We start from the raw sequence: 72,089 nt of genomic DNA on the forward strand, positions 1-72,089 counted from the left end.
ACAGGATGAGGTCGCAAGAAATCCTTGTTTCTTTGACCTCCATCCAATTATGGAATTGGCAAACATCATAACCATTCCACTTGTAGATTTTCTGGTAGCTACACAGCTTCCCCAGTCCGCATCAACAAATACTTCTAGTTTTTCGTCTTGTGTACTAGATATCTTTAAACATACATTTAATGTCCCCTTTAGATATAGCCACTCCCGACCCAAAGAGGGGGTGGAGTTGCGGGCTCACGCCCCCATCAGCAATCTCCCGGGGCTGGCGTCAGCCCCGCGAGAAGCAGGGATTCCCCAGCTCATTAATATTCACCGCCCACAGCAACAGCCAATCGGCTGGCGCTGGGGGCGGGCCTCCCGGGGTTCACTTAAGGTCAGGGCAGCCCTGGCTCGCCCCTTTTCGTTCCCACAGCAGTAGCGGTTTGGTTCTTCCCTTCCCACGATCCTGTGTTCCTTCAGACCAACAGGGGCCTTATCATCTTTTTGTTTGTTTGTTTGTTTGTTTCTTTTCTTTCTCTGGCGCTTCTTTCTGGTTTCGGGAACGCAAAAAGGCACAATTGCTGGCTGCGTTTCCAGTCACCCATTTTTCGAAGTTGCCGCCCGCAACCCACGTGGACTACTAGAAGCAGTCTCCGCAGCGCTGTAATCTTTCCAGAGGCGCCTTAGCCTTTGTGGTGCCCTATCACCGGGGACATCGACGCAGCCAGCGAGGAGCCGCGCCGCCGCTTATTGCTTCGTTCGCCGCAGCGCTTCCGCCAGCGTGAGCTGCCTTCAGCGCTCACAGGAGGTTTGATTCAGTCCCGGCTTTCAGGCTTTTCTGTAGGGGTTAATAGCGCGGCTAGCGGGTGGTACTGCCCTTATTTGCTGCGGTAGCCTTTTCTGTGGGGTTTCGGCTTATGCCCGCTTTCCCCCCCCCTCGTGCATCGCTGTCTGGTGTTGGGGCGGGTGCACATATACTTGCTGCAGCGTTGAGGGTCGTTTCCGGATCCCGAGTTGCTTGCTATTCGGCTTTATTGTACTGGGTGAAAGTTTCTTGTGTTGCTTGCTATCGGGTTGCCTTGGCAACGGAGGCAGCCGGGCGCCATTTTACTTAACCCACGTGGTTCTCCACAGGCGCCATCTTACATGGGGCAAGATTAGGTCCGCGGGCCGCCTCATTGTTGCAAAAAACTGGCCAGCTTTCTACATTGCAGGGATAAATACTGCTCTTTTACTGCTCGTTGCCGGGGGCTTCTGCTGCCAATTCCACATTCCCGGAGCCGCTTTTCACAGATGCGGAGGCACTAAGTGAAGTGGCCGCCATTTTTGCTGCTGGCAACGTGGTCCCGGGTGGCCATTTTGAGTGGGGCACCGCTTGCACGGCACCCTGCATTGTAGCGTCTGCAGCGGCTGGGGCTATTTAATTTCGTTCTTTGCTGGACCGTTCTATGATTAAGGTTTACATTACATTTTCGGCTTTCTTTGTTTCTTTGTTTCTTTGTTTCTTTATTTCTTTATTTCTTTATTTCTTTATTTCTTTATTTCTTTATTTCCTCATTTCTTTATTTTCTTATTTCTTTATTTCTGACTTAGTTGCTGGTCCAACCTTACTTCTGGTGCCGATAGGCCTTAAGTAGAGCCGGCCATTACATCTCCTTCTTTTTCATTCAGCTGCCTGATCCCCCCTTCCTTAGCCTATCAGTCTCCTGCATGCTGGTACACTCTTTCTGTGTTACTCAGCACAGGCGGTCTTTCTGCTATGGTTCCCGCGCTGCTTAGTTATTTGTTCTCTTAGTGTTCCTTTTAGCAACAGAGCTTTCTTATATAGGAACTCTGAACCTTGGTGGCCCACTAGGTGGCGATTAATCTGCATTTCAAGCTTTAAGTACTGGGAGTTGACGAGGCTTGCTATCATCCGCTTCACGGTGCCTGCGTTACCATTATACGGCCCTTTCACTTAGTAAGTTGGGAAATACTGATTAATATATTTAGTAAATAGTTAACACGTTTAACCCATTCATTGAAAAGTTCTATATAAGTAACTAGTACTTGTGGTAGTAATTATAACTTATTTAACTGATCTGGTATAGTTTCATTTAAAAGAGCAGTACGATTAAATATCCTTTTGAAGCCACAATACTAATCACAGGGCAGTCGAATTTAGGGAACACACGCTTATACCAATTCTGAGCAGGCACTATCAGTTGCGTGGCAATTCCCGCCCCATCCCAAAGATGAAGTAAATAAAGACACCGGACACCGAATTTAAGGTTAATGGGCGAAAATGGCCACAACTTTATTGATTACACTACTGAAGGTCTCAAAGGCAGCACAAGCAATTGAGCACCCCATGGGCATAGTTTTGTCGATAAAATAAGAGCCCTGGAATTTAAACCCTAGCCAACGATAGTCCTCTGGGTGAACTGGGAGGAGGCGAAAGGCAGATTCAATGTCGCATTTTGCCATTGTTGTTGCAATCCATCTTTGGGCCGAGCAGTTTAAGGACCGTAGGATCTGCTTCTGGACAGACAATCAGGCGGTGGTGTCTGTTTTAAATAAACAATCCGCTCGTTCCCCTAGAGTAGCGTCGCTATTACGGTACTTTGTCCTCTCCTGTCTTCGCCTTAACTTATATGCTTCTGCTAAATTTGTACCGGGTATTGATAACAACATTGCGGATGCGTTGTCTCGTTTCCAGATGGAGCGGTTTCGCTCATTGGCGCCGGATGCGCAGCAGCTGCCGCAGCCGTTTCCGAAACACCTCTGGAGTATTGGCAACGAGAAGCAATAAAGGGAGTATTGTCATCAGTCGCACCCTCTACACTAAGATCCTATAACAAGGCGTGGTTAGATTTTACAGCATTTAGACAGAATAAAGGGCGGCTTAAACCTGGCAGGCCCCCGTCTAAGTCAGAGGTTATTGAGTACCTGGTGCGTCTCCATGACTTAGGTCGGGCCCCCAAAACCCTTAACATTCACTCCGCAGCGATATCGTTCTTCTCCAAAGCCTTGTTCTCAGTTGACCCCTGCGCACACTTCGTGGTGCGGAAGATGCTAGAGGGTTGGCGCAGGTCCCATCCTCCTAGCGTAGATAGCAGAAGACCCATAACTTTTGACATACTCACGCAATTACGCGCTGCGCTCAGGGCCATCTGCTGGTCCACGTACGAGGCCAGGTTATTTTCCTCAGCGTTTTCCTTCGCATTCTTTGGTGCCTTGCGCATAGGCGAAGTGGTCTGCGACGACCATCCGGTCAGTAACAGTAGGAGGCTCCTCTTAGATGATGTATCCTTGTCCAGTTCAGAGGTTATGATAAAAATCCGTAGTTCAAAGACCGACCAGCTTGGCAGAGGGGCCCTGATCCGCCTACAGGCTACTCAGAGGCCCGGTCCATGCCCAGTTAAGGACGCTAGGAAGTTCCTCTGCCTAAGGCAAAAAAACAGGTGGCCCCTTCTTCATACACGCTGACGGCTCTCGCCTTACAAAACACCAGTTCACGAGGGTAATGCGCAAGGCGATCGCTGCCATCGGGCTCCCATCGGAGGCATACGCTGCTCACTCTTTCCGCATTGGGGCGGCCACCACGGCCGTTCATATGGGTTTACCGGCCGAAAGGATAATGGACATGGGGAGATGGAAGTTGAATGCCTACAGGGGCTACATCCGAAAATCGCGCTAAATCCCCTCCTCATCCTTCCCCCTTCCACCTCCTCCCTGACCCGGTTCTCCCTTTTATTTTCCAGGTTGCGGGACGGTGCATATATGGATCTTCGGCCACAGCATCGTCCACTGGGCAAGGCTGCGGGCGTTTAGCAGAGGCTGCTGCCATGATCTACAGCTCCCCAACAATGTCAAAGTGTCCTGGTTCGCTCGTCGGGGAATGCGTTGGGAGGAATTCCTCCCAGCAATTTCAAATAAATTGGCAGTGCTAGGCCCACCTGAGGCGCTGGTCATCCAACTGGGCGAGAACGACCTGGCCTATAGAAAGGGGGTGGACGTTATGTGGCATATCGTTAATGATCTGGAGGCGTTGCAGACCGCCTGTCCAAAGCTTACAATTATATGGTCATCTTTGCTGGAGAGGCGCTGTTGGCTGTTAATCCCGTGGCTGTTAATAGAGCCAGGAGGATCCTGGAGCGCTCGGTGGCGCGTAGAGTGACTGCAATGGGTGGGCAAGTCATCGAACACCCTGGCATCCATTTTAGCAAGGAGGCACTCTACCGCAGTGATGGCGTGCATCTGTCTGATGACGGTAACGATGTTTGGCTGGCCGACATTTTTAACGGTATCAGGGATTGGTTACAGGTTTGAGGGTATTGGCGGCGAGCCTGGCTCGTGTGGCGGTTAGGCATTGGCAGGGGTATTGTTATGGAAATGAGGTCGGGGGGGAGGAACGCCATCACCTCCCCCAAAGCTTGAAGGGTAGTTTGTTAAAGGACTCCGGGGGGGCGTCGCCTCGTCCGAAACCTACGGAGGCTAGGGCCTAAAGCGCCCCCCCGAGCGGTAACCCCCTGGGGAGCGCCCCAGGGATGTGCATCTCGGGGGCTCCTCCGGTTGGTGCTTAACCCTTCCCAGTTAGACCGGATAGTCTGGTAGGGCCAATGCCTAAAGCCAATACCGCTCTTTCCTGTAATCAATAAAGTTGTGGCCATTTTCGCCCATTAACCTTAAATTCGGTGTCCGGTGTCTTTATTTACTTCATCTTTGGGATGGGGCGGGAATTGCCACGCAACTGATAAGCCTTTTCAAAGCACACCAATCGGCAGTACTGGGTTTAGATACACGTTGGCTCAGAACATTTGTAGCACATGCGGATTTAGAAATATGGTCAAATCTGAAGTTATCATTGCTAGGCCGAATTGCAGCAATAAAGATGAATGTATTGCCAAGGATGTTGTTTTTGTTTCAAACACTGCAAATTTTGGACAAAATGGATTGTTTCAAGAAGTGGCAGAGAGATATTTCTAGATTTGTCTGGCAGGGCAAGAAGCCTCAAATAAAATTTAAGATATTAACTGATGCTAAAGAAAGAGGTGGATTTGCCCTGCCAGACCTTAAGCTTTATTATGAATCAGCTGCATTTTGTTGGCTGAAAGAATGGCTGCTTCTTGAAAACACGGACATTTTGGACTTAGAACGTTTTAATAATGTTTTTGGATGGCATGCATACTTCTGGTATGATAAGGTCAAAGCACATAAAGCGTTTAAAAACCATATTGTCAGGAAAGCACTGTTTAATGTCTGGATGAGATATAAGGATTTGCTTGAAAACAAAACTCCAAGGTGGTTGTCACCAATGGAAGCAAAGGCTCAGAAAAATCTCAATATGGAGGCCAAATGGCCGAAATATTGGGAAATTTTGGAACAAGAAGGAGACAGATTAAAACTGCAGTTTTGAAAAACTAAAAAACAAAGTGCGAGATTGGCTTCATTATTACCAAATAATGGAGGCTTACAATTTGGATAAGAAAATTGGCTTTCAGGTGGAAAAATCAAAATTGGAAATAGAACTGTTAGACCCTAAAACTAAGAATTTGTCAAGAATGTGTAACTTGCTGTTGAAATGGAACACTCAGGATGAAATGGTAAAATCAGCTATGATTAAATGGGCACAAGATGTTGGACATAATATTATGATGGGTGACTGGGAACAGTTATGGACCACAGGTATGAAGTTTACGGCATGTAATGCCTTAAGAGAAAACTTAATGAAAATGATTTACAGGTGGTACATGACCCCAGTCAAGCTTGCAAAAATTTATCATTTGCCCGATAACAAATGTTGGAAATGTAAAGAGACTGAAGGTACATTCTTTCACCTTTGGTGGACATGCCCAAGGATTAAGACTTTCTGGGAGATGATTTATAATGAAATGAAAAAGGTATTTAAATATACCTTTCAGAAGAAACCAGAGGCCTTTCTCCTGGGCATGGTCGGCCAATTGGTGTCAAAGAAGGATAGAACTTTCTTTATGTACGCTATAACAGCAGCAAGAATACTTATTGCAAAGTACTGGAAGACACAAGATTTACCCACCCGGGAAGAATGGCAGATGAAGGTGATGGACTATATGGAATTGGCGGAAATGACTGGCAGAATCCGAGACCAAGGAGAAGAGTTGGTGGAAGAAGATTGGAAGAAATTTAAAGCTTATTTACAGAAACATTGTAAAATTAAGGAATGTTAGAAGGATGTTGGAATGAAGTTATGTGGTTTTAGCAGAAATGATATAAAGGATTAAGTAAAAATGGATAGTTAATTGGTGAAAGAAGAGAGTGTAAAATTACAGTATGTTAAGATAAATTATTGGGATAAAAACAAAGATGGAAAGGATTTGCTGAAATATCTAATTGAACTAGAATACAAAAAAGGGAGGTGTGAGGAGGTCAAGGAAATAAGCAAATGGAAAATAAGTTATGGGAAGGTTTGATTTGTTTTTTTTTTCCTTTTCTTTTTTCTCCCCCCCCCCTTAATTGTTTGTATTTTTCTGGGTTTTTTTTGCTTGTCTGTATACATGGTCTTGTTTTCTTCTTGCTTAATCTAGTGGGTTTTTTTTTGTAATTTTTAAAACTGGAATAAATATTTTTAATTTTTTTTAAAAAAAGAACATTTGTAGCACATGCAATGTCTGGCCTTGACCACTGGCTTAAATACAACAGTGATCCTATTTTTGAGTGATACAACTCAGGCTGATCAAATTCATCCTCACACACTGTCTTTGGGAAATCTGATGTCATGGGAGTCTGAACTGGCTTGCAGTTTTCCATGCCAAACTGCTCTATCAAACGAAGAATTTTCTCTTTCTGGCTCAATAGGAAGCTTCCACCAGCTTCCTGCCTTACTTCTACTCCCAAGTAATTGCTTACAGGCCCTAAGGCTTTAAGCTTAAACCTCTTTTCCAGTTGACTTGTGAGCTTCTGGATCTCATCTGTGGAACTCCCTGCTACAAGTAAATCATCTACAAAGACTAAGAGCATTAGATATTTGTTGCCTGTCCCCTTGGTGTACAGGCATGGATCAGCCACACTCCTTTTAAAACCAAGTTTTACAAGGGCTTCACTTAAACACTGGTTCCAACACCTTCCACTTTGTTTGAGACCATAAACAGCCTTTTTCAAACGCCAGACTGCACCATTCCGCTCTTCAAACCCAGGGGGTTGTCTCATTAACACTTCATGGTCTAAATTTGCATGCAGATATGCAGCATCAACATCAAAATGGTGCACTGCTAGTTGTCTTACAGCAGCAATGGAAAGCATTAAATGAAAAGTTTCACTCTTTACAGTGGGAGAAAACACTTCATCATAACTCTCCCCTTTAATCTGAGTGAACCCTCTGGCTACTAATCTGGCTCGAAAACGTGGTTCCCCAGATGCAAGGGTTTTCCTTTTGTAAACCCACTTGCATGACACCACTCTGTCACCAGGTGGCGGCATTATGACCTCAAACACTTTGTTACGTTTAAGAGTCCATTTCTTCTTTCATAGCTTGTTCCCACAAAGCACGTTCCCCAGGAGGTAAGTCTACGACTTCATTATAACTTTGTGGTTCCACACAACTCACATTTCATACTCTCACTCCTCCTAGGGTCAAACGCTGAGGAGGTACACCCTTGTTTGAACGCTGGGAGGGCCTAGGCACAACTACTTCTTCTTCCCCCCTTATCTCTGGCTCTTCTTCCTCTTCCTCCAGAGAAGTATTATCTATTGCCACGTCTTTTGGGGAAATCTGTGCCTCCTCCTCATCCTGCTCCTGTGCTGCCAATGGCTGAGAAGAAGCCTCTTCTCTTACTTGCAGTCTGGGTTGGCATGGATCGCAGTCCATCTGTCCTGGTCAGCAAAGTCTGCGCTTCGTGACAGAACCATGCGTCCTGGGCGTAAATTGAAACACCACCCTTTGCCATAGGGCTGGTATCCCACAAACCGCAGTCTCTGCACTCTAGTGCCCCCTGTTTGGCGCTGAGCTTTGGGAATATTTACATGTGTCCAAGAACCCCAGTTATGGAGCATTGTCCACTCTGGTTCTTTCCCAAACAATACACGATAAGGAATATCTTTTATAGAGCTAGACCAGGTCCTGTTAATCAAAAAGTTTGCTGTGAGAAAAGCCTCACCCCACAGCCTATGGTTGTGACCCAGTCCTGCATCCACTAGCAGGCAGTCCTTTACTGATTGTATTACAGCCCCACGTCTTTCACACAGACCATTTTCAGCAGGGCTATAAGGGTTAGCCAAACGGTGAGTGATCCCCTTACGTTGCAACCATGCCCCAAATTGTTTGTTCAGAAATTCCCCGCCCTATCTGTCTGCAACTGCACAACAGGGCGAGCAAAGAGCTTTTCAGCTTGGGCAACCCATTCTCTGAATGTGGGGAAACACTCTGATTTCTGCTTTAACAAAAACAACCAACTAAAACGTGATTTATCATCTATTACCAGAAAAGCATATCTGGTGCCCCCTTCAGTTTTTTGTGGGAAAGGGCCTATCACGTCACAATGGACAAGTTCTAAAACCTCTTTAGATACTCTGTCACTTTTAGAAGCCACAGGCTTCCTCTTAGATTTGGCCATTTTACATACATTGCAATCTAGGAAACAGTTACAGCTATTTACTTTTAGGTTCTTGCACACCTTTTGCATCTCTGAAAGCACACGGAAATTTGTGTGACCCAGTTTCCTGTGTGTGATGGCTTGTGAACGCTCTCTGCAAGAAATGCCTCTGCTCACTCAGAGATACATATTTACAGTCTTTATTTCACATATGTACAAGCAGCACTTTACAATCATGCATCCGAATCCTCCGGCTCAGATTCTTGGAGTGCCTTACGCCCGCCCCTTCTCCAACAGAAAAGGTGTGGAATTTTCATGTGATGTCTCTGTCCCCTCCTCTTTAACACCCTCCTTTCCTGGGCAGACGGAACAGGCATTGCTTCACTGTCTGTGCTAGAACTTCCTGTGCAGTGTTGAGGCTGTTCCAAAATCTGTGAGCTGTCCCTCCTCCTGGCTTTCCTCCACCGCCACTTCCTGCCCCCCTTCCTCTGCCTGTCTCTCCTCTTCCCCTTCATTCTCCGTCAATACCATGACACTGTGCAGTTCATGTACACACCCCTTGTGAACTGGCAAATTATCCTGAACCACCTGGGCTGCTTTAACAGGCTTGTCCTGCATTACATATAACCCATTTTCCATCTTTGCATGGCCACATACCTGAGTTCCATTCTTTATGAGACAACCATCCCGTGTGAACTTAACACTATACTCTGCATTAATCAAACAGCTTACAGACAGTAAACAATAGTCCAAACTGCTGACAAACAGAGTCTCTGGTAGAGTAGTGTTCAAGCACTGCAGGAAACATGTTCAGCAAGATAGATTGAGTCTTTTCCATCGGCTGGCTTCCCCAGGGTCTTAAAGTCCTCCCGACTGTTGCAAATAATCCTGCTGCTCCCAGAGTCCAGCAACCATGTTCCTCGAGGTATCTTCCTTTCCTCTCGAGAAAATGCAGACACAAACTGAGCAGAACGCGTGTTCTTCCCTGAAAAGAACCCCTTCTGCTTACGTTTCTGCGTCGATTGCTGTCTCTGCTCCACGTCGTCTCCTGGAAGTCTTGCCCTGCATTGACGTTGGAGATGCCCGGGTTGCTTGCATCTATAGTACCTCCTCACTGCCATGGCCAAGTCCAAACCTTGGCGTTGCTCCATTGGCAGATTCTGCTGCTGGCCCCCTCAGCTGCAACTCCTCCGCTCTTGGAGTTCAGCCTGTCTATCTGACCTTCTTTCTGCTTCTTCGGTCAATCTTCCAACCACATACTCAAGTGTCAGATCTCGGGGACGCATACTCTCCATGCTGTTAATCATGGGCAACCAGCTTTCAGGCAAACTTGAAAGGCTAATGTATGTTTGGTCAGTCTCATCATAACGCTTACCTCTCTGCTGTAGTTGAAGAAACAGAGATTTCAGCCTTTGAAGATGAGTTGCCAAACTCTCACCTTCTTTCATAACAATCCTGAACAGCCTTCTGGTGAGAGAAATTATAGTTCCAGCAGTTTCTCTGACATGCATTGCCCTTAATAAATTCCAGCACTCAAACGCTGTGCTGGCATTTGCTACACGCAATAACTGAGAGTTGCTCAAACACAGCATAATTTGGGCACAAGCCCTTTCATCCAGCCGTTTTTCCTCAGCAGAGTCCCGTCTCAAAACCTCAGTTTCTTTTTTTTTAAAAAAAATATTTATTACTTTTAAACCTTACAAACAAGAAGAAAAAGAAAAGGAGAAAAAAAAGAAGAAAAAACAAAAGAAAGAAAAAACAATACAATACAATATATAAACAATACACCACACAACATTAACACATTAAACTAAACAAAACAGAACAAAAAATAATTTAAAAACATACATCACACCATTTCAATGCCTTATCTTTCATTCCCTTGTTTCACCGACTTCCTCTTACCTCCCTTTTTGTATTCCACTTCTATTAATTGTTTCAGCAAATCCTTTCCAACTTTCACTATTTTCTGTCATATAAATATCTTAACTTATTTTAACCTTATTTTCCATTAATACTATAATACTTATTTATGCTTAACTCCTTATAACACTTCTACTACAAAATATCAGAACAGGAAGTAGAAGGTGCCATTCAAAATATGCAATTGGGCAAGTCTCCAGGACCAGATGGGCTGACTTCCAGGTACTACAAATCTTTGAAGGAGTGCTTACTACAACCTTTGAAGGAAGTCTGCAATGAAATTTTAGAAGGGAAAAGGGCGCCAGAGTCGTGGAAAGAGGCATATATCACACTTATACCGAAAACAGAGACTGAAAAAACTCAACTTAAGAACTACCGCCCCATATCGTTATTAAATGTGGATTACAAAATTTTTTGCTGACATTTTGGCCAAAAGATTGAAAAAAGTATTGATGGAAGAGATTCATAAAGACCAAGCGGGCTTTCTCCCGGGAAGACATTTGTCTGATAATTTGAGGAATATAATTGACATTTTGGAAAAATTAGAAGTGAATATAAACACTAAAGCAGTTTTGATATTTGTGGATGCGGAGAAAGCTTTTGACAACATTTCTTGGAGTTTTATGAAAAAGAACCTACAGGGGATGGGGGTAGGGCAAGGTTTTGAAAATGATATAGGTGCAATATATTCTGAACAGAAAGCTAAATTAATTGTAAATAATGTGGTTACGGAAGAATTTAAGATACCACTGATCAGCCAAATGCTCAACTCACAGTAGCCTGTGATACTGCCATGATTCAGAATGAAGCAGATCGCCAGGGTGATAGCTGCATGGGCAAGGGGGAGACTTCACAGACGTCATCCCATAGTGCAGTGGAACCACCAGATGGCGCCAAAGCTTTGAAGGCAGTGAAATGCTACTCGTGTGGACGTCTAGGCCATATGAAGAGGGACTGCAAATATCCCAGGGCCAAGACAGAGCAGCGCAGCGAAAGCTCATCGCGTGGAAGAGGCCAGAGCAAAGGCAAAGGTCCAGTGTCCAGGACAACGCAGCACAAGGCAATGGTCTCACGCTTCACTCCAAAAGTTGCAGAGGTCCAGAAGACGTCTAGATCTTTCTTCGTTGTTGATTCGGCTGCAACGCATCACATGTGCAACGATAAGCGACTGTTCGTGTCTTTTACACCGCAGGAAGGTGCGATTCACCAGGCGGATGACCACACAATCCCCAGTAAAGGCTACGGAACTGTTGTTCTTCACAGTTTGGACTTATCGATACAGAATGTGCTTTATGTGCCGGATGCCAAACATAATCTGCTCAGCGTTGGACAGCTGAATGAGCGGAAAATTGACGTTTCCTTTAAGAACAAAAGGTGCATCATCACAAAGAAAAATGATTATGTATTGTATGCTGAATATGTTGATCGTTTGTATGCTTTGTATTATGATGATGTTGTGCGGGATGACACTTGTTGCATTGCAGGTACTAACAAAAGTTTGCATGCAGAATGTATTCATGATTTTCATCGAAAATTTGGTCATTTGCATTTTGAGGCAGTATCTAAAATGCCTGCCTTGGTTAAAGGTATGACTATTAAACCCTGCAGGTACCACATGAAGTGCAAGGCATGCGCAGCAAACAAGGTGAAAATGGCTGCGAAAGGTAAGGTGTCTAGTAGGCAAGCTACAGAACCATACCAAATTGTTCATGCTGATTTGGTTGGACCACTAGCGCCCTCTTTGGGTGGAAACAGGTACTTCATGGTTCTCATTGATGCATTTTCCAGGTATATTTATGTGTACAATCTCAAGCAGAAATCAGAGGCTTTTCCTAGGTTCAAGGAATTCTGTGCTTGGTTGGAAAATGTGCATGGTAAGAAGGTAAAGACTCTTTTCAGTGATCGCGGGGGAGAATTCACTTCTCAGCAGTTTGAAGCTTTTCTGACTGAGAAAGGAATTCAACACGATTTGTCTAGTCCTCGCTCGCCATGGCAGAATGGACTTGCGGAACGAGCAAACCAGACTTTGCTTCAAGGGTTAAAAACCTTGCTGCATGATGCTAATCTTCCAGAGAGTTATTGGGCCAAAGCTCTCTCATGTTTCACTTACAGTTATAATCGCAGGTTATCTTCAGCGATTGGTTGTACCCCCTATGAGAAGATGTTTGGCAAGAAGCCATACATCAAACACATGAAAATTTTTGGTTCTGACATGTGGGTTCACTCACCACAAAACTCGAAGTTAGACAAGCGTGGATTGCATGGTATCTTTCTAGGTTATCAGAAAGGTTCTTACAGAATAATGATGACTGACTCAAAGGCAATTAAGCTCACAAGAAGTGTTGAGTACAATGCCAAGTGGGGGGAGAATGTGGGAATTTTCCAATGTTATCCTGATGACAGTGATGAGACTGAGGATAGTCAAAAGCAGCCACAGCAACCCACACCCACTGATGAAGGTTCTGATTCTGAGTCTGAAACTGAATCGGGTGATTCAGAGGATTTCAAGAGTGCGAAGGCCTCTATGCGACCCTCTGAAAGCTCTGATCAAGAATTGGAGGAACCATTGTTCACAATAGGTCACTTTTCTCCCAAGAAGGAAGAGGAGAGTGTTGAAGACCTACGGCTAATTCGCAGGTCACAAAGAGCCACAAAAGGCAGACCTCCAAAGAGATTTGCTGATGAATTTGCTAAGATAGCAGTAACAGCTGTTAAAAGCTCCAAGAAGGTATTTGAACCTTCAAGTTTCCAAGAAATCCAGGATTTGGATTCAAAGGAAGCTGAGCCATGGTTAAATGCAATGAAGGCTGAGCTTGATTCCTTGGAAAGGAACAAAACATGGGACCTAGTTCCAGTAGTTCCAGGAATGAAACTGCTTGGAAGCAAATGGGTCTTCAAAGCGAAGACTGATCAAAATGGCAAGATAGTCAGACACAAAGCCAGATTGGTAGCCAGAGGTTTTGCACAAGTACCAGGTGAAGACTATCACGAGACCTACTCAGCCACAGTGAGGTATGAGAGCGTTAGGCTTATGCTCAAGCTAGCTGCAGAGGAGAACCTACACATTAGTCACCACGATGTGAATACAGCTTTTCTGTACGGATCTCTAGGTGAATCACTTTATATGCTTCCACCTGATGGCGTACAGGTAAAACAGGGATTTGTTTGTGCTCTGAAGAAGTCCCTTTATGGTCTCAAACAAAGTGCACGGTGTTGGCACACAAAACTCACTGAAGTATTGTTTTCTCTAGGTTTTAAGCAAGGGAAAGCTGATCCATGTGTATTTGTCAAAGAGGAGGGGCAAAAGAAACTGTATTGTTTGTTTTATGTTGATGATCTTTTATTCTTTTAGAAAGATGTCAGAATGTACAATAATGCCCTAGCTCAACTGAAAGAGCACTTTGACATGAAAGATCTTGGTGAGGTAAACAACTACCTATCTCTAGAAATAGAGAGAGATCAAGATGGTAACATTCTAGTACACCAGTCACGGAAAATTGCTGATGTGTTAAGCAAACTAAACCTGATGGATGCTAACCCTGTAGACACACCGATGACAACAGGTTATCAGGTAGATGACACTGAAGAAGCATTTTCTGACACTACACTGTACAGAAGTGTGCTAGGCAAGCTAAACTTCATTGCCAGATGTTCAAGACCAGACATTGCTGTTAGCTGTAATTTGCTAAGCAGACAAGTCAACAATCCTACTGTTAAGGATTGGAAAGCTCTGAAACGCATAGCGCGGTATTTAAAAGGCACTATGCATTACAGACTGAGATTTAACAATCAGAAGTCTGGTGGTCTTGAGATATTTGCAGATGCAAGTTTTGGAAGTGACACTACAGACAGGAAAAGTACGTCTGGAGTTTGCTATATGTACAATCAGGGTGTATTTGATTGGTCATGCAAGAAGCAAACAACAGTTAGCTTAAGTACTTGTGAAGCTGAACTGAACGCACTGTCTTATTCACTTAAAGATTGTGAATGGTTGTTACAATTGTGCAAAGATATGAAAATTCCTGTCAAATGTCCAATCCAGGTTTACCAGGACAACAAAGCATGTTTGGCTTTGCTGAATTCTGAAGGTTGTAATCAAAGCACGAAGCACTTGCAATTGAAGTTGCAACATGCTAGGGAACGTATTCAGAAGGGACTCGTAACGGTGTCCTATATGCCAGGTAATGAAATTCCTGCTGATGTATTGTCCAAGATTGTATCAAGGGATCAACACTGTACCTATGTGCAGAAGTTGGGTTTGTACTGATATTGTACGAACACGCTGCCCAGTGATGTTCACAGAAAGGGGGAGGATGTTGGTTTCTGCTCTCTTCACTGTGCAGCGAAATGCTTGTCACAAGACAATGTTTACATTCCACAGTCTGTGCTGTTGGGTTTTCCCACGGGAAAGGAGACTGGATGTGACGTACACTGGTTTCCTGTTTTTTCACTGTTCTTTGCAGTTCAGTGTGTGTCGTTCTCTCCGTGCTTTAGAGGAGAGAGGATGCTTTTCTCTGCTCCGGCAGAGGCAAGATGTTTTTCTGTAATCTACCAGCTTTGAAGTGTAAATAAAGCAATATAGAGTATGTGCACGTACTCCTCATCCTTCCGCTGTGAACGGGACGCTGCTCATCACCAACAGGGGGTAGGGCAAGGTTTTGAAAATGATATAGGTGCAATATATTCTGAACAGAAAGCTAAATTAATTGTAAATAATGTGGTTACGGAAGAATTTAAGATAGAAAAAGGGACACGACGGGGTGCCCAATCTCCCCATTGCTTTTTATATCGGTTCTGGAGGTCCTGCTGAACATGATTAGAAGGGACCAGTTGGTTAAAGGTATACAGGTCGGAGCTAAACAGTACAAATTGAGAGCATTTGCAGATGATTTAGTCTTGACATTACAGGAGCCAGAATCTAGTACTAAAAGGGTTTTAGACTTAATTCAAGAATTTGGTCAAGTGGCAGGATTTAGGTTGAACAAGTTAAAAACTAAGGTCTTAGTGAAAAATTTAACATCAATTGAAAAAGAGAGGTTTCAGAATGAGACAGGTTTGATTGTGGTTAAGAAGGTGAAATATTTGGGGATTAATATGACAGCAAAAAATGTGAACCTATTTAAAGATAATTATGAAAAATGTTGGACGGAAGTGAAAAAAGATTTAGAAATTTGGTCAAACTTGAAGCTTTCCTTGTTGGGTCGAATTGCAGTTATAAAAATGAATGTATTGCCTAGAATGTTGTTTTTGTTTCAAACATTGCAAGTTGTGGACAAGATGGACTGTTTCAAGAAGTGGCAGAAAGATATTTCTAGATTTGTCTGGCAGGGCAAGAAGCCCAGAATAAAATTTAAGATATTAACTGAGGCAAAGGAAAGGGGGGGGGGATTTGCCCTGCCGGACTTTAAACTTTACTATGAATCAGCAGCATTTTGCTGGTTGAAAGACTGGCTGCTTCTTGAGAACACAGACATTTTGGACTTAGAAGGATTTAATAATGCTTTTGGATGGCATGCATATTTGTGGTACGACAAGGTTAAAGTACACAAAGGGTTTAAAAACCATATTGCCAGGAAAGCACTGTTTAATGTTTGGATAAGATACAAAGACTTATTGGAAAATAAAACCCCAAGGTGGTTGTCTCCAATGGAAGTGAAAGCTTTTAAAAGACTCAATATGGAGTCCAAATGGCCAAAATATGGGGAAATTTTGGAACAAGAGGGAGACAAACTGAAATTGCAGAGTTTTGAGAAACTAAAAAATAAGGTGCGAGACTGGCTTCATTACTATCAGATAATGGAGGCATACAAATTGGACAAGAAAATTGGATTCCAGGTGGAAAAATCGAAATTAGAAACAGAATTGTTAGAACCTAAAACTAAGATTTTGTCAAAGATGTATAACTTGCTGCTGAAATGGAACACTCAGGATGAAACGGTGAAGTCTGTTATGATTAAATGAGCACAGGATGTTGGACATAATATTATGTTTGCTGACTGGGAACAGTTATGGACCACCGGTATGAAATTTACGGCATGTGATGCCTTAAGAGAAAACTTAATGAAAATGATTTACAGGTGGTACATGACCCCAGTCAAGCTTGCAAAAATTTATCATTTGCCCGATAACAAATGTTGGAAATGTAAAGAGACTGAAGGTACATTCTTTCACCTTTGGTGGATGTGCCCAAGGATTAAGGCTTTCTGGGAAATGATCTATAATGAAATGAAAAAGGTATTTAAATATACCTTCCTGAAGAAACCAGAGGCCTTTCTCCTGGGCATGGTTGGCCAATTGGTGCCAAAGAAGGACAGAACTTTTTTTATGTACGCGACAACAGCAGCAAGAATACTTATCGCAAAATATTGGAAGACACAAGATCTACCCACTCTGGAAGAATGGCAGATGAAGATGATGGACTAGATGGGACTGGCAGAAATGACCGGCAGAATCCGAGACCAGGGAAAAGAGTCGGCGGAAGAAGATTGGAAGAAATTTAAAGACTATTTACAGAAATATTGCAAAATTAATGAATGTTAGAATGATGTTGGACAGAAATTAAGTGGTTTCCAGCTGTAATGCTTAAGAGATATGAAAAATAAGGTTTAGAAATAAGTAAAAACTAATGGGGAGAATTTGCGGAATTAACAATTTGAAATGGAATACAAGAAAGGGAGGTATGAGGAGGTCTGGAAAATAAGTTAAGAGAAAATAAGTAATGGAAATTTTATGTGTTTTTCTTTTAATTGTTTTTGTATTTTTGTATTTTTGTTATTTTTTCTTTTTTTATTTTATATTGTACTATTTCTTGAAAACTTTAATAAATATTCTACAAAAAAAGAGAGAGTTGCTCAAACACAGCATAATTTGGGCACAAGCCCTTTCATCCAGCCATTTCTCCTCAGCAGAGTCCCGTCTCAAAACCTCAGTTTCTTTTCTTTTTTTTAATATTTATTACTTTTAAACCTTACAAACAAGAAGAAAAAGAAAAGGAGAAGAAAAAGAAGAAAAAGAAAAGAAAGAAAAAACAATACAATACAATATATAAACAATACACCACACAACATTAACGCATTAAACTAAACAAAACAGAACAAAAACAATTTAAAAACATACATCATACCATTTCAATGCCTTATCTTTCATTCCCTTGTTTCACCGACTTCCTCTCACCTTCCCTTTTCGTATTCCACTTCTATTAATTGTTTCAGCAAATCCTTTCTATCTTTCACTATTTTCTGTCATATAAATATCTTAACTTATTTTAACCTTATTTTCCATTAATACTATAATACTTATTTATGCTTAACTCCTTATAACACTTCTACTAAGGCCATATAATTTCATTCCAACATTTTTCTAACACTCATTAATTTTACCATATTTCTATAAATAAACTTTAAACTTTTTCCAATCTTCTTCCACCGTCTCTTCTCCCTGGTCTCGGATTCTGCCAGTCATTTCCGTCAATTCCATATAGTCCATCAACCTGGTGCTCTTCTGTCCGAGGCTCTTAACACTTTTCCAGGTCCCTTCTGCAAGTCTTCTTCGCATTTATACATACACTTTACTTTGTCTTCTGCTGATCTTGTTCTTAATTTCCTTTCTTTGATGCTGAAGAGTAGGTCTCGAGGGAGCTCCAACCTAACAATGTTTTTATTCCTTCTTGACATGTCATCCACATCTCCGTAGTTAAAACTAGAATCCAAAAGATATTTCAGGACGTGTTTCAAAGTCCCTCCAAATCTGCAGGTCCCCACAACTCCAATTTCCTCGTGACCCAGGTCCAGATCCCAAAGGTCAGTAAATCTCTCCCTCTCCACTTGTATTACTTTAGGTTCAACAACCACAACTTTCTCCCTCGCTTTCTCCACCATTTGACATGTCAAAGTAGATTCCTGTATCGGTTCCTGAATAGTTTCTGTGTAGATGTTCACTTTTTGTCCCAAATTAGTCGCTTTTTGTCCCAAAATATCAATTTTAATATTCATCACGTCCATCTTTTTATGGAGCTGTTCCAATGACTCACTTATCTTGCATAGTGCAATCACTAAGGCTTCTTCTGTCGACATTCTCAAGCAATCCAAGGTCAATCTCACGGTTTTCTCTTGCAGCTGGAGATTCCACCAGCCCAACTCTTATAACAATTTCAAAGGCTCCCTCTAGAGGGAAACAATTTTTGTTTGTATCAATCCTTTTAAGCACAGTTCAAGCAGTAAAATTAGTTTCAATTTTCAGCTACTTTTACTCCTTTTTAAACGCAGAAGGAGACAATGAAAACAATGTATTTCTCTTATTTAACTAACTGTCACAGTCAATGAACTTTCCCAAAAAACGTCTGTCTTACTAGCAGTCCATTTTGTTGGTGATCCAACTTTCTTCACTCTCTCCTGCAGGCTTACGCGATCCAAAATTTCCCCCCTCTTCTCCTGCCTCCAAGGGGGGTTTAATGATTTTAGCCGTTGGAAGTTTAATCCTTTACATAGGACTTTCCAAGACTTTAGCTTGCAAATTCTTTGCTTCAATCTATTTACAAAAGGGGAAGGCGGACTTCCTGTTTGAAACCTCCCCGTTTCGGTGCCAAATTAAGATGTTTAAAAATCCAATTTTCCGTTCTACTCACGGGTAGTTGTTTAGAATCAAATTGTCCACAGGAAAAAGTCAGCGCTCTCCGGCAACAGCAATGCGGCTTCACTCCGTGAAAGAAGCAGTCAATTCGAAGCACCGCGCTGCTCACCCCACATCGCTCCGGATACCCGAAACCGGGTCTCCCCGCGAGTAGGGGAGGCGCAAAAGGTGCCAGCCGAATCCCACGTTCACAGGCTTCTCCCGCCTGCGATTTTTAGTGGGTCTCCGCCTTCGCCATGGCGGCCAGACCCTAAATTCCACGGAGCAAGTTCCTCTCAATCAGAGGAACTCCGCCATTGCCGGAGGCGCTAACCCGGAAGTCCTCCTCAAAACCTCAGTTTCAACACAGTCCCATAGTCCATCTCTCCTTAACAACTGCTGCATTTTAATTGACCAACTCAGCCAGTTGCTCTCTGATAGAAGTTCAAAAGGGATGCCTCCCCCAATATTTACAACTTGGGAAGACTGGAAATCTGCCATCTCTGCTGGTGTTTGCTGAGCCCCTTCTGTGGGGCCTCCAGCAATCTCTCCTGACTCTCTCTTTAGAGTCTGACTGGACAGTCCTGGCTGGCACTCACCGGCTTCTAGCTGCTGCCTCTGTTGACCCTCAGGTCCCGCCTGGCTATGCAACTGGTGTAGCCGCTCTGTGAGTCACCTACTGTGGTCCTTCAGCAGTTCAAACTGTTCCAGTAGTCGACGCTGAGTGCTTTCCTGATCCTCAGATCCTAGCTGCTCCAGCGTCGCTGCAGACATTTACAGCTTGCCACCAACTGCTCCAACGCACAGCCACTGGCTCCATACACCACCAGGACTCACCAGCTCCCTGCTGAGATGCTGTCAGTCGTTTTGCACTCTGCACATGCTCAGAAACACTGGGCCCATAACCTGTCAGTGTTTGTAAAAAAGGGGGGGTTCTGACCTCCCTTTGTCGCCTCAGGCTGGTCCTCGGACCCTTGTCGGCATAAAAGAGTCCACAAGAAAAGTGTCCTTGCAGAGTACTTTCTGCTTTTATTCTTAAAAGTCTTTCTGCAAAAGCGACTGACCAACTATACACACAACACTACCAGCTTTCACTAACCAACCAACCCAACCACAAACTAATATTTCTCACTCTATATATACAACCCGGTGCAGGCCGCTGACTCATGCTGACTCAGCTTTTTAAGCATTATAGAAACAGCAGCCAGTTTTTAGCCGTGACAGATACATCATTTTCATTAAATTCTCTTTAAGTGCCACACAAGCAGTAAATTTGATTGTTTTATTCCACATTTCTTCCCACCTCTCAAAATCAATATTATGCCCCAAGTCCTGTGCCCATCTTATCACACTCTTTACCTCATCGTCCTTTGTATTCCACTCTAGTAAAATCTTATACATTTTTGACATTATTTTCTTCTTACTGCTCAGCAATTCTGTCTCGATTTTTGATTGAGTATTATTAAAGCCATTACTTTTGTTATTGTGATGGCCTGGGAATCTGATTCATAGACTGAACCTGAGGAATCCCAGCCTGCACAGGAGTCCCCGCCTCCAGAGACGGCTGAGCTGGGGCAGGGGCTTGAATCTGAAGGGCCCTCACCTGTGCCGGATCCTCAGGAGCAGACACCAGCTGAATCCGCTCTGGCTCCGGAGGTGATCGAGGTCCCATTGCCTGCAGGTGCTCCTCTCCCAGCCCTGTCAGGGGAAGATGAGGTTGCCTCTGGGTCCAGTATGTGGGATGTGAAACACAAGGGCAGTCAAGTACAACATTCCAAGAGTGAACATGTTTACACATGGGGAGGGATGTTTGTCCAGCCAGCAGGTAAACTTCCTGTTTCCTTCTGGGCTGGGACAGACTTCCTCTGCATGTGACTAGAGGTGGGTGTGGCCTCACCTGTGCAGGTAATGACAAAAGCATAGGGCAGGGCAGCCATCTCTCTCTCTCTTTCACCACATGCATCGAAGAAACAACATCTACTGAGCCAAAGATGCCCTCTTGGCTCCCAGCCAAGAGAGGACAAAGGGACTGTCTTCTTAAGAGAGAGATTCCAAGTGTATGTTACTTCATTAAGCTAAGTCTGCCTTCTGGGATCTGATTGTGAACAGAATGTGAGTAAACTCTTTTTAATACTTTTGTAAAAGACTGTCGTCTCTTCTATTTTTATGAGGGAATAAGGGGAAAATACCAGAACAGTTATTATAGAGGCTTTAGCGAGCCTGAGCAAACGCAGACGCTGCAAACTTAAAATAAAGGGAAATTTGTTACTCTGCTGAAATTGGGGAACTTGTTAACACAAGTTGGATAAGGATATAATCAGACAATATATCCTCTCCTGCATCCCTAAACATTCCCGCAAAGGGTTAGTGCAGTGTTTCCCAACCTTGGGCCTCCAGCTGTTTTTGAACTACAATTCCCATCATCCCTGACCACTGGTCTTGCTAGCTAGGGATGATGGGAGTTGTAGTCCAAAAACAGCTGGAGGCCCAAGGTTGGGAAACACTGGGTTAGTGGCCCCAGCATTGCATATTTTTGTGTATTTTTGAAGGATTGCGTTGGATTGTGATTTTGAGTTAAGTAGTATTTTTCTGATAGAACTTTCTGGTAAGCACATGGTCTTTTGTTCCATTGTGCAGTGGGGATTAAGCAACCCCCCCCCCCCAGAGTTCACAGTGACCCAAGGCAGTGAAGATTTGTTTTGTATTTTGAGATTTTTATTTTAAAATTTTGACAAATTTTTGAATTCTAAGATGGCTTGTTGTTGTTGTTGTTTAGTCATTTAGTCGTGTCCGACTCTTCGTGACCCCATGGACCAGAGCACGCCAGGCACTCCTGTCTTCCACTGCCTCCCGCAGTTTGGTCAAACTCATGCTGGTAGCTTCGAGAACACTATCCAACCATCTCGTCCTCTGTCATCCCCTTCTCCTTGTGCCCTCCATCTTTCCCAGCATCAGGGTCTTTTCCAGGGAGTCTTCTCTTCTCATGAGGTGGCCAAAGTATTGGAGCCTCAGCTTCATGATCTGTCCTTCCAGTGAGCACTCAGGGCTGATTTCCTTAAGAATGGATACGTTTGATCTTCTTGCAGTCCATGGGACTCTCAAGAGTCTCCTCCAGCACCATAATTCAAAAGCATCAATTCTTCGGCGATCAGCCTTCTTTATGGTTCAACTCTCACTTCCATACATCACTACTGGGAAAACCATGGCTTTAAGTATACGGACCTTTGTTGGCAAGGTGATGTCTCTGCTTTTTAAGACGCTGTCTAGGTTTGCCATCGCCTTTCTCCCAAGGAGCAGGCGTCTTTTAATTTTGTGACTGCTAAGATGGCTAGAGCAGCTTTTGATAGTAATGCAAAACTAGGAATGCCTGTGCTAAATGAATACAATTTTGTGCACTGGAAGCAGCGCTTAATAGCATGTCTAGATTCAAAACACATTTTGGAAGCTATAGAAGACCCTCAGGCTACAGGAACAACTGAGGAAGCTTTAGCCAAGAGAAGAGCTTGGAAACACAAGAACAGCGAAGCCAGACACATAATTTTGAGTGGACTTCGTGATGAGCATCTATCATTAATAAATAGTAGAGATGATGCATCTCAAATCTTAAAAGATATTGAGCGCATGTATGGAGAATCTACCAAGAACTCCTACAGAACCTTGATGTGTAAATTAACCAGACTGAGGATGAATTCAAAAGAGGAATTCACAGAGCACATCAACAAGTTTACTGAGATTATTCAAAGGATTGATCTTACTCCTAAAGCTTTTGATGAAGATACAAAGACATCATTTTTGCTATCATCCCTAGGACCAAGGTTCAATGCATTTGTTAGCATCATGGACCACAGAGAAGGTCTAACTTTTAAAGACCTGATCAGTCATTTAAGAGAGGAATGCAGAGAGAGAGCTGAGTCTCCAGTAAGAAATGCTAGAAGCAAGGACAGTAATTACGCATCTAGGCAATTTACAAAGTCCAGAGAGATGCCCAAGAAAGTGGTTTGCTTCAATTGCAACAAGGAAGGGCACATTGCAAAGAACTGCAGAGCTCCTAGGACAAGGAAACCCCACCCCTTTAAGCCAAAAGGGGAAAAGAAGGGGAAATCTGAATGCACTTTGCTACTACAAGAAAGGAATTTAGCTGTCCAGAATCGTGAAACTAAACGTAATAAGTGGATTATTGATTCTGGGGCAAGCTCACATTTTTCATTTGAAAAGGACTATTTTAATGAGATAAATGATGAAGAAGGATCTGAAATTGAGATTGCAGATGGCAGCATTGTTAAAGCAAAAGGTGCAGGTTCCATGGACCTGAAATTCAATATAAACAATGAATCTATTGAATCCACAGTTTCTAGAGTTTTGTATGTACCACAACTGAGCTGCAATTTACTCAGCGTGTCCACTTTGGACAGAAAAGGTTTCCAGATCACAATTGAAAATGGAGAATGTAATGTGACTAAAAATGGTAAAGTGTTTGTTCAAGCCAAGCTAGTAAATGGTGTATATGAGACTGATCTTTCAGAGAACCAGTCTGCAAAAGTAGCACATTCCAGCCAGAAGGATGAGGCAGACCTGGACCTATGGCACAGAAGGCTTGGACACAGAGACACCAGCGTTATTCTGGATCTACAGAGAAGAGATCTTGTAAGAGGTTTGCAGGTAACAGAGAGCAACAAAGCTCCAGTAAAGTGTATAAGCTGTGTGACTGAAAAGGCTGTAAAACCTTCATTTCCACATTGTACAGAACACAGAAGCACCGAAGTGCTTGACATTGTGCACACTGACTTATGTGGACCCATGAATGTTCCTTCACTGGGAAAGAATAGATACATACTAATATTTGTTGATGATTTTTCAAAGTACTGTGTTGCATATTTCCTCAAAGAAGTGTGTGAGACAGTGGACATGTTCCAGGACTACATTGCCAAGGTCAAGAACAAGTTCCAAAGAGCTCCAGCTGTGTTAATGAGTGACAATGGAGGTGAGTACTGCTCAAGTGAAATTCAGGCTCTCCTGGCCAAGGAAGGAATTGCACACGTAACCACAATTCCCTACACACCACAGCAGAACGCCATAGCAGAGAGAAAGTTTAGATCCATTATGGATATGACAAGATGCATGCTAAGAGATGCATCCCTGCCACAGAAGCTGTGGGCAGATGCGGCAAACACAGCAATTTATTTGCAGAACAGACTGCCAACCAAAGGAGCAGAGCACACACCATTTGAACTTTGGCATGGGAAAGTTCCCAATTTGTCACACATACGTGTGTTCGGAAGTCTGTGTTACTACCACGTCCCCAAAGAACACAGACACAAGCTTGACTCCAGGGCAAAAGCAGGTATCCTTGTGGGGTACGCTTCTGGAGGCAAAGGATACAGAATCATGGACTTACAAACTGGTAAGACAAATGCACACCATGCAGTTTATTTTGATGAACATGGCAAAGCTGACACTAAGAACAGTGTTGTGGATTTTTTCGACAAGTCAGAAAGGACTCAAGAATTTGTATACTTCCCTTCTGAAACCCCACAAAGTACTAATCTGCCTTCCAATGTTATAGCCCCCCCCCACAGGCGAAACACCAGCAGACGCAGAGGACCAGACCCCTGGCGGCACCAGAGACGAAGAGGAGGACTCAGATGAGGACATGCCAGCGTTAGAGGAGGAGGAAGAAGCTGATGCGGTCGCAGAACCAGAGGTCAGACGCTCATCCAGAACCAACAAAGGTGTCCCACCATTATGGCTGTCCTACTTCGCAGGGTCGGCGTTTCCACAGGAACCTTCCTCTTGGGAAGAGATACAGGCGATGCCAGCTGCTGAAGCCAGTCTCTGGAAGAAGGCCGCGCAGGAGGAGATGGATGCACTGCATCAAAACAAGACGTGGACACTCACTGAGCTGCCTCCCGGTAAGAAGGCCATAGGCAGTAAATGGGTTTTTAAGGTTAAGAAGGGGTCAGAAGGAGAAGTGCAGCGCTACAAAGCTAGACTTGTAGCACAGGGATTTTCACAACGTTTTGGTGAAGACTACGATGAGGTTTTTGCACCAACCATGAGGTACAGCAGAGTAAGAATGCTTTTGAGCATTGCAGCCTCCAAGCAAATGAGGGTGAAACACATTGACATTGCTACTGCTTTTCTTCACGGGCAGATTTCAGAGGAAATTTATATGAAACAGTCCAAGGGTTTTGTAAAACCACATGAGGCCCATTTAGTATGCAAACTGCAAAGGGGACTTTACGGACTTAAGCAGGTTGCTAGAACCTGGAACCAAAAGTTGCATAAAATGCTGACACAACTTGGGTACAAGCAAAGCAATGCTGACAAGTGCTTGTACAGTAAGTCAAATAATGGACAATTCTCATATATTCTAGCATTTGTTGATGACCTGATTATTGCCACAGCAAGTGAAAAAGACTATGCACAGATAGTAAAACACCGTAGCAAAGAGGTGGAGGTCAAGGTGCTAGGAGATGTTCAATACTACCTTGGGATCCAAGTGGAGAGAGAAGAGGACGGCTCATTTCTTCTCAGCCAGAGGCAAAAGATCCACGAACTGATTGAATGCATGCAGATGCAAGATGCGCACCCAGTTGCTACACTGATGGCTACTGACTTCTTGAAGAATCAGCAGGATTCGAAGCAGTTGCCAGACAACAGTGAATACAGGTCGGTGATTGGTAAAATTTTGTATTTAGTTACCACATGTAGACCTGACTTAGCAAATGCTGTGGGGAGTCTTAGCAGAAAGGTGAATTCTCCCACTGAGCATGATTGGGCAGGTGTAAAGAGGGTGGTGCGGTATTTGAAGGGTACCATGAATTGTAAATTAAGGTTACCAGCTGTCAGAGATCCTAAGTTGGTTGGGTATACTGATGCGGATTGGGCTGGGGACAATGCTGACTATAAATCTACAAGTGGTCATGTTTTTATGTTTGGGGATGGACCTGTTGCATGGGGTAGTTATAAACAGAGCTGTATAGCATTATCTTCCACAGAATCAGAATACGTTGCAGCAAGAGAAGCGTGCAGAGAGGTTGCCTGGCTTGATCAACTCATCAAGGACTTTGGGTTGGTGAGAAAGGGACCTGTCAGCTTGCTAGAGGCCAATCAGAGTTGCCTGAAGCTGACGCAGAGTGAGAAGTTCCAAGCAAAAACAAAACATATTGGGGTGAAGTACCATTATATACGCGAGATGATCCAGGATGGACTTGTGGAACTGTCGTACTGCAGCACCGAAGAGATGACTGCTGACATCCTGACAAAGCCCCTGCCAAGAGAGAGTTTCCAGAACCTACGTGTCAAGCTGGGACTCTGGGTGGTTGAATAAAGTTATTTATGTTTTATGCATGTTGTATTGACTGAGAAGGGGTATGTGGGATATGAAACACAAGAGCAGTCAAGTACAACATTCCTAGAGTGAACATGTTTACACATGGGGAGGGATGTTTGTCCAGCCAGCAGGTAAACTTCCTGTTTCCTTCTGGGCTGGGACAGACTTCCTCTGCATGTGACTAGAGGTGGGTGTGGCCTCACCTGTGCAGGTAATGACAAAAGCACAGGGCAGGGCAGTCATCTCTCTCTCTTTCACCACATTCATCGAAGAAACATCTACTGAGCCAACGATGCCCTCTTGGCTTCCAGCCAAGAGAGGACAAAGGGACTGTCTTCTTAAGAGATAGATTCCAAGTGTATGTTACTTCATTAAGCTAAGTCTGCCTTCTGGGATCTGATTGTGAACAGAATGTGAGTAAACTCTTTTTTATACTTTTGTAAAAGACTGTGTCGTCTCTTCTATTTTATGAGGTAATAAGGGGAAATTACCAGAATAGTTATTATAGAGGCTTTAGCGAGCCTGAGGAAACGCAGCCGCTGCAAACTTAAAACAAAGGGGAATGTGTTACTCTGCTGAAATTGAGGAACTTGTTAAGACAAGTGGGATAAGGATATAATCAGACAATATATCCTCTCCTGCATCCCTAAACATTCCTACACAGTAACCCTCCAGCCTCTCCGGAGCTGCAGAGGCTCAGGACAGAGAGGCGGAGGGAACTAAGTTCTCACAGGAGGAGTGCTCGCCTTAAGGCCAGGAGAGGCGAGTCACCTGTGGGCCGGGACCGCCCTATGTCTCAGAGGAGATAAAGGCCAGTCAGCCCAGTCCCAGGTTGCGGGAGCAACATCGTTGGTAACCTGTTCCTGCCAGCACCCTGTTCTGCTCTTCCAGAGTTCCTGACCACGCCCGGCTCCTTGCTTTGGACCCCGCTTCGCCCTTGGCGGACAGCCTCCATACCCTCAACCTAGGACCGGAGTCAGACCACGCCGCACGGTAAACCCCCCCCCCCGGGACCAGCACAGTTTGCTCCCGCCACACCCACAGTCCCCCTTCGTTGGGGTGCGTTCGGGAAGAACCAGAAGGCATGACTGACCAGGCGGCTGCGCTGGGGGCATTGGCCCAGGAAAACCAGGCCTTGACCCACACAGTGCAGCAGCTTAGCAACGCAGTTATGGCGCTTCAGCAGCGTTTGGACGCCAAGGCCCCAGTTTCTGGCAAATACCCAGTGGCCCTGCCAGAGAAATTTGATGGGTTCCCGGCCAGCTTTCCCATGTTCCTTGCCCAGGCCAAGCTGTACATTCAGGGGCGAGCCCAGAATTTTCCTGACGATCGCACCAAGGTGCACTTCTTGATCAGCTTGCTGAAGGACCAGGCGGCCAAGTGGGCTTTGCCGCTGCTCCGGCAAGACTCTCCTTTGCTGACAGACTATGTGGGGTTTTGTAACCACTTGGAGACTGCGTTTGGCAACCCTCTGAAGGGGAGCCAAGCCAATTGGGCGATTCATCGGTTGAAACAGGACAAGTCCACAGCTGCCGCCTACGAGACAGAATTTCGGCTGGTGGCGTAGGACTTGTCCTGGAATGACTCTGCACTTCGGGACCAGTATCTCGAGGGGCTTTCGGACAAGACCAGCTGGCCACGATGGATCGCCCCACCACTCTGGACGCCCTCATTCAGCGGAGCCTGCAGATAGACGATCGGTTGGAGGACCGTCGCCAGGCCCGGGACTGCCAGCACTCCTGGCTTCTGGCTCCAGTCCTTCCCAGCAGGTCCACGGCCACAGCCGAGTTGCCGGACAAGCCAACGCAGCTCGGGGCAGCACGTTCTCGCCTCTCCCCCTCGGAGAAGACGCGGCATCGGGAGGGGAACCTGTGTCTCTACTGCGGTGGGAGTGGACATTACGCCCGATCCTGTCCTGAGAAGATGCCGGCTGCAGAGAAACAGCCAACCCTGGTAGCCGAAGGCCCTGGCTACCTGGGGTCCCAAACCGGGCAAGAGGGGCCCTCACCGGTGGAATTGCGACACCTCATGGTTCCGGTGCGCCTATACCCCCCTGGCAGGCCCTGGATTCTCACCCATGCTCTCGTGGATTCAGGGGCAACCCGCTCGTATATGGACTCTGCCTTTGCTGCCCATCATCAGGTGCCACTCCAGGATAAGTCGGAACTGGTACAGGTGGAGGCAATTGACGGACGGCTCCTGCGCTCGGGCGCTGTTACTCAGGAGACCCAGCCCTTGGTTCTGTGTCACCAGCAGCACCGGGAGGTGCGAACTCTGGACATTGCTACCATGCCCCGGTTTCCCCTGGTGCTCGGGATGGACTGGCTGGAGTCTCACAATGTTCAGATCGACTGGGTCAATTGGACTGTGCACTTCCCAGACCCATGTCCCCATGCTCGGTCCGAAATGCTAGTGGCCGCCCCCACTGGGGAGGCTGTGTCAACGCTCCCTGCTGTCTACCAGGACTACGAAGACGTGTTCGAGGAACGGGGGGCAGACCAGCTGCAGCCCCATCGGTCTTTCGACTGCGGCATAGACCTTCAGCCCGGGGCGCCCCTGCCTGTGAGTCGCCTATACTCTCTTACGGAGCCGGTGTGCAAAGCTTTGCAGGACTTCCTTCGCAAGAACCTGGAGCGTGGGTTCATTCGGCCTTCCACCTCGCCCACTGGCGCTCCAGTGCTCTTCATTAAGAAGAAGTGTGGAGAGCTTCGTCTTTGCCATGATTACCGGGCCCTGAACAAGATTATTATCCCAGACCGGTACCCCTTGCCCCTTATCTCGGAGTTGCTGGAGCGGGTGCAAGGGGCGCAGGTGTTCACCAAGCTGGACCTCCGGGGGGCCTACAACTTGATTCGGATCCGAGCCGGGGATGAGTGGAAGACAGCGTTTGGGACCCGGTACGGGCAGTTCGAATACTTGGTTATGCCTTTCGGTTTGTGCAACGCGCCTGCTGTGTTCCAACGCTACATCAACCACGTGTTCCAGGACTTGCTGAACAAGTACGTGGTGGTGTACTTGGATGACATACTGGTTTACTCCCGTGACCCGGCTCGCCATGAGGGACATGTCCGGACCGTGCTGCAGCGCTTGCGTGAGCACCGTTTGTACGTTTGTACGCAAAGCTCAGCAAGTGCGAGTTCCATCAGTGGTCGGTAGACTTCCTTGGTCACCGACTCTCTCCAGATGGGGTGCAGATGGATCCTGGGAAGGTGGCTGCGGTTCGGGAGCAGGCAGCACCCCGGAACCGTAAGGACCTACAGCGGTTCCTGGGGTTCGCCAACTATTACCGGACCTTCATTGCAGGCTATGCTCATCGCACCACCCCGTTGACCCGACTGCTGCGCCCCAAGACGCCATTTTCCTGGGACAAGAAGGCAGAGGAGGCGTTTCAGGGGTTGAAAGCCTGTTTCCAGAGGGCGCCGATTCTGCAGCATCCTCATCCCTCTCGACCCTTCGTGGTGGAGACCGACGCCTCCAGCACGGCTCTCGGTGCCGTCTTGTCTTGTCCCAGCAGCACGGACTGAATGCGCCACTGTTACCCTGCCGTCTTGTCCCAGCAGCACGGACTGAATGCGCCACTGTTACCCTGCGTCTACTATTCCTGCCAGCTCCTTCCAGTGGAGCGTAACTATACCGTGTGGGAGCGGGAACTACTGGCCATCAAGGTGGCCTTTGAGGTCTGGCAGCATCATCTTGAGGGGGCACAACACCCGGTGGAAGTGAGAACTGACCACCGGAACCTGGAGTACCTCCAGACCACCCGCAAGCTGAACCAAAGGCAGATCCAGTGGGCCCTGTTCTTCTCTCAGTTCCAGTTCCGTATCCGCTACATCCCTAGCTCCCAAAACCAGAAGGCAGGTTCCCTGTCCTGGAAACCTGAAGACGTCACAGACACGGTACAGCAAGCAGTACCAACCACGATTGGTACTCGACGCTTGGGCTCGAGAACGTCTCCGGGAACTGGCCGAAGGGTCATGCCCTCAGTATCTGGGGATGGTCGTGCACCAGGGCCTACTGCTACACCACGGTTGCCTGTACATCCCGCCAGGACCACTGCGGGCTGAGGTTCTCCGGATGACCCATGACGCCCCAGCAGCGGGGCACTTGGGCCTTGCCGGACGACCCCCTGGCCTACTCCAGCCATTGCCAGTCCCACCACGTCCTTGGCACACGGTCTCGCTGGACTTTGTGGTGGACTTACCCCTGTCTCGCGGCTGTACCTGACTCCTATTTTTCTCCGACCATTTCACTAAGATGGTGCACTGTTCCCCCTGCCCATCTGTACCCACAGCTAAGGAAACCGCTCAACTATACCTTCAGCATGCCTTCCGCCTGCATGGCCTACCTGAGCGTGTGGTGTCCGACCGGGGCATCCAGTTTACATCCCGTTTCTGGTGAGCCCACCCACAGGCCGATGGCCAGACGGAACGGCCGAACGTGGTGCTGGAGCAGTACCTCCGGTGTTACCGCAGCTTCCAGCAGGATGACTGGGTCGACCACCTAGCATTGGCCGAGGTCGCTTACAACAACGCGGTGAACGCGTCCACCCAGCAGACGCCGTTCCAGGCCAACTCCACGTCGGTGACCTGGTATGGCTCTCCACTCGCCACCTCCATCCCTCTCGGCCTTCGTGGAAACCCGCTTCACCGGCCCATTTCCTATCGTGGACCAGGTCTCGCCTGTGGCATTCCATCTCCGGTTACCCTCAACCCTGAAGGTTCACCCAGTATTCCACCCAGTATTCCACAGGTCCCTACTGAGTCTGGTGGCCCTGCCAGATGAGTTCCACCTGAACCGTCCCCGACCGCAGCCAGTTTTGGTTCAGGGGGAGCCCGAGTACGAGGTGGAGCACACTCTGGACTCACGATACCGCAGGTCATAGACTGGAAGGGGTATGGGCCCGAGGACCGTTCCTGGGAACCAGCGGCCAACATCCACGCGCCTGCCTGCCTCCGTGATTTCCATGCGGCGTACCCCAGCAAGCCGGGTCCGGACCCTCGGTTGAGGGGGGGGCTGGGAGGGGGGATGGTGGGATGGCCTGGGAATCTGCTTCGCTCTTGATGGACAGCCTCCATACCCTCGACCTAGTGAGGCAAGGAAGAAGGGCTACCCCTATGCTATCCATATAATCAGTTATCAGTAATCAATATATTCATATATGCTCACACATAATCAGGGCTTACAGTATTTTATAATCCATTTTGAATCAAAGGGAAGTTGTGCCTTAGCTAACTGCATACTGCTTGAAACAGCAAAATTAGGAGCCGACCTTTCCCCTACAAACATCCGTGTACCCTGGACAAGGGGAAGACGTGAATCAGAGATTCTGGTACAAAATCCCCTCAGATACGGGCTAAATTAATCCACAGAACAGGAAGAGCAAAACCACAAAATCTCCAAACTCCCTGTCCTGTCATAACTAGGGGAGAGGTTAGACAGAGCGTCACTGCAAGCAACGGAAAGCAGAACTAGAACTCAGTGCTTGACCAGGAGCTGGTAGCATGGCAAGAAGCTTGCTAATTGGCTAATTTTCGCTGGCAATATCGTGACTGCCTCATGGTTGTCTCATGATCTATGATTTGCTGTGATCTGCTCAGGTATAAAGACCTCTGGATTTCTGTCAATCAGGGTCCCAGTTCCTTTCGGAAGAGATTCCAAACTGGGTCCTTATTGCCAGGCAATAAACTTCACCTTCTTATTCTCCATTGCTGAGTCTGCCTGATCCTTATTTAACACCAAGCGAGTACCTGCTTACGTTCACGTGCCACCCGAACCTGTTGTCAAATCCCTCCAGGTCTAATACGTCCTCATTATCCAAAGTTATCCATTCACACAGCCAACAAAAGAAAGATGCCTCGTAATAATTTTTTTAATCTGGCTGGGAGAAGCCGCCTCTCTCTTTTGCATCCGTCAAAATTTAATATTTAATCCTAGGCTTCTTCCCCAGCCAGATAAATTTGGAAATTCATTTTCGCCATGTACCAAATTGCTTTGTTCCACTTATAATGGGGTCTGAAATAGAAACAGCCATTTCGGAAGCACGCTCATTTTAATAGCTGCGATTCTGCCCATCAAAGATAGTTTCATTCTGGTCCAAATTTCTAGGTCTTGCTTTATCTCATTCCATATCTTTTCGTAATTGTCTTTATAAAGATTTATGTTTTTTATCGTAAGCCAAATACCCAAAAACTTTACCTTTTTTGCTGTCATTATTCCTGTTTTCGATTGTAACTCTCCTATTTCTTTACTGTCCATGTTTTTTGTTAATAATTTCGTTTTACTCTTATTAAGTTTAAACCCTGCTAGATGCCCGTATTCCTCTATATTTTCTACTGCTTCCACTGCACTAGTTGTTGGTTGTTCTAACGTCAATACTACATCACCCGCGAAGGCTTTATACTTATACTCTTTGGAACCAATTCCAAGGCCCTTTATTTCTTTTGTTTCTTCTATCTTTTTCAGCAAGACCTCTAATGTTATTATAAATAATAGTGGCGATAATGGACACCCCTGCCTCGTCCCCTTTGTTATCTCAATTCTTTCCGTAAGAAGGTTATTGATTATTAATCTGGCATATTGTTCCGAGTAGATAGACTTAATTCCTTTCATAAATTTCGTTCCCATATCCATAATTTCTAAATTTCTTTTCATGAAGTACCAAGACACCTTATCGAATGCCTTCTTGGCATCCAAAAACATTAACACCGCTTGTTTATCCCTTCTGGCATCCAAAAATTAAATTATATCAATGATGTTTCTAACATTATCCTTCAATTGTCTGCCAGGCAGGAAACCAGTTTGATTCTTCCCAATCTCCTCTCCTAACATTTGTTTAAACTGATTGGCTAATATATTAGCAAATAGTTTATAGTCATTGTTTAGGAGTGAGATTGGCCTGTAGTTTTTAACTCGAGTCACGTCTGTGTCTGATTTAGGAAGCAAGGTGATATGTGCTTCTTTCCAAGTCTCTGGAATTTTATTTCCTCCTAAAATGCTGTTCATCACTTCCGCCAATGGGGCAGACAGTTGTTCCAAACATTTCTTATAGTATTTGGCTGTCAAGCCATCTGGGCCTGGTGCCTTACCAATTACTGCTTGTTTTATTGCAATTTTAACTTCTTCTATTTTCATGCTGGCATTAAGTTGGTTTTTCTTCTCCTTAGAAATTTCCTTCAATCTGTTCTGTTCCACATATTCTTCTATTTTTCTTTCATCCTCCTTTTCTTTTCTAATTGTTTATAATATCTTTGAAAATTTTTCCTTATTTCATCTGGGTTTCCGACTGTTTTCCCTTCGACCGTAAGTTTCGTTATTGTATTCTGTTTTTGTCTCTTCCTTAATTGCCAGGCAAGCAATTTTCCTGCCTTATTCGCAAACTCAAAGTTCCTTGGGTTTAAAAATTTAATTTTCCATTCTATCTCTTGATTTATCAATATCGAAAATTGTGTTTGTAACATTTTTATATATTTTTTTAGCTTTGTTATCTTTGGGATTGTTTGCCAAATTCTTTTCATTGCTTATTATTTGTTTTAGTATCTCCTCCTTTTTGCTCTCTCTTAATCTTTTCTGGAATGCATTCTGCTGTATCCAGAATCCTCTTATTACCGCCTTTGATGCGTCCCATACTGTGTTAGTAGCCACTCCTTTGTTCAGGCTGAGCTCAAAATAGTCTTTCAATGTTTTTTGTGCCTTTTCCAGTATTACTTGATTGTCCAGTAAACCATCATTCATCCTCCCCCTGAATGTAGCCTCTTCTTTCCCTTTCATTTCCCTTTTTATTGCATTATGGTCCAAAATAGTTTTGGGGAAAATTTCTATTTTTGTTACTCTTGTTACCGATTCTCTGGAAGTCCAAATATAATCAGTTCTTCCGGCACTCTGGTTTGGCTCAGAGAAGCGACTAAATTGTTTTTCTAGTGGGTGCTTCAGCCTCCAAATGTCTATCAGGTCATTGTTTTCTACCAAAGTAAAAAGCGTTTGGGGCAGCTTCCCTTGGTTTGGTATCCTTTTTCTTTCTGTTCTGTCCATTTCTAGGGAGACTACCCCATTAAAGTCTCCCATTAATATTATTCTTTGATCCATAAATTCAAGTAGTTTCTCCTCTAATTCTTTATAAAAGTCCGCTTTATTATCATTTGGGGCATAAATTGTTAGAGGGGGATTTTCCACTGGTGGCAAATGACAGAGACTGTGACTCTATGAGACAGGTGTAAAACCAAACTAAAGAAGGACTTTATTTCAAAACAGCAAAGCTTATGGGTGTTTTTCCCGCAGGCAGAGTTCAAACTGCAGCTTTTCTCCTTTTGTAGCCATGGCCAGCTGCACTCAATCAGCCCAGAGCTTACAGAAACTGTTCTTAAAGGTACAAACATGTTTCTGTGCAGAATGATTCTTTCCCAACACCCCCTCTCATTCAAACAGAAACAGTACTTTAAACATATGCAGAACATATTTATACATCATGCACAACAATTCCTAATTTTGTCACTAGTTGTGCATGTTTCTCAAAAGTTAGTGCTTTCGTAAATATATCAGCCACATTTTGCATACTCTCACAGTATTTTAGCATTATCAGGTTTTGCTTCACATTTTCAGTCACATTTTGATACTTAATTTCTAAATGTTTGGATTTATTTTTAAACTGCTCAGACCCAGCCAAAGTTATTACAGCTTGATTGTCTTCCCATATTTGAACTGGATAATCACATTGTATATCTAAATCACTGAGGATTTGAACATAAAATTTTATTTCATTACACAACTCCGATAAAGCACAGTATTCAGCCTCTGTTGAAGATGTGGACACGATTCCTTGCTTTTTGGACTTCCAACCTATCAAGGAATCCCCAAATTGAAACACCATACCAGAAATGGATTTTCTATCAGGCAGGTTGGCCCAATCGCTGTCAACGTAACACTGCAATTTTGTAGACCCTGAAGATGGTAATCTTAAACAATAATCAAGTGTATGTTTTAAATACCGGAAAATACGTTTTAAACCCTTCCAGGCATTTTCTGTGGGACAGCTTGCTAGTCTGCTCAGTATTCCAACTGCATAACTCAAATCTGGTCTGCTCCACAATGAAATGTATAGTGAACTTCCAACTATTGAATTGTACATTTCAGGATTCACTGGTTCTGTGCATTCTCCATTCTTGAAAAAACCTATTTCCATTGGGGTTTTTACTCCCTTGCTATTTTGCATATTGTTTCTTTCAAGTAACTTCATTATTTTATCTCTTTGACTCAACAAAAAACTTCCATCGTTTGTCCTTTGAATTTCTAGACCAAGATAATTTTTTACTGGACCCAAATCTCTTACTTTAAATTCCTTTCTTAGTTGTTCTGCAAATTTTTCCACTTGCTTGTCATTTTTTGTAGAAAAAAGCAAATCATCAACACAAGACAAACATATTTCTTGTTTATCGCCCTTTCCTTTAGTGTACAAGCAGTTATCAGCTAAGCTTCTTTTAAAGCCAATTTTTTTTAAAGCATTATCAAGACACTCATTCCAATTTCTAGCTGATTGTTTGAGCCCATAAATTGCTTTGTGTAACCTATATACAGAACTCTGTTCGCCTGCCTCAAATCCTGGTGCTTGATTCATAAAAAATTCTTCTTGCAGATTTGCATTAAGATAAGCTGTTTCAATATCAAAATGGCTTACCTTAAACCCACGTTGTGATGCAACAGTTAGCAATAAACGTACACTTTTGCTCCTTGCAGTAGGAGAAAAGGTTTCATCAAAACTTTCACCTTTTCTTTGCGTAAAGCCTCGTGCTACCAGCCTAGCTTTGTACTTAACAGTACCATCTGCCAAGTGTTTTATTTTATACACCCATCTGCAGTCCACTGCTTTTTTCCTTTGGCAATGGCTCAATAGTAAACACATTATGTTCTGCCAAAGATTTAATTTCTGCTCTCATTGCATTTTTCCACATTACTATTTCCTGGTGTGGTAACTTTAAAACCTCATAATCACAAGGTTCTTTCTTCACATCAACAGTTTTAACTTCTTGTATAGTAAACCTTTCTGGAGGTACCCCCTTATTGCTTCTTTGTGATCTTCTAACTTGAACACTTTCCCCCTCTGAACTACCTTCCCCTTCTAATTCATCTTGCTCAGGAGAAATTGGTTCAGCTTTAGGAGATTGTGTACTGGGACCCTCATCCCCTGATTCCTCATCACTATCACTTTCATTTTTTTTTAAATAAATATTTATTAAGGTTTTTAAATATAAATGCACACATAATAAACAATCTTACTTCTTTTACAACAATTTCAACACTTCTTTGGACTCCCTCACGTCTCCCGCTCCCATTTACATCGTTAAAAAATTTTTCCAAACAAATTATCAACTTGTTTACAATCTCATGTCCACTCATTCAAATATAATCTAGCACTTCTTCCAAAAAATTTTTATATTTTCTTTAGTCTCACTTATCATCAAGTTTAAATCTAGTTTAGTGGTGGCCAATTTTTTATAATCTAGCATCCTTCTTAACATTCAACCAAATTACAATGTTTTTGTAGATACATCTTAAATTTCTCCCAGTCTTCCTCCATCTTCTCTTCTCCCAGATCACGGATTCTGCCGGTCATCTCGGCCAGTTGCATATAGTCCATCAGCTGCATCTGCCACTCTTCCAGTGTGGGTAGATCTTGAGTTTTCCAGTTTTTTGCAATAAGAATCCTTGCTGCCGTTGTTGCATACATAAAAAATGTTCGATCCTTCTTTAACACCTTCTGGCCGACAATACCCAGAAGGAAGGCCTCTGGTTTCTTTGTGAAGGTATACTTAAATACCTTTTTCAGCTCATTATATATCATTTCCCAGAAGGCCTTCACCTTAGGGCATGTCCACCAGAGGTGAAAGAATGTTCCTTCATTTTCTCTGCATTTCCAACATTTATTATCAGACGAATGGTATATTTTGGCAAGTTTAACTGGGGTCATGTACCATCTATATATCATTTTCATTACATTTTCCTTCAGAGCATTACATGCGGTGAAGTTCAGCCCAGTGGTCCACAACCTTTCCCAGTCCTCAAACATAATGTTATGCCCAATGTCCTGTGCCCATTTTATCATAGCCGATTTAACCATTTCGTCTTGTGTATTCCATTTTAGCAGTAAGTTATACATTCTAGATAGTACCTTGGTCTTTGGTTCTAACAATTCTGTTTCTAACTTCGATTTCTCCACCTGGAACCCTAACTTTTTGTCATTTTTAAAAACTTCTTTAATCTGAGCATAATGTAACCAGTCTCGCACCTTATCTTTCATTTTCTCCAAACTCTGCAATTTCCAATTGTCTCCATCTTTTTCTAATATTTCCCAATATTTTGGCCATTTGGCCTCCATATTGGGTCTTTTTCGGGCCTTAGCCTCCAGAGGTGAAAGCCACCTTGGAGTTTTATTTTCCAATAAGTCTTTATATTTTGTCCAGACATTAAACACTGCTTTCCTGACAATATGGTTCTTAAAGGCCTTATTGATCTTAACTTTGTCATACCATAAGTATGCATGCCAACCAAAAGCATTGTTAAAACCTTCCAGGTCCAGTACGTCAGTGTCTTCGAGAAGTAGCCAATCTTTTAGCCAGCAGAAAGCTGCGGCTTCATAGTACAACTTTAAGTCTGGCAGGGCAAAGCCCCCTCTTTCTTTCGCATCTGTTAATATCTTAAACTTAATTCTGGGCTTTTTGCCCTGCCAGACAAATTTAGATATATCTTTCTGCCACTTCCGGAAGCACTCCGTTTTATCCACAATCTGTAATGTTTGAAACAAAAACAACATTTTTGGCAATACATTCATCTTAATAGCAGCAATTCGGCCTAACAAAGAAAGCTTCAATTTTGTCCAACTATCCAAGTCTCTCTTAATTTCAGACCAACATTTTTCATAGTTGTCCTTGAATAGACTCAGGTTTTTTGCTGTTATGTTTACCCCTAGGTACTTTACCTTTTAAACCATAGTTAATTCTGTTTCTCTCTGAAACCGTTCTGACTCTATATCTGTCAAATTTTTTCCCAGCACCTTGGTTTTCTGTTTGTTTAATTTAAATCCCGCCACCCGACCAAAGTCCTGAATCAATTGTAATACTCTTTTCGTACTAGATTCTGGCTCCTGCAGGGTCAAAACTAGGTCATCTGCAAAAGCTTTAAGTTTGTATTGTTTCGCTCCGACCTGAATCCCTCCCACCAACCGGTCCCCTCTGATCATATTCAAGAGCACCTCCAGAACCGAGATAAATAACAAAGGGGAAATCGGGCAGCCTTGTCGTGTTCCTTTTTCAATTTTGAACTCTTCTGTAACCACATTGTTAACTATCAGTTTGGCCTTTTGTTCTGAATATATTGCATCAATCCCATTCTCAAACCCCCGTCCCACTCCCATTTCTTTCAAATTTCCCTTCATAAATTTCCAAGAAATGTTATCAAAGGCCTTCTCCGCATCTATAAAAATTAACACTGCTTTTGTATTTATGTCTGTTTGCAAAAGTTCCAAAATGTCAATAATGTTCCTAGTATTAGCAAACATATGTCTACCTGGGAGAAAGCCTGCCTGGTCTTTATGAATTACTTCATTAAGAACTCTTTTTAGTCTACTTGCCAAAATGTCTGCAAATATTTTGTAATCCACATTCAGAAGGGAAATGGGACGATAGTTTTTGAGCATCACTATCACTTTCAGAACTTTCTTTAATTTGTGGCTTTTCTTCCTCAGATTTCACAAATTTATCTGTATCATCTGAAGATAAAACAACTTCTGAATTTCCATGTAAACGAGCCCAACCATCTTTCTCACAAAACTCTGCATGTCTTGATATCACAACTTTGCCACGCCCTAGTGCAAAACGATACCCTTCTTTGTCCTTTTGGGATGTGAACCCAAGCCCAACAACCAAAAGTTTTAACATGGTCCAAAAAAGGTTTTTTCCCCTAAAGCAAAAAATGAGGGGTATTGTTTATGGTAGAATGAAACAATCTGTTTGTATGTAATTAGCTCGGATAACTGCTTCCCCCCAAAACTTCCTGGACAAGCCAGAATCACATAACATAGAATCTGGCATTGTTTGCAAAGACCTTATCTTATGTTCTGCAACTGAATTTTCTTCAGGCAAAAAGGACACGATTTACGGTGACTAATACCATGTTTTTTCAACCATATCTGGAGGGCTTCAGACATGAACTCACCTTCACGGTCACTCTGCAGTTGGGTAACTTTATAGGGAAACTGCCTTTCTATATAGTTGACCCAATTTTTAATCAGTTGACCAGTTTCACTTTTGTGTTTTAACAAGTATACCCAAGTATACCAGCTATAATCATCCACAGAACCAGAAAAAACTTTGCTCCTCCCTCAGATTCTGCAAATGGCCCACAAAGGTCTGAGTGTACTAAAGCAAATGGCTTATTGCTAATTCTATTACTTTCAGGATAAGATCCCCGCTTACTTTTAGACGCCTTGCAGGTATTGCAGTCCAGAAAAACTGAACATTTTTCATTTTAATTCCCTTACTTAATTCTGGCATTTTTGCAATACTGCAGAAATTGGCATGCCCCAAACGACGATGCCACAGATGCTGGCACCCATCATGCAAGGCTCTATTACAGGCTTTAACACATGCCCCAGACTCACTTATTAGCTGGTCTTTCAAAACAAACAAACCATTTTTAGTGACGCTGTAACCACTTTTCCAGCTTTCTCTATTTTACAACCTGAACCAGAGAAGGTTACCTTAAACTCCTGCTTAACAAGACTTGCAACTGAAAGCAAATTATTTTCTAAACTTGGTACACATAAAACATTGGTAAATTTGGTGCTTAAACAGTTAATATTCACACTACCCTTTCCGGCTGACTCATGCACTGTTCCATCAGCTAGTACTACATTTACAGTTTTACAAGGTTGCTTTTCTACAAGGGCTTGTGCAGACTTAACAAAAATGTTTGTCGCTGCTGAGTCTAAAACCCAGTCCTGTCCAACATTGTGACTGGTGCCTCGAACTGCTGCAGAAACATACTGGACTTGACTCTTCCTGTCTCCTCACTTCCCAGCAAACACAGGCCACCCTTTTCTTGTGTTTTCTCCCACAGACACAATGCACTGACGTACTAAATGCTTTGTTGACCCACAACGAAAGCATCTTCTGACTGTGAAAGCTGCTTCCTCTGTGTGGTCAACAACCTCTTTAGGTTGCCGCTCCTCATCAGTTGCATATCTTTTACTGGACCGCCTCCCATTTCCGGAGTTACGGTGAGGGGTTGTCGCCTTCCTCTCATGGCATCTTTCCTCCTCATCAAGCAAACGCCCAGTTAAGAAATGCATTGTTAATTGGCTTTCTGGAATTGCCTCCAGAGTCATCACTAAATTATCCCATGACTCAGGAAGTGAAGACAACACAATATAAACCTTTCTCTGCTCAGAAAAATGTTCCCCAAGTTCATTTAACTGTGAAAATAAATCACACATTCTTTGAAGGTTTTTTGAAACACATTCACCCTCACTTAGTCTGGCTCGGTACAGAGCTCTCATTAGAGTAATTTTGCTACCAGCAGTGTCTCTAATGTGTATTGCTCTCAGTGCTTTGCAAATCTCACTTGCTGTTTCAAAGTCTTGCACATGAGATAATTGAGACTTCTCTAAACTCAAAATTAGATTGACATAGGCTTTGTCCTCCAGCCTTTGGTCTGCTTCATCTACTTCTTCATCCTCATCTTTTACAGGAGGGTTAACAATAACAGTCCAACACTGTTCTTTCTTTAAAAATGCCTGCATCTGTAAACTCCATGACATATAATTGGTCTCTCCCAGTTTCTCTACTGGAAAACATGAAGCTCCCCCTTGAGCTCCAGCTCCAAGTCCAGCCATGGCTCCACCCACCTTTCAGCTTTCCACTCAGTCTTTACTCACACGTGGCTTGAAGAATTGTTCGGCTCCTGGTCTCAAACAGACACTCTCTGCAGACGCCTTCACACAGCCAGCTGTTTGAGAAACGCTGAGTTACTTCCAGTCTCTGGGTTCTTTTCACACTCTGTCTCTGCCCACTCAGGACTGGACCCATAAGCTGTTAGAGGGGGATTTTCCACTGGTGGCAAATGACAGAGACTGTGACTCTATGAGACAGGTGTAAAACCAAACTAAAGAAGGACTTTATTTCAAAACAGGAAAGCTTATGGGTGTTTTTCCCGCAGGCAGAGTTCAAACTGCAGCTTTTCTCCTTTTGTAGCCATGGCCAGCTGCACCCAATCAGCCCAGAGCTTACAGAAACTGTTCTTAAAGGTACAAACATGTTTCTGTGCAGAATGATTCTTTCCCAACATAAATTCCCACTATGATCAGTTTTTCGCCCTGTGTTACCATTTCAGCTGCTATAATTCTTCCTTTATCATCTTTGAAAATTTGGCGTGATTCATATTTTTCCTTTATATACAAAGCCCCCCCCCCTTTTCTTGCTATCATCTGCTGAAATGTATTCCTTACCCAATCTTTTATTTTTAAGAATTCTTTCATGTTTTTTCACAACATGTGTTTCCTGTATACAGGTTACATCTAAATTCTGTTTTAATGATATATGTTCAATTTTATCATGTTTAATTTTGTTATTTAAACCATTCACATTCCACGAGATTATTTTCAACCCCATTGTTATCAACAGTTTACCGGTAATACAAAGTCTTTATATCTTTAGGTTTCTTTCTTCTTCTTCCAGTGGCGTATCATCATCTTTCTTCCCCAGTTCTTTTCCATATCTTCTTATGAATTTTCCCATCTCTCGGAGGGATTTGATCTTACATTTATTATCCTTGTAGAAAAAGGATACCCCCTCCGGAAACTCCCACTTGTACCATATTTCATTTTTCCTTAGGATTTTTTTTTAAAATAATTTTTATTAACAGACCAATCAAATCACATTAATTCCAAATTACAGAGCCAAATTTTAAATTTTTGTTGGGGGTACCCATATTTCAAGTTCCGAAAGGGATCCAATCATCTTGTTGCTGCTGCTTTGATATCCACAATTCTGTCCAAATGATGTTCACAATTCTGTCCAATCCTTTCTTGTTGTTTTCCACATCTCTTCATGTTATTTTCATATATTTTTCCTTTCTCTTTGTGGCCTCTGATAGTCTCTGCAAGCGAGTTGAAGACAAATGTTTTTGTAATCCTGTGTGGGTTTTTCCATTCATCCAAGAGTCATATTCAGACGGCTGCCGCCTTTCATCACTTCCATAGAGAAAACAATTTTACCGTCCGTTCGTTAATCTTCGCAGGCCTGTCACTCCCTTTCTCGATCTTCCAAGGAGGTTCTGCCAGGAGTCCAATATGATAACAACCATAGCTTCCTCCTCCTTGATCATCAATCTTTCGACAAAACCTGCCAACATGGCGACTCTCTTTTTATAGCTGCATCATTCCAAGAGCCCTTAAGCCAAGCCTTTGGTTAATAATTCATTTCCACACAGTTTTTTTAATCATCCTGCCAATTGTGCAACGGTTCTTTCTTGGGGAGGGGTTGTTAGGTAATCACATAGAGAAAAAAAGAAAAGCCCCCCCCCCTTCCAGTCCCGTTCCAACATACCAACCCTTTGATGTATCTTCTTGGTTTATTGTCCTGTTGAATCCAACCCGTCGCTCTACTTCACAGAGGTCACTTCAATTAGCAGTCTTAACTCTCATTCTTCACTTGAAATATGTGCATTTGCTTCTCTCTAATTGTTTGTTTTGAGCTCCTGCAACCAGTTCGCGTGATCAGAGACAGCGTCAGGGAGAGCCGTCTCCCACGGGTGCTGTACGCCTAGTGCCTTCACCCCCTTCTTTCGAACTCGGGGGTGATTTATGGCAACAGCAGGCGAGGCAGGTAACAAGGGAGGCTGCATACTCCCATATCAGCCTCTTAATTACCCTGTGTGAGACGGAGAGATGGTATTATCGGCCATCTTCCAATGCGCCCCTGGCGGTCCCCCCATTTCCCCCCCCCCTTAGGATTAGGGTAATGTCTCTGTATTCTTCTCGTCGTTTCAAAAAACTTTTCGGTGTTTCCTTGCAAATTATGATGGATTTATTATTTATGCATAACCTCTTTTTTCGGTTCGTTCTTAAAATCAAATCTTTCATATCTCTCGAATTCAGAAATACAAGGCGAATTTGTGGGGGTGGGGGCACTAGGCACAAAGCCCTCCTGTGGGATTTTCGGCACTCCTTGACGCCGTCCCTGATTCGCGCCGCTGGTTGCAATGATCTTTAAAAGAAACAATTTGGACAAGATTAATTGCACATACATCAAGGAAAAAGGGGAGTAAAGACTGCTGACAGAAGAGATCTCTGATAACAAGACAACAATAAAATACGAGAAGATACGTCAAGAAATGGTATGATAAATGACTGAGGGGGGAGGGGGAGGAAAAACCTGCCTTTCCCTTTTCTATGTGATTTAACAAGAATCCCCCTCCACTAATGAGTCAGAAATTAAGGACTTAAGCTGTGGAGTTAAGGCTGTGTGGAGATAAACTTTCGATCCAAAGCAATGTTTCAAGAGGAAGCTGGAAAGCTAAGAGTTTTGGAGTGACGCAATCAGGAAAAAATGCCGTCGCCATTTTGTGAGGCATTGTGGAAGCTCTTGGGTCTGGGAGGAGTAAGAGAGAAATAGAGTTGTTTACATATCGTGAATCAACTTCTCGGTGGGACTTAAGAGCGACAAATGCCAAAATTTACGATGGAAAGAGTGACGTTATCTACAAAGGAGATATATGGAAACCATCTGGACTTAGTGGAGGAACGGGAAATCCACACAGGAATATAACACTTGCTATCGGCTTAAGGAGACTAACAGAAGAGATCGTAAAGGAAAAAGAGAAATTATATGAACAAGATATGATGTGGCAACACCAAGATAAGACTGGATAGAATTATTAACTTTGTTTGGACTGATTGGGACTGATTTGGACATTAACGCAGTAATAAGAAGATGATCTAAATCCCCCTTTGGATCTTGAAGTATGGGTTCCCCCAACAAAATTTAAAAATTTGGCTTTGTAATTTGGAATTTATATGATGTGATTTAATTTGATGTGATTGGCCAGTTAATAAAAATTATTAAAAAAAACCAAACAGAAATACAAGGCAATCACCAGGAAGTTTTTTTACCTCTTTCCGCCTTATATTTAATCCTGAAAGCCTTGTCTATTGTTTTTCCAACTTGTTCTTCATCCATTTCCAACCAAGTTGCTATTTCCTTTGTCAGTCTTTCCTTTATATTTTTCTCCTTCTTGCTCTATTACGCCTCTGAAGCAGAGATTTAATTCCTTTTGTTTCATTTCCATAAAGGCAAGAGAATCCATAGTTTCTTCATGCATTTTTGCTAATTCGGCAATCTGATTTTATTCCCCCCCCCCGTAGTAATGTTGCGACACACACCCCTTCCTCACCTGTCCTACAATCCAGTGGGACCCGGCTAAAAGAGGGAAGGTAGTGCCACAACATTTACTTTTTTCAGGACAGAACACAACAAAAGGGGTAGTTGCTGCCACCACTCCCTTGTCTGGGGATAGCCCAGAAGATTAACCCAAGGGAGAAGGTTACTCTCCCTGGTTACTGGCTACCCCCACCCTGCAATTGCTTCCACAAAATGCAGGCAGAAATTCAACAGGTTCCACAAATTGCAGGCAGGAATTCACAGGTTCAGTAGGAGGCTAAGTGGTCAGACTTTGGATTCAGACTTTCCCCCAGAAAGTCACACAGAACAAATAGGAAAATCCTCTTTTTAAAATTTATTTAAAAAACAAGATTAAACATACTTAAAAGTAGGCACATCTCTTATATAGTTCAGACAGGAAAATAACAACATTGTAAAGCATCATTAGCTAATCGTACTTACAAAACGAGAACACAAGAAAAGTTAAGGCAGTTCGTAAAGTCCTCAGCTGAATCCGCATCTCAAGAAGACAATAGGAATGCTTCATCACAAAGAACACGCACATGCATGACAACTGTCAGCATGATGGTAAGCCTGACAGAAGGGCAGATGTGCTGCGCACTTGCAGGTTCCTTTCCTAAGGTTTTTATCCTTTAAAACCCCACGTATAATCGGAACCCCAAGACCAATCAGAATTCCTGATTAAATCCAAATTTACCAATAGTCACCAAGCTGGGTAATAATTCAGCGGGTGACAGCTGAAGCTTGTTTGTTCTCAAGACCTTGGGATCAAAAGGTTCCTCCCAAATGTCTCAGAGACACAGCAGAACCTCCTTTCTCCTGTAATGAGGTTTGATAGACCTTGTTCACACAGGGACGTCACTTAGCACTGTATCAGGCTCTGCCTCTCCCTCTGCCCCTGGCTACGTTTAAGCATCAGGCTCAGTTTCAGACAGTGTCTCTGTTTCAGGATCCAGCACTCTATCAAGCACTATTTCAGACTCAGGCTGTGGATCTCGGCTGTGGCTGTGGATCTCGGCTGTGGCTCTGTCTGTGGCTCTGTCTCTCTTTCAGGGTCTGGTTCTGAATGAAGATCTGGTTCTGACTCTGATTCAGGGTCTCATGATGGCTCTTCCTCTGCCTCTGGCCCAGCTATGTTTCAGGCTCTGGCTCTCTTTCAGGCTCTGGTTCTGAATTAGGGTTTTGCTCTGGCTCTGGCTCTGGCTCCGGCTCTGGCTCCGGCTCCGGCTCCGGCTCCGGCTCCGGCTCCGGCTCCGGCTCCGGCTCCGGCTCCGGCTCCGGCTCCGGCTCCGGCACTGTATCAAGTACTGTTGCAGACTCAGGCTGTGGCTCTAGGCTGTGGCTGTGGCTGCAGCTATGTTTTGCGCTCCGGCCCTGTATCAAGCCCTATTTCTGGCTCTGGCTCTGGCTCTGGCTCTGGCACTCTATCAAGGACTGTTTCAGACTCAGGCTATGGCTGTGGCTCTGCCTCTGTTTCAGGCTCAGGCTCTGTTTGAGGCTGTGTCTCTGTTTCAGGCTCCGGCACTGTATCAAGTACTGTTGCAGACTCAGGCTGTGGCTCTAGGCTGTGGCTGTGGCTGTTGCTCTGGTTCTGGCTGTGGCTCTTTTTCAGGCTCTAGTTCTGAATGAGGGCTTGGTTCTGGCACTGATTCAGGGTCTCGCTCTGTCTCTGGCTGTGTCTCTGTTTCAGGTTCTGCCTTTGCCTCTGCACTCTGGCTGTGTCTCTGTTTCAGGCTCCTTCAATGTATCTAGCTGCAAGCCAATTCCATCGGGCCTAGGGGGCGGGTCCCACACTAACCTCCACAGCTTGAGAAGCTCCAGGAAGGCCTTGGGACACTGTGGCTGCTGTGATCGGTTTTTTTGCAAGACCGCTCCCTCCTGCAAGCCAATTCCATCGGGCCTAGTGGGTGGGGACCACACATACTTTGAACAGCTATCTGCAGCAAGTGGCGAAAATGTTTTTAAATGTTTTGAAAGCGTTATTAATTTGTTGCACCTCAAACGGTGGTTTGTTGTTGTTGTTGTTATTTTCTTTCTGGGGTGGGACAAATGTTTAATTGGGGTGGGGATTATTTTAAGTTTAGCATAATTGTTTCTTGCTTTGTTTTTACTTTTACTATTTTTTTAGTCAAAACAAAACAAATTCCTTCCAGTAGCACCTTAAAGACCAACTAAGTCAGTTCTTGGTATGAGCTTTCGTGTGCATGCACACTTCTTCAGATACACAGATATCTGATACTTCAGATATTTTTTTAGGTTATTATATAGTTTGGATTTTGATTTTTAAGGGGAAAGGGTCAGTGCTGCCTGGGAGGGGGCCTCAGCCAACAGAATGGCTGGGGCAGGTTCCCTACGGGGGGATGTATTGGAGCACCCAATCTCTGTTATCGCGGGTGGGAGGAGCAGTTGCGCTAAGACCAGACCACGTCTTTACCGAAGATCTGGTTCTGACTCTGATTCTGATTCTCTGATTCTGGCTCTCTATCAAGGGCTGTTTATCAAGGGCTCTCTATCAAGGGCTCTCTATCAAGGGCTGTTTCAGATTCAGGCTGTGGCTGTGGCTGTTGCTCTGGTTCTGGCTCTGGCTCTGACTCTTTCTCAGGCTCTGGTTCTGAATGAGGGCTTGGTTCTGGCACTGATTCAGGGTCTGGCTCTGGCTCTGGCTCTGGCACTCTATCAAGGATTGTTTCAGACTCAGGCTGTGGCTGTGGCTCTGCCTCTGTTTCCATTCTTACAATGGAATGTACACAAAACAATAATCCTTTCTATATAAATTTTCCAATACATTCTGAAAACATAAGAAATCCTTCATTGTTGTCCACCTCCTTTTAGTTCCTTTATCACTCGAATGCTAGCACGGAGTCAAAACTATGATTGTATTTTTGAACATATCTTGTATAACCATCCCATTTTTCTGCAAATTTTTGCTTTGAGATTCCTCTGAGTTTGCTACTCAATTGAGCCATCTCCACCAATTCCTGTAATTTGATTTGCCAATCTGTTATTTTTGGAGCCTCGTGATCTTTCCATCCCTTGGCCACAAGTATACGAGCTGCTGCGGTTGCATACAAGAATACCTCTCTTAGATTTTTGGGGATCTCTTTATCTAAAATACTTCATAGAAATGCCTCCGTTTTTTTCGTAAAAGTTATCCTCATCATCTTTTTAATTCATCGTATATTCCCCCCCCCCCAAAAAAAAATCTTAATCTTTTCACACGTCCACCACATGTGGCTCATGTCACCGTTATTTCCTTCACATCTCCAACAAGCATTCGCCAAATTTTTATACATTCTTGATCATCTAGAAGGAGTGAGGTACCACCTATGAGCCGTTTTCATCATGTTTGCTCTTATATTATAGCTGCCTGTAAATTTCAAATTTACATTCCATCAGTTTTCCCCATCTTTTAGCATAATTGGACGGCCCACATTTTGGGCCCACTTTATCATTGAAGCCTTAACCTCCTCATCCATTATAAAAGAAGTCTATACATTTTTGCGATTATTTTGGTTTTACTATTCAGTAGTTCTCTTTCAAATCTTGAAGGCTCCTTTTCAAAACCTATCTGCTTATCCTGTCTGAACACTTCATTCACCTGGAAGTAATCTAGCCAACTAGAAAAGTGATCTTTTATTTTCTCATAACTTATCAATATTAGTTGACCCTCCTCCTCCCCCCTTAATATTGTGTTATACGTTATCCCATTCTCTTTGATGTTGTTGCTTTTTTTAACAGCGATTGCTTCTAGTGGAGAGTTCCATCTTGGGGTTTTCTGTTCCAAATATCTTTTGTATTTCCCCCATACCTTATATATAGCATTTCTTATTATATGATTTACAAAACTCCTATGCGTCTTTATCTTCCCATAATTAAGATAGCCATGCCACCCAAAACGGGTGTCGTGACCTTCTAGATCTAAAATATCCCAATTTTTTAATAAATACCCATCTTTCAACCAGAGAAGACATGAGGCTTCGTAATATAGCTTCAAGTCCAGTAACCCGTAGCCACCTCTTTCTACAGTATCTATTAATATCTTATGCTTTACTCTTGGTGTTTTACCCCTCCACAAAAATTTAGAAATTTCTTTTTGCCACTTGTTGATACTGCTGGTCTTTCCTGTAATTGGAATCGTTTGGAATAGAAAGAGTAGCTTCGGTAAAACTATCATTTTAATTACCGAAATATGGCCCAGGAATGATAAATTTAACCTTGTCCATGTCTCCAACTGTCTTTTGATATCTTTCCAACAATTGGTATAATTATCTTCATATAAGTTAATATTCTTTGGTGTTATCCATAATCCTAAATACTTGATTTTGGGGTAGATTTTAATGTGTATTATTTGTTCTAATTCTGCTTTTTCATCTGGCGACATATTTTTAACTAATAGTTTTGTCTTGTTTAAATTCATTTTGAACCCCGCAACTTTACCGTAGCCATAGATTATTTCCACCGCCTTTCTTAAACTCTGTTTTGGTTGCTCCGTAGTTATAATTAAATCGTCAGCAAATGCCCTCATTTTGTAACTTCTATTTCCCAGCATAATCCCTTTTATTTCTTTTTCTTCCCTAATTTGTTTACATAAAACTTCCAATGTTAATATGAAAATTAAGGGGGATAGTGGGCAACCTTGTCTGACCCCTTTACTGATTTCACACTCCTGTGATAAATTTCCATTGATTATGATTTTCGCTTTTTGTTTTGATTATATTGCTTCAATCCCTTTTATATACTGTATACCAAAATCCATATGGTGTAATAGACCTTTCATAAATTTCCAGGATACCCTGTCGAAAGCTTTTTCTGCATCTATAGCCATTAAGACTGCCTTCTTTTCTATTCTTAAGTCTAAATACGCTAATCAGTTTATAATGTTTCTAGTGTTGCTATAAATGTGCCTCCCGGGCAAAAAGCCAGCTTGGTCATTGTGTATCATCATCTGGAAGACTTTCTTTGATATTTCGGCTAAAATATTTGCATATAATTTATAATCGTTATTTAGAAGTGCGATAGGCCTATAGTTGTTAATAAGTAGATTGTCCGTTCCCTGTTTTGGAATTAATGCAATAAGGCTGTCTTTCCAAGAATCCGGCATGGTTCCGTCTTTTAAGATGTTGTTCATGATACTTCTTAATGGGTCAGACAGTAAGTCCTCAATTTTTTTATAATATATTGCCGGTAGGCCGTCTGGCCCTGGTGGCTTTCCTATCTTTGCTTCCTTAATTGCTCTTTGAATTTCGTACGATGTAATAGGGGCATTCAACAGTTCTTTTTGTTCTTTAGTAAGTTTCGGGAGACAGTTCTGTTCTAAATATTCTTTAACTTCTTCTGTTGTTTCATTTCCTTCCTTATAGATTTCTCTAAAGAATTCGAGAAATCGTTTCTCTATTTCTTTAGGGTTGTTTATTATTTTGCCTTTGCACTTCACTCTATTTATAAGCCTTTCTGCCTCTCTCTTCTTTAATTGCCATGCTAATAACCAGGCTCAGGTTCTGTTTCAGGCTGTGTCTCTGTTTCAGGCTCCGGCGCTGTATCAACCACTGTTGCAGACTCAGGCTGTGGCACTATGGCTGTAGCTGTGGCTCTGGTTCTGTTTCAGGCTCTGGCACTGTATCAAGCACGGTTTCAGGCTCAGGCTCAGGCTCAGGCTCAGGCTCAGGCTCAGGCTCAGGCTCAGGCTCAGGCTCAGGCTCAGGCTCAGGCTCAGGCTCAGGCTTCTGTTCCTTATTAGGCTTTGTCTCAGTCTTTGGCTCTAGCACTTATTCTAGCTCTATTTCAGGCTCGGCCTGTGCGTCAGCCTTTGTCTCTGTTTCACGCTGTTTCAGGCTCCGACGCTGTTTCAAGCCCTGTATCTGCCTCTGCCTCTGTTTCAGGCTCTGGCACTCTATCAAGCACTGTTTCTGGCTCTGGCTCTCTTTCAGGCTCTGGTTCTGAATTAGGGTTTTGTTCTGGCTCTGGCTGTGTCTCTGGATCTGGCTGTGTCTCTGCTTCAGGCTCCTATGCTGTATCAAGCACTGTATCATGCTCTGCCTCTCCCTCTGCCCCTGGCTACGTTTAAGCGTCAGGCTCAGTTTCAGACAGTGTCTCTGTTTCAGGATCCAGCACTCTATCAAGCACTATTTCAGACTCAGGCTGTGGCTCTAGGCTCCGTCTGTGGCTCTGTTTGTGGCTCTGGCTCTCTTTCAGGGTCTGGTTCTGAATGAAGATCTGGTTCTGACTCTGATTCATTTTTTTTTTTAATTATTTTTATTGAGTTTACAGAATACAGAAAAAAAGAAAAAAAGACAGATAAAAGAGAAAAAATATAAAGGTTACAAATTTCCATAATCCTTTTTTAACAAACCTACTGAACTTCCCCACAACCTCCAGACCCTGCATTCTTTGTACTACAAACATCAGCAATTTGTTATCTTTTTTCGTAACTTATTGTATCTTTCAATTTATCATGTTACTGAATTCAAAATGTTATGCCCCAGTTCTTATATATTTAAATTTAAACATAATAAAGTTATTTCATAATTCCACCTCTGACTTCTTGTGCCTTGGTTTTCATTTCACCTATTACAATTGCTGAAGCTAAAATTTCTTAAATAGTGCATTTTCTTAACATTCATACAACTTATAATGTTTTTGCAAATAGTCCTTAAATTTTTTCCAGTCCTCTTCCATTGCTTCTTCTCCCAAGTCTTGGATTCTGCCGGTCATTTCGGCCAGTTCCATATAGTCCATCAACTGCGTCTGCCATTCCTCCAGCGTGGGTAAATCTTTTGTCTTCCAATACTTTGCTATGAGAATTCTTGCTGCTGTGGTAGCATACATGAAAAAAGTTCTATCCTTCTTTAACACTTTCTGGTCCACAATGCCCAGAAGAAAGGCCTCCGGTTTCTTAGGAAAGGTATATCTAAATACCCTTTTTAACTCATTGTAAATCATCTCCCAGAAGGCCTTCACTTTTGGACAAGTCCACCAGAGGTGAAAGAATGTCCCTTCCACCTCCTTACATTTCCAACATTTATTATCAGACAGGTGATATATCTTTGCAAGCTTGACTGGGGTCATGTACCACCGGTATACCATTTTCATAATATTTTCCTTCAAGGCACTACATGCCGTGAATTTCATTCTGGTGTTCCATAACCTTTCCCAGTCCTCAAACATGATGTTATGCCCAATATCCTGCGCCCACTTTATCATGGCGGATTTGACTGTCTCATCCTGTGTATTCCATTTAAGCAGCAAGTTATACATTCTCGAGAGTAATTTGTTTTTTGGTTCTAGCAATTCTGTCTCTAGTTTCGATTTTTCCACCTGGAACCCAACCTTTTTGTCCACTTTAAAAACCTCTTGAATTTGAGCGTAATGCAACCAATCTCGCACCTTATTTTTAAGTTTTTCCAAGCTCTGCAACCTCCAATTGTCTCCAATTTTTTCAATTATTTCCCAATATTTTGGCCAATAGGCCTCCATGTTAAGTCTCTTACGGGCCTTGGCCTCCACCGGTGATAGCCACCTCGGGGTCTTACCCTCCAATAAGTCTTTGTATTTTGTCCAGACCGTAAATATTGCTCTTCTGACAATATGGTTTTTAAACAATCTATGAACTTTAACCTTGTCGTACCACAAATATGCATGCCACCCAAAAGCATTATCAAACCCTTCCAGATCCAGGACATCAGTGTTCTCCAGCAAAAACCAATCTTTCAACCAGCAGAAGGCTGCAGATTCATAATATAGCCTCAAGTCCGGCAGGGCAAACCCCCCTCTTTCTTTCGCATCAGTTAGTATTTTAAACTTTATTCGGGGCTTTTTGCCCTGCCAGACAAACTTAGAAATATCCTTCTGCCATTTTCCAAAACATTCCACTTTGTCCACGATCTGTAGGGCCTGGAACAAGAATAACATTTTCGGCAATACATTCATTTTTATAGCTGCAATTCGACCCAACAAGGAAAGTTTCAATCTTGACCAAATTTCCAAATCTCTTTTAATTTCTGACCAACATTTTTCATAATTATCTTTAAACAAATTCAAGTTTTTGGAGGTCAAATACACCCCTAGGTATTTCACTTTTTTAACCACATTTAGTTCCGTCTCTTTCTGGAACTCATCTGTTTCTGTAGATGTCAAATTTTTTGCTAAAACCTTAGTTTTTTGCTTGTTCAACTTAAATCCCGCCACCCGACCAAATTCAACGATCCGTTCTAAAACTCTTTTTGTACTAGATACTGGCTCCTGTAATGTTAATACCAAGTCATCTGCAAATGCTTTCAATTTATATTGTTTCACTCCGACCTCAATTCCTTGTACCAACCGGTCCTCCCTAATCATGTTCAAAAGCACCTCCAGGACTGAAATAAATAATAGAGGGGATAGGGGGCACCCCTGCCGTGTCCCTTTTTCAATTTTGAACTCCTCTGTCACCACATTATTTACTATCAATTTGGCTTTTTGCTCTGAATAAATTGCTTCTATCCCATTTTCAAACCCCCGCCCCACTCCCATCCCTTCCAAGTTTTTCTTCATAAACATCCAAGAAATGTTGTCAAAGGCTTTCTCCGCATCAATAAAAATTAACACCGCTCTCGTATTAATATTTGTTTGTAAAAATTCCAGAATGTCAATGATGTTTCTTGTGTTGTCAAACAGATGCCTACCAGGGAGAAAGCCTGCCTGGTCTTTATGGATCACTCCATTAAGCACTTTTTTAAACCTACTTGCCAAAATATCCGCAAAAATTTTGTAATCCACATTTAGGAGTGAGATGGGGCGGTAGTTTTTAAGTTGGGTCTTTTCAGTTTCTAGTTTAGGTATCAATGTGATGAAGGCTTCTTTCCACGTTTCCGGTGCCTTCCTCCCCTCCATAATCTGGTTACAAACCTCCGTCAAGGGTTGTATCAAATAGTCCTTCAAAACCTTGTAGTATTTGGAGGTAAGTCCATCGGGCCCTGGAGATTTGCCTAGTTGAAGGTTCTGTATGGCACCTTCAATTTCCTGCTGTGTAATTTTACCATTCAGGATTGTTCTCATTTCCTGGGTTATTTTTTGTAATCCATTGGTTTTTACGAATTGATCCACCTCAGGTTCTTTCTGTGGCCCTTGTGCATAAAGTTCTTTGAAATATCTCTGGAAACACTTTCTAATTTCTTCTGGTTTCTGAACAATTCTCCCTTCAATCTCTAGATTTGTAACTGTATTTAGTTTTTGTCTCTTTTTTAACTGCCACGCTAGCAGTTTCCCACACTTATTTGCTGATTCAAAAGATCTTTGCTTGATTTGTTTAATTTTCCATTCCACCTCTTGATTTATCAGTTTCGAATATTGTGCCTGGAAAAATTTCACTTCTCTCAGCACCTCCTTCGACTTGGGCCTAGATCTTAATTTTTTCTCTCCTTCTCTTATTTTCTCCAATACTTTCTCCTTTTTTTCATTCCAGAGTCTTTTCTTAATCGTATTTTGTTGTATCAGAAACCCTCTCATAACTGCTTTGCTTGCGTCCCAGATTGTTCTTTTTTCCACCGTGGTATTTAAGTTTATCTCGAAATAGTCCTTTAGAGTTTTTTGGGCCTTCTTAACAATCTCCTGATCTCTTAGTAAGGTGTTGTTCATTTTCCATCTGAAGGATCCGGTTGAATTAAGTCTCAATTCCACTTTCAGAGCATTATGGTCGGAGCAGGTTCTTGGGCAGATTTCCACTTTTCTGGTCTTAGGTGCCAGTCCTCTAGTTATCCATATTTGGTCTATTCGTGTCCATGACAGATGAGCTTCAGAGAAGAAGGTTCCTTCTTTTCCTAGGGGGTTCTTTGTCCTCCATATGTTAATCAAATCCATGTTGTCAGTCATCTCAAAAAAGGTTTTAGGTAGCCTGCCATCTTTCGTTATGTTTAGACTTTGTGACTTATCCATGTTTACAGACACGACCCCATTCATATCTCCCAACATAATGATGTTGTTGTAATCTAAATAGTCCAGCATAATCTCGTGCAGCTTCCTAAAAAATTCTGATTTCCCGTCGTTTGGTGCATATATTCCTAATATCAGAAATTTTTCTCCTTGTGTCTGAATTTCAATCGCCAAAATTCTGCCTAATTCATCCTTAAATAAGAATTTCGGTGACAGGCTCTCCTTTGCATATATCACCACTCCTCTTTTCTTAACTCTGTCCGATGAGATAAATTCCTGTCCTAATCTTTTGTTAATTAGCGCTTTTCTGTGGAGCCTTGTCACATGAGTTTCTTGCAAGCAAATAATGTCCAATTGTTCTTTTTTTCAAAATATGAAATACTTTTCTTCTTTTTTCCGGGGAATTTCCGCCATTTATGTTCCAACTAAGCAGCTGCAGAGACATCCTGGATTAATTTGTAGATCTTACAATGGGGTATCTTGATTTCCCTCCGATCCCGGAGGTGGTAACACTGGTCCAGCTCCCGGCGGTGCAGGTTCCAGTGGTGGTGGTGGCCAAGATGCTGCTGCTCCTTTTTGGAGGTATTCACCGTGGTCGTGTAGGAACTTCTGCTGGTCCTCTAGTGTTTTGATTCTTACTTTCCTTCCTTTGTATGTAAATGATAGTCCTTGCGGAAACTCCCACCTATAGGGGATTGCGTTGTATCTCAGCAATTTGGTCAGTTCTGTATAGGTGGCTCTAAGATCCAATAGCTGTTTAGGTATGTCTCTGTAAATTTCAGCCTTTTTACCTTGTGTCTCCAAAGATTTTTTAAAATGTAGGCCTAGTATCTTGTCTCTTTCTTCCCTTGATCTCAGAATAACCAAACAGTCTCTGGACTTGTCTTTCTTTACCAATCTTCCCAGTCTGAATGCCGTTACAATTTTAAAATCCTTGTCTTCTTCTATTCCCCAGAATTTAGAAAATAGCGATGTCAAATATCCACTCAAATCTTCTTGTTCCAATTCTGGGATGGCCCTCAGCCTGAGATTATTTTCCCTATTTTTCAATTCAACCATTGACAGGTAGGCTTGTTGTTCCCCTACCTGTCTTTGCAGAGGCCTTACTTCCCCCTTGATCTCATCAACCTTCTTGTTGGCTTGCTCTGCTTTTTGGTTGGCTTCCTCAGCTAATTTATGATTTTCAGCCGTTGCTCCTTGCAAATTTTCAATTGCCTGAGTATGCTGGGAAACCTGATCAGATAGTTTACTAATTGAGGATGTAGCTTGGTCAATTTTTGTTGATTGGTTATCCACCTTTTGATTTAAAATTGCCAATTGTTCCAAAATTTGTTTCAAAACTGCTTCAGATCCTCCTGTTGCCATATCTTCTGCAGCAGGCTGTTCAATTTCCTCCCCCTGTGCTGTCAGCACAGTTGGGACAGATGATCTACGTTGATGAGTCAAAGTTGTTTGAACAAGTTGCACAGTTTGTTTTGCCTTAGCTTTAGCTGCTCTTGTTTTCCCTGAGCCACTCATTCCACACCTGCCTCTGTTCAAGGTCAAATTGTCTATTATTCCATGAGAAAGACAAAACCAGAGTAAAAACAATTAAACCTCAGAAAGTCCAAATAAACTGTAGTTCCCAGGCCTCTGTATCTCCACAATCCTCTAGGGGGAGTATCACGAAAGTTCAAGGAGGGAAAGAACTTTTTTCCGCCATTAAAGTTCCTAAACTCCCCGTGTTAAGTCTTTACAATTCCAATACAAAAGGAATGTTCCCAGAGCTTTCTATTTCTCAAAGAAAAGTCACAAGGTGTCAAGGAAGGTGCCAGCAACAAATGTTAAAGTGTTAAAACCTCAATGTGTGTAACAGTTTAGACTCTAGTAACAGTATCTGCAGTTTGACAGTTCTCTTGCGCGCCGGCAGCCCGACGTCTTGGTTGTTCCTTTTAAATCCTTATGATCCAGAAATAAGAGGAAAGTTCCAAGAGCAAATCCAACAGTTTTAAAGAAAGTTTCCCCTTTATCCTTTAAATGCGAAATCTGCAAATGCACATTAATTCCCACTTTTACGATCTCCTTTCAAAGCGCCTCAGCACTACTCAGAGTCCTTGCTTTAATCTGGTAAGCAAGATCGGGAGACGGACTTCCTGTTACTCGCCTCCCGTTTTCGGCCGAATTCAGAGTTTTAGTCCAAGATTTAATACCCCTTACTCACGGGTATGTTACTTGCCAATCCGATGTTTCAAGAAGAAAGGTCGGCGCTCATCGGCAGCAGCTGCGCGGCTTTGCTTCCGCAGAAAGAGCGATGAACTCACAGCGCCGCTCCCTCTTTCACGTTCCGGAGCCCCTTACGAGGTCCCTTCTGCGCTTCTGGGGGGGCTTTAGGCACCCGCCGAGTCCCACGGCCACAGGCTCGCTCTGCCTGTGGTTTTTCTTGATGGGTCTCCGCTTTGCCGCAGCGGACAACCCTTTTCCGCGGAGCCCCTCTTCACAACGTAAAGAGGAACGCCATTGCCGTTTTGCGCCGCCTCCGGAAGTCTTTGGTTCTGACTCTGATTCAGGGTCTCATGATGGCTCTTCCTCTGCCTCTGTTTCAGGCTCAGGCTCAGGCTCTGGCCCAGCTATGTTTCTGGCTCTGGCTTCTTCTCTTTTTTAGGCTCTGTTTCAATCTTTGGCTCAGGCACTTATTCTAGCTCTATTTCAGGCTCGGCCTGTGTGTCAGGCTTTGTCTCTCTTTCACGCTGTTTCTCTGTTTCAGGCTACGTAGATGTCAAATTGAGCTCCTCCGAGGAAAAGAGGGGATGTAAATGCACTTAATGAATGAATAAATAACATCCGACCAGGGTGTTGTGTTGGAATGTGTGCCCCTCCTCTTTCGTTCCCTTTTTCGTGCGCCCATTTGCTCCACGCAGAATAATAGAAGAACTTAAGAACATGGGGCAGTTGCCTTTTGCCAAGTCAGAGACTCCTGGTCTATAGAGCTCGGAATTGTCTCCACTGACTGGCAGCATCTCCTCATAGTCTTCTCCCAGCCCTGCTTGCTGGAGATGTCCCTGGGGACTAAGCCTGGGACCTTCTGAACTATAGCCCTTCTCCACCCCTCATGGCGACCCCTGGTGGATAAAGCCACGTGAAGGCCAGTCGCAAGGCATCACAGGGTATGGGCACTCTACATGCACTCAAAGGCACTGCAATGGTATTGCTAGAGAGTGTTGTGATGGGATTCAATCAGGAAGGGAGAACCCTGTACCTCTGCCACGTTAAGCTCCTTGGAGAATGAGGTGGGATATAAATGCAAACAAATATTTTGGACTACAGCTCCCATCAACCACCATCAGCTGGGGCTGAGGGGAATTGTAGCTCAGAAACCTCCGGGATGAGGCCCAAGGTTTCATCACACCAAGGCACAGAACAGAAGAATCTGGCGGACACTGGTGTCCATCTAACCCACCGGTATTGTCTGCTGTGCTGGCAGCATCTCTCTGGCCAAGGGTCCTTTTAAGGGGGGGCGTGCCAGGGATTGAACCTGGAGCCTTTGGCATGCAAAGTGGGGGCACTTCACCACCGAGCAGATCTCTCTCCCCCCCATGGTGCCTGCTGTCAGAGGGGGCTCCGGCCAGCCAGGTTCTGCACAATGGGCGTGCCCAAGGGACTCCAGTGAGGCCCGCATCCCAGTCCACTGCTTGGCTGGACACTCAGCACTGCTCAGGATAGGAGGCTATTTCCTTGCAATGGTAGAAGAAGCTGAGCACAAAAAATAAATAAACATTGTATTATGTAATATGCATAGCATGTATACAGGAAAAATGGAGCTTGCAAATTTTCTAATACACATGGGTCATCACTTCTTATTGCTGAGAATAAATTGAGGATCTTTGGGACTTCCGGTCAATCGTGGAACTGAGCACAAGCAGGATTCAGCTCCCCGGAGAGAATCCGGCTTTTCGGAGGAAAAGGGGGGTTTGCAAGGGCGCCGCAGCCCCCCAAAACCCCCAGGAGGAAGATCCAGGGGTCAGGTTCCCAGCACAGCCGAGAAGCGGTCTATCCGCCGTCAGGAAAGCTCCTTATAGGAGCAGAAAGAGCGGCGAGATAGAGACGCCGGCGCGGGACGCCATTTTCTATCCTCGAAAAGCGCAGCCTCGAGCCTGCCCAGTATAGCGATTGATTCTAAAACAACAAAAATCTGGAACTATTTAGTGGATAGAGCGTTAAATTAAAAAGTTATCAATTTGGAAGCAGCGGGGTGGTAAAAAGGAGGTCAGCCCCGACTGGGATCTATCATTATATGCAGGAAGTACCTACGGAACAACAAAACAGTGACTTGTCCTGCAGTGGAAACTTTTTTTTTATTAATTTAAACACACTACTGAATTGGAAACTGTATATTAAACTAAGGAGGGGGTTTAAAATCCTTAACTGAGGGTGATTTTGCCTTTTTTTACGTGAAACTCTGGGATCGCAGGAAGAGAATCTTCCGGGGGAACTTTTACTTTCGTTTAAAAAAGAACTGTGTAGTCATTTTTTTAAATTTTGTTGGGGATATCTTCAGTCTGGTTTTTGTTTTTCTTTCTTCTTATGCCAAAAAGCAGCATGTTAAGGAGCTGCTAAGCCCAAGCTGGATGTAAGACATTTGAAGTTCTTATTTTTATTTACTCCTTTTTTTTTCTTGGGAAGAGCCGAGCTAAGAGGAACGATTGTTTACCCACTCCCCCCCCCCCCGCCTCTGGTATCTGAGGAGTGGATTATTAGGAGATTTGGAAAGATTGCCACGTTATTCTATTTGAATGCCAGATGGTGTTCTCTGGGGATATATAAATTGATTTAAAGGTTCTTCCCCTTCTTTGGTTTTCTTCAGTTTTTTGCAGCCTGCCGGCTGTTTGTCCTGTGAAGTGGATTAAGTGGGGTGGTTTTATTTTATTTCCCCCCTCCCTTTTTAATTTTTGTGATTTTTCTATTTTTTTCTGGATTTTCCCCTTTTGCTTCTCCCTTTCGCCCCCTCCCCTTTCCCCCTTCCCTCTTAGTGGATATAACTAATGTGATGGTTCTAGGGGTTGCTCGTGCGTAAACCGGCGCCACACCTGGCTGGGTTGCCTGAGTGAACCTTTTCTGTCCAGACAGCCACTCGCCCGTGGCTGTCTCAATCGCTGGCAGAATCCGTCAGTGGGCGTTTCTTGAACTTCTTCCAGCAAAGAAGCTCTTTGACGCCTAGTCTCCGCCTACTCTCCCTGCGCGGAAGCCTTCTGCGCAAGGAGGGTGTGGGCAGCGGAGGACCCGTGCTCTCCCCGCTGGTCCCCGGCGAGGAGTCATGGGACCACCTCGCCGATTCCCCCATCTGCCCCCCTTCTCCACTGGTGCTACACTGATTTCCTTCCCCAGAAGATGGGCTGCTTCTCCCCATCCCGGGACGCTCTCCGGAATCCCTCTGGAGCCCTCTCTCTCCCTCTGGCTCCGATGGCAGTTCCCTGACATCTAATTACTATCCTGTTGGAATTTTGAGACTTGTTGGATAAGTTTAGCCAAGCAAGTGGCACAAGTGTGCAATAGGGGCAGTACAGGATTCCTTTTGGTGTACCGACCTCCCAGCTGCACCAAGGATTCCCTGCCCGAGCTGCTTCAGGTTGTGGCGGATGTTCTCCTGGAGACACCTAGCTTGGTCGTCCTAGGGGATTTTAACATCCATGCCGACACGACTTTACAAGGGGCCGCTCGGGACTTCGTGGAAAGCATGGCCTCCATGGGGCTGTCCCTGAATAAGTCTGGCCCAACCCATAGCCGCGGACATGCCTTGGACCTGGTGTTTACCTCTACGGATGTTGGTGATCTGACACTAAGTAAAAGCGAAACGAAAGAAGTGCCATGGTCAGATCACTTCCTGGTGCAACTGGACTTCTCTGCGACCCACCCCCTCTGCAGGGAGGTGGGACCAATTCGGATGGTCCGCCCCCGCCACTTAATGGATCCAAATGGTTTCCAGAGAGTGGTAGGGGATGCTTTATCCCATGTTGATGGCCTTTCAGCCGATTCCCTGGTGGCCCGCTGGAATGTGGAGTTAACCAGGGCTATTGACTGTTTGGCTCCGAAGCGCCCTCTCCGATTGCATGGAGCCCGGACAGCCCCGTGGTTTTCCACAGATCTGAGGGCAATGAAACAATCGTTGAGACGGCTAGAGCGCCGGTGGCGGATAACTCATTCCGAATCTGACCGGACACAGGTTAGAGCTCAACGTCGAGCCTACCAAGTGGCGATAGCGACGGCGAAGAAGAATTTCTTCACCGCCTCTATTGCATCTGCAGAAAACAGCAGCAGGAGACTTTTTCAGGTGGTTCACAATTTAGCGGAACCACCTGCAACATCGGGGCCCAGTACGGGCCACATGTTCTCCTGCAATGATTTTGCAAAGTTTTTTGCAGATAAAATCGCTCAGATTCGGGAAGAAGTAGACTCCACCGTGGGAAGCAGGGCCGGGGCGGGAGAGTGCTAGAGTTCTGTCTAGTCAAGTTGAGTGGGATCAATTCCAATCTGTTACCTCCGAGGATGTGGACAGGCTGCTTGGACGAGTGAAACCAACCACCTGTCTCCTGGATCCTTGCCCATCCTGGCTTATAAAAGCTAGCCGGGAAGGACTGGGCGATGGGCTTCGTGGGGTGGTGAATGCTTCCCTCCGTGAGGGAGCCTTCCCAGACCCGCTGAAAGAGGCGGTCATTAAACCGCTTCTTAAAAAACCATCTTTAGATGCGGCCACAATGGCCAACTATCGCCCAGTCTGAAATCTTCCATTCTTGGGCAAGGTGATTGAGCGAGTGGTTGCCGAACAAGTCCAGGCACGCCTGGAAGAAGCGGACCACTTGGATCCCTTCCAGTCGGGATTCAGGCCTCATCATGGGACTGAAACCGCATTGGTCGCACTGGTTGATGATCTCCGGCAGGCTAGGGACAAAGGTGAGAGTTGTTTCCTAGTTCTGCTGGATCTCTCAGCGGCGTTTGATACCATCGACCATAACATCCTTCTGGACCGTCTTGAGGGGCTGGGAGCTGGGGGCACTGTCATACAGTGGTTCCGCTCCTTCCTCCTGGGCCGTGTTCAGAAAGTGGTGGTGGGGGATGAGTGTTCAGACCCCTGGGCTCTCACTTGTGGGGTGCCTCAGGGTTCTGTCCTCTCCCCCATGCTTTTCAACATTTACATGCAGCCGCTGGGAGAGATCATCAGGAGGATTGGGCTGGGTGTTCATCAGTATGCGGATGATACCCAGCTCTACCTCTCTTTTAAATCAGAACCAGTGAAGGCGGTGAAGGTCCTGTGTGAGTGTCTGGAGGCGGTTGGGGGATGGATGGCGGCTAACAGATTGAGGTTGAATCCTGACAAGACAGAAGTACTGTTTTGGGGGGACAGGAGGCGGGCAGGTGTGGAGGATTCCCTGGTCCTGAATGGGGTAACTGTGCCCCTGAAGGACCAGGTGCGCAGCCTGGGAGTCATTTTGGACTCACAGCTGTCCATGGAGGCACAGGTCAAATCTGTGTCCAGGGCAGCTGTTTACCAGCTCCATCTGGTACGTAGGCTGAGACCCTATCTGTCTGCGGACTGTCTCGCCAGAGTGGTGCATGCTCTGGTTATCTCCCGCTTGGACTACTGCAATGCACTCTACGTGGGGCTACCTTTGAAGGTGACTCGGAAACTACAACTAATCCAGAATGCGGCAGCTAGACTGGTGACTGGGGGCGGCCGCCGAGACCACATAACACCGGTCTTGAAAAACCTACATTGGCTCCCAGTACGTTTCCGAGCACAATTCAAAGTGTTGGTGCTGACCTTTAAAGCCCTAAACGGCCTCGGGCCAGTATACCTGAAGGAGCTTCTCCACCCCCATCATTCTGCCCGGACGCTGAGGTCCAGCGCCGAGGGCCTTCTGGTGGTTCCCTCATTGCGAGAAGCAAAGCTACAGGGAACCAGGCAGAGGGCCTTCTCGGTAGTGGCGCCCGCCCTGTGGAACGCCCTTCCAGCAGATGTTAAAGCGATAAACAACTACCTGACATTCAGAAGACATCTTAAGGCAGCCCTGTTTAGGGAAGTTTTTAACGTGTGATATTTTACTGTATTTTTGGTTTTTATGGAAGCCGCCCAGAGTGACTGGGGAGGCCCAGCCAGATGGGCGGGGTATAAATAATAATTAATAATAATAATAATAATAATTAGTAAAGAATTATAGACCGATTTCGCTGTTAAATAATGATTATAAGTTATTCGCAAGTATATTGGCAAATAGATTGAAAAAGATTTTCAATGAGATAATTCATAAAGACCAAGCAGGTTTTTTACCTGGCAGACAGATGAAAGATAACATAAGAAATATAATAGAATATCTAACTGCCAGAAATGAAAAGCAAGCGATGTTAATTTTCGTTGATGCGGAAAAGGCCTTTGACAATATATCTTGGGAATTTATGCTGAAAAACTTAGAATTAATGAATACTGGACAATCCTTTTTAAAAGGAATTAAAGCTATCTATTCAGAACAAAGAGCAAAATTGATTGTGAATAACATAGTAACAGAGAGCATTGAGATTAAGAAAGGTACGAGACAAGGGTGTCCATTATCGCCACTGTTATTCATATCGGTACTGGAGGTTCTTCTAAGGACAATAAGGAATAATGAGACAATAAAGGGAATTTCAGTCAGTCAGAAAGAGTATAAAGTGAAAGTGAAAGAAAGATTTTCTTATGCAGGAATTTGCAGACTTTTGGAAATTGGACTCGGGAAAAGAAGGATTTAAGATCGTGAGTGCTTTTAGACTTGGAAGAGGGGGGAAGAAGAACAGGGTGAGAGACTGTTTCATTACCCTCCGAACAAAAGAGGAGAGAGATAAAATTTTGGGCCTGCACTTCCAGAAGACTTTAGAAATACATCAGTCAAGAGTGGAAATATTTAAAGATATTCCCAAACATCTTTTGGACCTTAGGTCCAACTACGGAGATTTGGTTGCCCTGCTGAGAAGGAACAGATTTATCTTCAGGTGGGAATTTCCCCAAGGCCTATCTATTAGCTTTAAAGGAAGAAAGATAAAAATAAGATCAGTGGAAGACAAAGAAATTTTTTTGAAAGATTATGGAGAAGATTTACAGAAAGAATCTGGAGAAGAGCCAAGAGCACTGGACAGAGAACCATTTGACAGAGGCCTAGAGCAAAGAGCATTGGATAGAAGATCACCAAAAAGAGGAATACTAGACATATCAAGACTATCCTTTGGATTGGACTGTCCAGAGAAAGTAACAGTAATACCACCGACAGAACAAGAGCAAGCACTTGGTGCAGTTGGAGGAAAATCAGAATAATTACATCATGGCCCTGCAACTATTGAGCTGGAATACTAATGGTTTGAACTCGCCTCAAAAAAGGAAAAGAGTCTTTCATCTATTGAAAAAGGAATAATTGGACTTGATTTGCCTACAGGAAACACATGTGATAAGGCTCCACAGGAAAGTATTGATTACTAAAAGATTGGGCCAAGAGTTTATCTCATCAGACAAAGTTAAAAAAAGAGGAGGAGTAATTTATGCAAAGGAGAGCCTATCACCGAAATTTATCTTTAAAGATGATCAAGGAAGATTTGTGGCAATTGAAATTCAACTACAAGGAGAGAAATTTTTGATACTAGGCGTTTATGCACCGAATGAGGGAAAATCAGAATTTTTTAAAAAGTTGCATGAGACTTTGTTGGACTATTTGAATTATAATATGATCATGATGGGGGATATGAATGGAGTGGTATCTACAAACATGGACAAGGCACAGAGACAGGTAGTTACTAAGGACGGTAGATTACCAAAAACCATTTTTGAGATGACTGACAACTTGGACTTAGTTGATATCTGGAGAACAAAGAACCCCTTGGGCAGAGAGGGAACTTTCTTCTCTGAAGCCAAAATGACGTGGACAAGAATCGACCAAATCTGGATAACTAGAGGACTGGCTCCAAAGACTAGAAAAGTGGAAATCTGTCCTAAAACCTGCTCCGACCATAATGCTGTGAAAATGGAGATGAAACTAACACCAATTGGCTCCTTCAGATGGAGGATGAATGACACCTTGTTTAGGGATGAAGAAGTGACCAAGAAGGCCCAAAAAACCTTGAGAGACTATTTTGAGATAAACATGAACACTACTGTCAAAAAAAGAGTTATCTGGGACGCAAGCAAAGCGGTTATGAGAGGGTTTCTGATACAACAGAATGCAATAAAGAAGAGAACTCAAAATGAGAAAAAAGATAAAATTTTGGAGAAAATAAAAGAAGGTGAGAAGAAATTGAGAGCGAAACCAAAGTCGCAAGAGATTTTGAGAGAAATAAAGTGTAATGGGGTATGGGGTTGCTTGTGCGTAAGGGGAAAACTGCTCCGATCTGAGTAGTTTGGTTAAAACGTGACTGTCTCAATCACTGGCAGAATCCGTCAGTGGGCGTTTCCTGAATTTCTTCCAACATAGAAGTTCTTTCACACCCAATCGCCGCCTGCCTTCTCTGCGCGAAACCTTTCTGCGCAGAGTGGGCGTCCCCAGAGGAGGTCCCGTGCTCTCCCTGCTGGCTTCACTGGAAGAGTCCTGGAGCCTTCTCTCCGAAGCTCCCTCAGACTCCCCTTTCTCCCTGGCGTCACGTCTATTTCCTTCCCCAGCGGAAGCTTCCTCTCTCTCCTTGCTGGTTCCCTCTCCAGCATCATTATGGAGCCTCACCACCACCCTTGGCTCCGATGGCAGTTTCCTGACATAAAGTTACACCAAGTACAATATATGAAAATGATGAACCAGGAAATAGAGTGGAAAATCAAACAGATGAGACAAAAGACATTTGAATCGGCCAACAAATGTGGGAAATTGTTAGCCTGGCAAATGAAAAAAAGACAAAAACTTAACACTATTACAAATTTGGAAGTGGAAGGAAAGAATATACAGAATCCAGTGGAGATTAGAAAATGCTTCCAGAGATACTTTAAACAACTATATACACAAGGGCCACAGAAAGAAATTGATATAGATCAATTTTTGAAAATAAATGGATTACAAAAAATCTCTCAAGAAAATAAGCTAATGCTGAATTATAAAATAACTGAACAGGAGGTAGAAGGTGCCATCCAGAATATGCAATTGGGTAAATCTCCAGGGCCGGACGGTTTAACTTCAAGATCATAGAATCATAATCATAGAATCATAGAGTTGGAAGAGACCACAAGGGCCATCGAGTCCAACCCCCTGCCAAGCAGGAAACACCATCAGAGTACTCCTGACATATGGTCGTCAAGCCTCTGCTTAAAGACCTCCAAAGAAGGAGACTCCACCACACTCCTTGGCAGCAAATTCCACTGTCGAACAGCTCTCACTGTCAGGAAGTTCCTCCTAATGTTTAGGTGGAATCTTTTTTCTTGTAGTTTGGAACCATTGCTCCGTGTCCGCTTCTCTGGAGCAGCAGAAAACAATCTTTCTCCCTCCTCTATGTGACATCCTTTTATATATTTGAACATGGCTATCATATCACCCCTTAACCTCCTCTTCTCCAGGCTAAACATGCCCAGCTCCTTTAGCTGTTCCTCATAAGGCATCGTTTCCAGGCCTTTGACCATTTTGGTTGCCCTCCTCTGGACACGTTCCAGTTTGTCAGTGTCCTTCTTGAACTGGGGTGCCCACAACTGGACACAGTACTCCAGGTGAGGTCTGACCAGAGCAGAATACAGTGGCACTATTACTTCCCTTGATCTAGATGCAATACTCCTATTGATGCAGCCCAGAATTGCATTGGCTTTTTTAGCTGCCGCGTCACACTGTTGGCTCATGTCAAGTTTGTGGTCAACCAAGACTCCTAGATCCTTTTCACATGTACTGCTCTCAAGCCAGGTGTCACCCATCTTGTATTTGTGCCTCTCATTTTTTTTGCCCAAGTGCAATACTTTACATTTCTCCCTATTAAAATTCATCTTGTTTGTTTTGGCCCAGTTCTCTAATCTGTCAAGGTCGTTTTGAAGTGTGATCCTGTCCTCTGGGGTGTTAGCCACCCCTCCCAGTTTGGTGTCATCTGCAAATTTGATCAGGATGCCCTTGAGTCCATCATCCAAGTCGTTGATAAAGATGTTGAAGAAGACCGGGCCCAAGACAGAACCCTGTGGCACCCCACTAGTCACTCTTCTCCAGGACGAAGAGGAACCATTGATGAGCACCCTTTGGGTTCGGTCAGTCAGCCAGTTACAAATCCACTGAGTGGTAGCATAGTCAAGTCCTCATTTTACCAGCTTCTTTACAAGAATATCATGGGGCACCTTGTCAAATACCTTGCTGAAATCAAGGTAGGCTACATCCACTGCGTTCCCTTCATCTACCAGGCTTGTAATTCTGTCAAAAAACAAGATCAGGTTAGTCTGACATGACTTATTTTTCAGAAATCCATGCTGACTATTGGTGATATTATAGAGCCTTGAAAGATTGGATAATACAATCATTAAAGGAAGTTTGTAATGGAATTTTGGAAGGGAAAAAAGCACCAGAGTCGTGGAAGGAAGCCTACATTACACTTATACCGAAAACTGAGTCTGAGAAGACACAACTTAAGAATTACCGCCCCATATCCCTGCTTAATGTGGATTACAAAATCTTTGCAGATATTTTGGCTATTAACGGAAGAGATACATAAAGACCAAGTAGGCTTTCTCCCGGGCAGACACTTGTCTGACAATACGAGAAATATAATCAACATTCTAGAAAAATTACAAGTGAACATTAATACTAAAGCAGTTTTGATATTTGTAGACGCGGAGAAAGCTTTTGACAACATTTCTTGGAGTTTTATGAAGAAGAATTTACAGGGGATGGGGGTTGGTCAAGGTTTTGGAAATGGTATAGGTGCAATATATTCAGAACAAAAGGCCAAACTAATTGTCAATAATGTGGTGACGGAGGAGTTTAAGATAGAGAAAGGGACACAACAAGGTTGCCCAATTTCCCCTTTGCTTTTTATTTCGGTCCTGGAGGTTCTCTTAAATATGATTAGAAGGGACCAGTTGGTTAAAGGTATACAAGTCGGAGCTAAACAGTACAAATTGAAATCATTTGCAGATGACCTAGTATTGACATTACAGGAGCCAGAATCTAGTACTAAAAGAGTATTGGAACTGATTCAAGAATTTGATCAGGTTGCAGGATTCAAGTTGAATAAGTTAAAAACTAAGGTTTTAGAGAAAAATCTAACACCGATCGAGAGAGAGAGGTTTCAGAGGGAGACAGGTTTAACATTGGTAAAGAAAGTAAAATACCTGGGGGTTAATATGACTGCTAAGAATGTGAATTTATTTAAAGATAATTATGAAAAATGCTGGACAGAAGTGAAAAAGGATTTAGAAACTTGAAGCTTTCTTTGCTAGGCCGTATCGCTGCTATAAAAATGAATGTATTGCCAAGAATGTTGTTTTTGTTTCAATCATTGCAAATTTTGGATAAAATGGACTGTTTTAAGAAGTGGCAGAGAGATATTTCTAGATTTGTCTGGCAGGGCAAGAAGCCCAGAATAAAATTTAAAATACTAACTGATGCAAAAGAAAGAGGTGGATTTGCCCTGCCAGACCTTAAACTTTATTATGAATCAGCTGCATTTTGTTGGCTGAAAGAATGGCTGCTTCTTGAAAACACAGACATTTTGGATTTAGAAGGTTTCAATAATGTATTTGGGTGGCATGCATATTTGTGGTATGATATGGTCAAAGCACATAAAGCGTTTAAAAATCATATTGTTAGGAAAGCATTGTTTAATGTTTGGACAAGATATAAGGACTTACTTGAAAATAAAACCCCAAGGTGGTTGTCACCGATGGAAGCGAAGGCCCAGAAAAAGCTCAATATGGAGGCCAAATGGCCGAAATATTGGGAACTTTTGGAACAAGAGGGAGATAAATTAAAATTGCAGAGCTTTGAAAAACTAAAAAACAAAATGCAAGATTGGCTTCATTATTATCAAATAATGGAGGCATATAATTTGGATAAGAAAATTGGCTTCCAGGTGGAAAAATCAAAATTAGAAACAGAACTGTTAGATCCCAAAACTAAGATTTTGTCAAGAATGTATAACTTGTTGTTGAAATGGAACACTCAAGATGAAACGGTGAAATCTGCTATGATTAAATGGGCTCAAGATGTTGGACACAACATTATGTTGGCTGACTGGGAACAGTTATGGACCACAGGTATGAAGTTCACAGCATGTAATGTGTGATGAGATATGGGGCTACTTGTGTGTGAGCGCTTACACTCTCAGAGTCTTGTAATCAGTTTCAAAACTGTCCCTCTCCGCGCAGCCATCGGTGCATGGCTGCCTTAATCGCTGGCAGAATCCGTCAGTGGGCGTTTCCGGAATTTCTTCCAACATAAGAGTTCTTTGACAGAAACTCTACGCCTTGATTCTCTACGTGACAGCTTCCTGCGCAAAGTAGGCGTCCCAAGGGGAGGTCCTGAGCTCTCCCCGCTGTTCTCACTGGAAGCGTCTCGGAGCCGTTCCTCCGACTCTGTTTCCGCTGAAACTCTCCCTCTCCCCCTGCTGGTTCCCTCCTCAGCATCCGAGGGTCTCCTAGCATCCTGGACTTTTTCACTATAACTTCATCACCAGCCAAGTCCTTGGGAAGAGGAGAAAGCACCCAAGGATGTTGATGCCCCCCTCCCTGCAAAGCCCCTTCTTGCCCAAAATAGCCTGCCACTTAGCAGCCTGCCCAAGGAAGTAGCCACTTTGCCCAGGAGCAGCCCTGCTTCTATGCTCTGCTAAGCAGCAGAGGCAGCCCTGCCCACCCAGCCAAGGCCTTGAACCTGCTCAAGATTTATTTGCCACAACATTGGCACCAGCTCTGAACATCTGGCATTCAGCTGATAATGGCCTGCGGTGCAGCCGGAAGCAACACTTTCCCTTTTCTGCGCTCTTCTCAGCGGGGCAGCAAGCGAGAAGCCTCCAAGCAGGGTAGGCTTTCTGGCTGGTGTGCAAAAACATCTCAGCTCTGCTCTGGTGGGAACTGGCTGCAGCACTCTGCACATGCTCAGAGGCACCCTGCATCCCAGCCAGCATGGAGATGCAAAGCAAAGCAGTAAAACACACAAAAAAACTCCAGGCCAGAGTGTTCGTATCTTCAATTCTTGTAAAATGGGGAGCTGCAGCCCCAAAGTTCCCAAATAAAATCCTGCAGGAGAAGCAAGTTCACAAAATCTTGACAAAATCATCAACTGCTGTTGGGGCTGTTAGGATAGTTCCTTTTCACCTTAACGGAACAGGTTCTTGTGTGTCACATGCCTGTTTGCGTCCAGCTTCTGCTGGGAGCTTCCGTTTTGTATATAGCTTTTGTTCTGGCTGTTTTCCTGGACACGGAGGCAAGCAGTCATGTTTTTCCATTGTTCTGAACTACGTTGAATAAAGCTGTAAATATGCTCTTCTCTCTGCATCCTTTCGTTGTGGAGACTCTGCTGAAAGGGTGTCATGGGCCTTGGAATGTCTCTGAGGCTCGTGTCGCTAATTGACTGATGCTGTCCCACGGGAGACCGGTGATTGTCCGGAGACAACTGGGGGCCTGCCTGATGCCTCCGTCTCCCTGGCAGTATCCCAACAGGGGCCACCAAGCCAGGACACAGGGATTTTTTGGGTGGGTGGGGTGTCTCAGGGGTACAGTAATGGCACCACAGTCCAAAAGGGTTGCTGAGGGCAGTCAAGTGCTGCTCTACATTTTGTGCAGAAGGAAAATCATGACTGACCCCCCCCCTCCTGTGTCTGTAGTCTCACGGAGGAAAGAGAGAAGCTGCTTCCCCAGATGGTGTTACTGTTTGAACCTTGAACTGTCACCCAGGAACATGGATGCTACATATTGGTTGCTTAGTGACAAATTCATTTCCTGGGCTGCTGGTGTTGGGGTAGAGGGAAGGTCCCCTGGGGTGTCTTTGTGCTTCCGTCCATTCCTGCCTGCACCACCACCACCACCCCGCCATCAGAAAGTCTGCAGTGCTAAGAAGAAGAAGAAGAAGAGTTTGGATTTGATATCCCACTTTATCACTACCCGAAGGAGTCTCCAAGCGGCTAACATTCTCCTTTCCCTTCCTCCCCCACAACAAACACTCTGTGAGGTGAGTGGGGCTGAGAGACTTCAAAGAAGTGTGACTAGCCCAAGGTCACCCAGCAGCTGCATGTGGAGGAGCAGAGACACAAACCCCGTTCACCAGATTACAAGTCCACCGCTCTTAATCACTACACCACACTGGCTCTCACACCACACTGGCACCAATGACATCCTGGAGGTGAAGTTTTGACTCCCCGGGGGACTGTATTCCCCCCTCCTCCCCTGACCACTCACCCCATTATTCACAGCTCTTTTATCAGCAGAGCCTCCTCTTGAGACATTTCTTCCTGCAGTTCCACAATTCACACGCACACCATGCAAAGCGCTGCTTCTCTGTCTAGTGCATACCAGATGTTGGTGGGCTCCAGCTGCAGGCTGGCCAGGGCTGGTGGGAGTTGCAGCCTCTAATGCTATGGGTTCCCCATTCCTGATTTGCTCTCTAATCTTCTCTTAGACGCATTCAATTCCAGGCTCCCCAGTGCTCTCCCAGGTCCTGCCCCCACAAAGCTCCCATTCTTGTGCACATTCCATGGCTGCCCTTCCTCAGCAGTGGATTGGAGAGCTGTGTGAGCAACGGCAGGATAGTGGGAGGGAGCAGCTGGTTTAACATCCTTTTTAATAGGCACAAAGACTTTCTATCACCATTTTGCTTGTAACTGCTGGTCATAACACCCTGGAGAATAGCACCGTTTATGCTGCATGTGACTTAACTAGTGCAAGGCTTGCATGGGGAATCTGGCAGAGTGGAGTGGAGGCCTCAGAGGGGTACAGAGCCCTCATTCTCATGTGCCAAGTTCTCTCGGTCCCAAACACTGGGAGGGCATGCGGGATTCTAGGGACACAGGTGGCACTACACTGAAATACATATGTCATGGACAGAAATGTTTTTGCCTTGCCCCATAAATGCCCACTCAATGCCTTCAATTAGCAGAACTGGCACTGTTACAGGCATGACATAATATGCATTCCACACTTGTAAGAAATTGGTATTTTAGTGTGGCAGCACCTACACTTTGGAACTCTCTGCCTATTGATATCAGGCAGGCACCTCCAGTCTACTTTTTAAGGCACCTGCTAAAAACATTCCTGTTTGGACAAGCCTACCCAGATGTTTAGAAAGTTGCTGCAAGTTCTCATCTGTTTGAGTCTATTGTTATTTTTACTTTTCCAAAGTCTCAAATTACTCTTGTTACAGTAATTCTTCTTATTGATAATTGTATTGTTTTACTATTTTTTTAAACTGCTTTGAGGTTTTG

The sequence above is a fragment of the Podarcis erhardii genome (assembly GCF_964252035.2).
Source record: "Podarcis erhardii genome assembly, chromosome: W".
Taxonomy (NCBI): Eukaryota; Metazoa; Chordata; class Lepidosauria; order Squamata; family Lacertidae; genus Podarcis; species Podarcis erhardii.